The sequence below is a fragment of the Triplophysa rosa genome, linkage group LG11, assembly GCF_024868665.1.
Source record: "Triplophysa rosa linkage group LG11, Trosa_1v2, whole genome shotgun sequence".
NCBI classification, from domain to species: domain Eukaryota; kingdom Metazoa; phylum Chordata; class Actinopteri; order Cypriniformes; family Nemacheilidae; genus Triplophysa; species Triplophysa rosa.
In genome coordinates, this window is record NC_079900.1 from 18,688,602 (window position 1) to 18,760,690 (window position 72,089).

The window sequence follows — 72,089 nt, forward strand, 5'->3', positions numbered from 1 at the left end:
AATAAACAAAGTTGGTTTCAAAATCAATCCTGTGGACATAATTGAAAGCCCTTCCTGTGCCTGAGGCTATCATCACCATGTCAAGATTCAGAGGAGCACCTTTATTCTCATGTGAAGCCTTTTTTGATTACGGAGGCTTTTGTGGGCACCGTCTGATCGGGTGCTCTCCGCTCTGCCGTAATCTCTCTTGTTCTGCATGTTTCCATAGAGAGAAAACTGCTGCCATCCCTATTGTTCCGCCAGATCCATTGGGCTGTGTCTCCATCTCCCCGCTGAGGATTTGTCACTTCTACTGCTTTGGCGACCACACTTAGCTTCACTAGTGTCTGTTTACATAATGTCACTTCTCTCTCTCTCCTCCACGGTCTGAATGGCTGTTGTCTTTTCTGGGATATTTCCGGATGTGGTGCTTTTCATCTTTGCTGTACAGTCTGATCTCTGTGCGGGGATATACTCTAACTGAGAATATGCAATAATACGCAATAATTTCAGCTACATAATGAACATTGGGAATGGTAATTTCCTCTGTTGAACAGATTCTTCATTTTATAGTCTCTCTGTACCTTAATAACACTTTAGCAAAGGGTAGATAATGGCGCTGTAAGAGGGGGAACAATGAGAAGAGGCCAGATCAACTCATGTTAGGATCATTCAACACATTTAAAACTACTGTCACAAGTATTCGAGTGCCGTCTAGATGAATGAATCCCACAGAGATTCTTGTCAGGAAGAACATGGAAAATGACGTGCACTTTTTCCCTATAGTCCCCCCCTGCTTTTAATAGACTGTCAACGTTTTCTTCCAAAGCTATTTCAAAGAACGGTTGCTGCTGTTGCCACGGCAACCTCAAAATCCATAAACTCCTCGGCACATTTTCCTAGCCGAGCAGTGCAATTCCCCACCCCGTAATTCTTCTCATCGCTGGATGTTTCGTGCTGTTTCTTTTATGGCATGAGAGGGTCTTTTGTACGTTTTACATGTGAACGTTTTATTTGACGTATAGAAGCAGCGTCCACTTATAGCTCACAATGCCAACGTTGATGGAAATAAGAGCTGTGAGTAATCACGTTAGAGTGCCAGCTGCTCCAACAAACAAATTCAGATATGGTTTCAGATTCAGATTTGTCTTTCTTTGCAAAAGCTCTACATTGTTAGGAAACTAGCAGAAGGGGTTAATAGACATCACACGTTGAGATGCACCGTGGATGATACAGTCGATCAAGTCGAGCTACTTTATCATCCTAATGGCTTGAAAGAAGGAACATTACCCATTTAATATAGTTTATCCATCTCTGCTCTCAGCCTCGGATGAGATGTCTGGTAATGTTAAAGGTGTTCCTGTGTAGCTCAGTTGGTAGAGCATTGCGCTAACAACGCAAGGTTGTGGGATTGATCCCAGGAAACACACACTGATAAAAAGACATGTATAGACTAAATGCACTGTAAGTAGCGTCTGCCAAATGCATAAATGTATTGCACAGAAAAGAGAAATGTACTTTCTCAAATTGACAATCTCTCATCTGGCTGACTTTGTACCACTTTTGTGAGGAAAGGATAAAAAGTTTCTGTCATTGCACTTTTGTATATATACTATGTAGCACTATTTGTTTTTGAAGTATAGAGAAAGAATTATTCACTGGGTTTGTTATGTTAGTGGCTTTGTTTTACTGGCTGTTTATTAAAAATACATGATAAAGAATGACTGCTTTCAAAAATCCTTTTGTGCGCCACACGAGAAAGTCATAAGTGGACCAAAAATGAAAGTCAGTAAATCATGACAGATTTTTGGTTGCACTATTACCTTAATGAATAACCTCCTGTTCCTATTGTCATTTCTCATATCCATAAAAAAATTCCTATCAGCAGGCATAGCGACTGGTTGAATCTCCTCTGTTCCTCCCTCAGGGCTTTGGTTGTGAAACACTATTGCATCACCGAAGGGAGCAGACAATTAATCCCTTCCTCTCCCTGAGCATTGACATGTATCTCACCTCAGTGTATGGTGAGGCCAGGAGCGCCACCCCAGAGGTGATTTTATCTGTGTAATCCTCACTTTCTCTTCCATTATAGGCAAACTTTTGGATGCTCAAAGGCTTAATCCTTCAAAAGGTGTTGTGAAGAGGGGACGGGACTTCCATCTAACTTTGTCTGCTGGGTCTTTATGGTCCTGACTCGCACCACCTACACATCTGAATTCGGCTTGGGTGATTTCGGTGGTTCTACTTTTCACATCTCACACTAGTAATCCATCATTGTTGCTGTGTTTTAATGGATGGATTAAACAGCATGGGCACCAGACTGGGGATAATTTGCAGTGGCCCCAATACCAAAAAAGGTCTCTTGCTATCTGAGAGTATGACAAGATTTTTCACTTCATGTTCACACAACCTTTATTTTCTAGCACGTCCGAACTGCCAAGGAACTTTGTGGCTAAATGGAGTACATAGACGTTTGCTCCTCAGTGTACTTCAAAGGGTGTTTAAACCATTAAGCCATATTTTAAATGCATAAAAATTGCATCAGATAACAAAATATCAGGGTCATGGGGGCAAATGTTATTGAACATTTTCTCAGTAAGTTAAAGGTCCAGTGTGTCATATTTTGGAGGAATGACAGAAATGCAATATATTATGCAATACTATGTGTTCAGAGGTGTATGAAGACCTCACATAATGAAGCCTTATGTTTTTATTATCTTAGAATGAACTATTTCTATTCCCCTTGCATGGAATTCGTCATATTGTTTCTACAGTTGCTATAAACGGACAAACTGCTCAGAGTGCGTTTCGTAAATATGTTATCTTCTCCGTAAAAAGAGGTGAAAACATGACAACATCTTACACCGTGTCTACACCGGACGCGGCGGGATGCGACACTCGGCTTGTTCTAATGGGATTGTTGTGCCACATCCGTTGTGGACAAAGTTTTAAATTATAATGTGTTCTAATACATTCTGTTGTCTCTTGTCGTGTCACGCCGCATCCGGTGTAGACCTAGTCCTGTGTCATCCACCGTAGTGCTAGGAACAGAAGGGGGTAAGCCGTTGGCTGCAATTTGCGATCTCGCCACTAGATGCCGCTTAATTTCATACACTGGACCTTTAAAGAGTTTTACAGTAAGTAACAACAACCAGTGTCCCAATACATTTTGCAATAATTTGTCTGATGTTGTAAGGGGTGCCCAGGGCTAGGATCGAACTTGGGTCTTGAGGTTAACAGAAGTGAAGATGATAGAAAACTGTAGGACCCAAAGGCAAAAGAGTAACAAGCAGGAGGCTTAGATGATTTGAACAAAAAGGATTTACTAGATATCCCAAAAAGTACAACAAAACGGGAGCCGAGCTTCGACCAAAAAGTACAAGAAACAATAGGCAGGTAACGTCCAAAAACCCCAAAACTTCGCTTTTTATGTGAGGTTACACATCCAGAGAAAGCTCATGACTGAACACAACTGAATAAAAGAGGCAAGCTTAAATAGACCCAAACACAGGTGTCGCTAATAAACATAATGAGCAGTGACACAATGAACTCTGTAGCAGCTGAGGCCACTTTGACGCTGGGAGAGGCATTATGATGCAGAAGTGGTGATGCCAATTAATGGTTAGGAGAGTCATTACATGCTAGAGCCTTACAGATGTTTTAGAGTTTATTAGCTTGTGTTTGTTCTTTCTTGCTTTAAAATAAAGCAATTTTTTTATAATAAGTTTTGAGTTGACAAAACCAGACAAACACAACATGGTTTAGATCAGTGGCCTGTATCACGAAGCCGGTTTCGATGATTACCCAGGTAAGTTCGCGTTTAGTTTGAGCATACTCCGAGTTTTCGGGCTCAAGAAGGTGGATTGGTTTTGAGCGGGTTTCGTTGCCATGGTAACTTAGGCTACACGGCTAACCTGCTCCGGAGCTGTAAACGTTCAGAAAACGTAATAAAGGGATGACTTTTCAACATCGAAAGATGCAGAAAATACATCTTTTGGACATATCTTTGGTCAGGGGTAAGTCATAATTGTAATAAAATTACCTTTACAACACTGACTATGTGGCCTTTTTTACCCTCAACTAATAATATTTTTAAACTAATATCAGTCTAAGTAAATAAAACACAGTGTACATGCCATGGTATTTAATGCACTGAGCACTCTATGAGCTCGGTGCCAGTTTTATTGTTTCCACCAAACATTTAACATTTTCTTGAAGATTTCTATAGGTCTTGTCTCAGACCTCTTGTCCTAGGACTTGGACTTGACTCGGACTCAACCCTCTCTGGACTCAGACTTGACTCGAACTCGACCTACTCTGGACTCGGTCTTGACTCAAACTCAACCTACTCTGGACTCGGTCTTGACTCAAACTCGACCTACTCTGGATTCGGTCTTGACTCAAACTCGACCTACTCTGGATGCGGTCTTGACTCAAACTCGACCTACTCTGGACTCGGACTTGACTCAAACTCGACCTACTCTGGACTCGGACTTGACTCGAACTCGACCTACTCTGGACGGTCTTGACTCAAACTCGACCTACTCTGGACTCGGTCTTGACTCGAACTCGACCTACTCTGGACTCAGTCTTGACTCGAACTCGACCTACTCTGGACTCGGACTTGACTCGGACTCGAATGAGCTGGTCTCGACTACAACACTGATATTCTCCTCTTCATTCTAAAAACACAATAGTGTACACTTTCCAAGCGTAAAATATAAAGTTAGCTGAGTAAATAGGAATTTTGAGGAATTCAGGAATTTCGCTGGCACGAAATTAAATAGAACTAAAGCATACAAATACGACTGTACAAATACGACTGTGAATTCAAATTCATGCGAATTTGTACAGTCGTATTTGTATGCTTTAGTTCTATTTAATTTCGTGCCAGCGATGTTAGGGGTGGGGTTAGAGGAGGGGTTTTAGTATGTCTTTTTTTAACAATTATACATTTTTGTACAATTCACATCGTATGCACAGTCAGCTAAAATAAAAAATACTAATTTATTTATTTTTTGTTTGTTTGCATTTAAACTTTGTAAAGGGTTCTTGTGCAACTTTGAAGGTTTCGTCCCCTGAAGGTCACTGCGGGAAGTGGGTGAGCTCAGATGGAATGATAGATGTCACTTAGGAATGCCAAGTACATGGATCGGGAGCTTAAGCGTATGCGTTAAATGGAGCAGAACGTTCATTTCTGTCTGAATCATGCACCGGGCCTGCATGACTGCTCAGCGGGCGTCAGAGGTGATCAGCCATGAGGAGGCTGCATAGGGAGAGAGTCATTTGGGATTCATTCAAAGGATCCCACACCCCAGATGACACAGTTTGCGCGTGCATGTTAGGTGGTTTTTGTGGCTGACTTTAAAGGTCCATCTCTCATAAAAGCCTCGGTCAGAATGTAGCCTATTCTGTCTGTTTTAGAGGTGAAAATGACTCTGGAATCTCACATTAAAACAGGGCGAATGAGCTAATGCATTTTCTCGAAGGCATCTGCTTGCGTCAACATTTGGTCTAGTGCTCCCAGCTGTGTGCTAGTCAAGTTTACGCCACTTGTCACTGTGAAATTAGAAAGTTAATTTATTAGGCGTGAATGTGCACGTGCGTGTGTGAGAGCGTTGCATTTGTCAGTGTCTCAGGAAAGCATCTTGCTGTTTTCTGGCTGGTTGGATTCATGGAGTCTTTTAAATTTGACTGGCCACTCATTTGTTGTCTATGTGTAAGAGTTTTCATTCATTGAAATGTGTGCTGTTTGAATAACATTTGTGTGGACAAAGCAACATTTCAAGATATTACAGTGCTCGTATGAATTTATTTTGCATTTTTTATCTCACACTTAACTGGAAAAAAAAGTACAATCATGTATTTAAAGTGGCACATAAGTCATGGCTATGCACCTGCTTTCAAATATACTGAATATGCACATTGTGAAGCATGCAGAGAGGAAGGAGGTTGTGATTTAATCACAATGTTTCAGGAGGATATCCTGTAACTCACTAAGAGCTAAACGCACACACACAAACCTGTTGATTGAGATACTTTTATTTTGTGCTGAAGCATGAGTGGAGTGATTCCCCGCTGAGATCCTAGCATCAAGTACTGCTAAATTCAAGATCTTGATTTGCACAGAAGGCTTTTCAATCCAGAGGCACTTTGCTGGGATAGCTGCTTAGCTTTACTGACGTAAATGCCCAAAACGGAACATTAGATCTCTTGTAGATGACAAACAAAGTTAAATGAATCATGTTGTGCTTTCTCTCACAACAAATAAGTACTTCAAGTATATTCTTAAGTATACTTTATGTATTAAATTTACTAATATCAATATAATGTACTCATAGTATACTTTTACGTGTATTATTTCAATATACTTGGAACTGAATTGACACACTTTTTACTTTAAAAGTATGCTATAATTTTAAGTAAGTTAACAGCTTGTAACAATGCTCACTGATGACGGACGAATCCACACAAAAATGAAAGGTGCATAAGGTTTAATATAAAAAAGGTGCAGTGAGAAACAAAAACTAATCCACAAAACAAGGTAATCCAATGGGCAAAAACTTCCACAAAACAAGGTAATCCGACGATAAACCCAGCCATGGACCAAGGTAAGCCAAACCACCATTACATTACATTAATACCAGACCAATAACTAAACCAAGAGGAGAACTTAAATAGAACAGATAACAAGGTGAAAACAGGTGATGGGGATGAACTAATGAGGAACAGGTGAAAACAGGTGATGGGGATGAACTAATGAGGAACAGGTGAAAACAGTCGATGATGAGGGATGGTGGGAAAAGTAACGGGCTTGGGCCAAAACGGAAAAACAAGACTAGGGACAGACAGGAATGTCACACGGCTACATTTTTCGATTGCATTGCAACTACTACAAGTGAACTTAGAGGCATACTGAACTATTAAACTACAATTGAACTAGTATTGAACTACTGTTTAGTACATTTCAGCTTACACTTTGAAGTTTACCCTCAGAAAAGAAACTATTAGTACTATTTTATACTGCAATTACAAGTTTTTTATGAACTCAACATCAAACTTATAGTTACTTATGGTTTGTTATTTATTTACATGTTATTTACTATTTAGGTATGATTTTAATTACTGTAATATACCTTTAACTTTAAGTTTTTGTTGTGCATTGCAAGTGCTTTACTATTATTTCTGCTGTAAACTGTAAATTGAAATATTCATGGTTAACAACATTTATATCATTGTTATAATTATATTTAGTATTATAAATACTACATGACTAAAAAGCTTATACTGAAAGCATGTATACTCCTTATACTGAAAATATGATTTTGGTAATCACCAATACTGTTGGTTTAGGGCAGCTGTAACACAAACTTTGCATTGAGTGATAGTCTAATAAATTTGTTAAGCACTTTCTGATATGTCTAAGAAATAAAAATACTAAAAGTGTACTCTTGTGTGTTTAGTTTAAATAAGTATACTGATACTGATAGCCCACTTAAAGGGATAGTTCACCCAAAAATGAAAATTCTTTCATCATTTATTACGTTTCATACTATGGAGTCAATGGGGGATGAGGTCTGTTTGGTTACTGACATTCTTCCAGATATCTTCCTTGGTGCTTGGCAGAACAAAGAAATGTATGCAGGTTTAAAACAACTTGAGGATGAGGATGCATAAATGATGACAGAATTATCATGTTTGGGTGAACTATCCCTTTAAAAAAGTTTGACAGTATTACAGTATATGTATACAGCATACAGTGCAAAACAATTCAAGTAATTTTCCACTTTAAGACATTTATACTCATAATTGATTTGATACAAATAAGTATCTTAAAAGGATATAAACTCACATAAGATGAAGACTTGATATCAGTGGCCTAGAAAAACTATTGGATTCAGGGCTGGACTGGGAAGAAAAATCGGCCCTGGAATTTTTAGGGCCGCATCGGCCCTCCACCGAATCTGTCGATTTTGCATTCGCAACCTGAGGTCACAGAGAAAAACATGCTGCTAATTCTATGTTAATGTCCTCTAATCAGCTTTTAATTAAATAGTGCAATTGAAAGCTTTTACATTATTATGATTTTGGTCTGAGCTGAATTGAATATTGACAAACAACTAAACTCTTATTTAATCGCATAGCTTGTTTTTTATTCCCCTGGTCCAGAGCTTACTGACCGTATCGGCTTTTACACTGCAGTTGCTTTCTGTCCCAGAAGCTTAAACTTGTACCATTCATGATTTCTGATGTTCATACACCATGAAATAACCTTAAATGTCAGAAACAATTGTAGCGGTCATGTGTAATTGTGAATAATTGCTATACTCACTCAGCAGCGGAAAACCAGACACATAAACCACACACGCTATTAGAACACAGAGCTCTAAATGGATATTAAAAGAAATGCAGTCACCTGGTGTTCACTCAAGCTTATGTAGTTCACTCAAGCACAAGGTTCAAATCAAAAGCTGCTAATTGAATGTACGTTTCCCCATCGCTGTGAGAGTGCACTGCATGATGTGCATTAGGGGAAGATCTCTTGCACAAGTCAATGGCAAACAGGCGAAAGTAGGTTAACTGCAGGAGACAATGCGATCATAAATACTCTCTTCCCACTTGTTTGAAAAGGAAAGCAAATCAGTGGCACTTGGCCCATTTACAGTTAATTCACCTCAAACCTAAATGCGTTCAGAAGTATTGACTTCATCTAAAATAATGCGTGACCCATTTCTGTCTATACATTGAGCTTGCCATTTCACAGAGCTTCACAGTGACTCAAAGGGGCAGTTTCCCGGACAGGGTTTAATACTAGTCCCAGATTTACATAAATGTTAGAGGTGTCTTAATCGAAAACAACTTGCACTGACATACAGTATCTTAAAATAAATCAGTGTGATTGTTTTGTCTCAAGATGCCCACCAGTAATGTTTTTTTGTAAAGTATGTTTTTAAAAACGACTTATATATCCTAATTTAACCAAGGCCTAGTGCTGTTTTAAAATAATCCCTGTCCAGGAAACCGCCCCACAGATGTTAAAGTGTTAGTTCACCCAGAAATGAAAATTCTGTCATCATTTCCTCACCCTCTTGTCATTTCAAACCTGTGTGAGTTTTGTTCTTCTGCAGAGCACAAACGAAGATATTTAGAAGAAAGTTGGTAACTTTCGGCACCCATTCACTTCTATTGTATGGACACAAAACCAATGCAAGTGAATGGATGCCGGTAAACAAATTTGTCAAAATATCTCCTTTTGTGTTCTGCAGTATAGAAAGAAAGTCATACAGGTTTCAAATGACAAAAGGGTGAATAAATAGTTACAGAAATTGTATTTTGGGGTGAACTATCCTTTTGATAGGTTTCTATTTAGTTTATTGAAGCTTTTATTGAGGTGTCTTGGTGCACACAAATAATATTATCTTTATTTAATTTTAATTAGTATTTATTTTTAATATATTTACCCTTTTTTGCCATTTTATAGAAACTGTCATGGGGAATTGAATCATGCACATGCACAGCCCACTAGATTCATAGTTTGTTATGCATTTCAAACAGAAACAGATGTCGTTGAGCGTACAAAGTATTGCCAATCAAACGGTTTTAAAATATTTCAAAACGCAAAAAAATATGTGTAGCCCAACAGTTGCGTTTTCATTTGCCTTTCATCCGAATTCAACGTGTCGCTTTCTTCTCTCATAAATGCACCAGACAGCCGAGACAGATGTCAAATAACAGAAGGCGCTTTCTTCCCCAACATGAAAATGCAGCTGTGGCGCTGTACCTGTGGACCGTGAGATCAATTGGGCCTGCTGCTGGCAGAGGTCGACAACAGAGACCCCTCCCCTTCCACCTTTAAACTCGGATTGTGAAACAACAGGATTCGTTCACTCTTGTTTTTCAAAAGAAAAAATTGAATAAGAAATGACACATTTCAGCCCCTATTCCAGCACGTGGATATTTTTGTCCTCCTATAGTCAAACGTTCACGCGGAGACATTCAGATGTGCGCTATTACGTTTCTAATTCTATTCTGAAGGCGACAGGCATGTGCGGCACGGGGAGATCCTGTCTGCTAGAGGGCTGGGAAATTAGCATAATTTCTAAAGAGCTCGCTCTCGGCTGGCCTTAATTACTGAAGGGTTTAATCAGCCATAATAATGAGGCCGTGCCTTAGGCAGGTGAGAGACTCTACTACTACACCTGAAGCAGCGTATGTCACTGGAGACCAAGAATGCCTATATGTCCTTGCCGCTGTCGAGGGGAACTTCAAAAAATTATACCCGCCCGTCGCGCTGTTGATATACAATTTTACCTTGGTTTCTAGGTCAATACTCCTGTGTCTGAGGCAAAAAATAGCATTGCTTCAGGACAAAACTTTTTTTTAAATTACAATGTGTTTGCAGACGGTCCAATTCTCATGTCATTTGGCGGCGGTCTGCTAATGCCTTCCTGAAAGGTTTTTAGCCTCTACGTTTTCGGTGGGAGATAAGCCGTTATTGAGCGCGTCCTTGGAAAGAAGCGGTTTCTGTAAGGTTTGTGTTAATGGCGGGAGTCTGTCTGCTCTGAGGCCATACTCGGCATGTCAATACTTTAATCCACACAACTTATAAAAGCTAAATAATGTAGTTTAGTAACAGTGTGAGCCGGTGTGTTTGCTTGAACCTGTTCGCTTGAGACACAAATAATTTCCTATCGAAGGTCAATGAGGTCTTTCTTCATTAAACGGCCAGGAACACATTACAAAATAATAAAAAGCCTTCACCTCCCCTGAAAAAGGGCACATACTCATACAATGAAGTAGCTGACGGCGATATTAATGATTATTGTTGAAGATAAGTCTGATTACAGTATGACTCATTTTAGAGAACATGTGATTGAATATCTGCTTTTTTGTGAATGATCACAGTTGACCGCAATGCCTTGGGCTTGGAGAAAATGCCTACAGGACAAAATGGATTCTGCACATCAGTGACACAAATCTTGGGTCATGACGTTATCCTACGGAAAAAAATGACCTAATAATCTAAATAGAATTTGTTCAACATTCAGAGTCATTATTGTACTGAATGACAGTGGTTAACTCAAAATTTAGTTGTGATTCCTTCACTGAGATTCTGGAGAATTGTTGATCTTTTATGATGGGTGTGGGTGTAGGCTCTCCTGATTTTGCCAAGTGGTTGATGTCCTTAGGGCAACATCATGTTGACCCTGGGACAACATTTAAATCAACCAATCAGATTTCAGAAATAAGTTTACAGTTTATTTTAAATTTAATCTTACAACCAGGATTAGGTGCTTCTAGACCATTGTTTTTCACTTATCATTTCCCTCTGATTTTAGCGGTAAGTTATGGTTAGGGTTTGGTGTGGGTTTAGGTTTTATTTATAAAAATGTTGTCCTTAGGTCAACAAAATATGTTGCCCTGAGGACATCAACCACTTGGCAAAATCAGGTCGAGCGTGGGAGTACGGCTGAAGATCTGAAAGTCAAATTTGAGAGAAATGTACACAAAAGAATTCCTGAAGGATTTCTGTTTTTGGGTGGGCCAGTAAGAAGTCTGGCTCTGTAAGACTTCAAATAATATCAGAATGCTTATTTTCTTTGTATTATAGACGGTTTCATCGGACACATGCTCCTGGCCCGAACTCAACTTCCAGTCTGTGTTTGGTTATAATATAACGGTATATATGAATAGTTTATTGTATATTAATTGTAGTAAATTAAATTAAATTAAACTGACTCAATCGTTAATAATTCTTTGCGGAGGTCTTCTGGGTGTTAAAGTGACCCACCGCCGAAAAATAAAATATTTGTAATAAATTACACACCCTCAAGTCGTGAAGCTAAATGGATGTCCTGGGTTGATGAATGACTCGAGGGTGAGTGATTCATGACAGAATTTTCATTTTTCGGCCGAGGGTCTGGGCCACATAACGTTTGTTTATGTTGTTACCGCCTATAATGCAATCTCCCCATAGAAACAAAATCGTTTTATTACAAATTACAATTTGAGATTCACATTGCATTCCTCTCTTACAATATCTTCATAACATTTCTTAATACTCAATGCAAATATACACAGAACGTAGACAAGAGACATTTATTGTAAATAAGTATTGTGATCTGAACATTACAACAGTGCTTAAACTTTCAACTTTCACATAGAAATGTTACATAGAATATGCTGTTTAAAAAAACGTACCTTAGTGTTTAAACGTGATTTATGGGCAGTAAGACGTGCCATAAAGTTCACTGTTTCCCAAATGCTTCATTTTTCATTCCCAGTAAAGAGCACACTGAGGCACACACAGTATTATAACCGAATACTACAGTATATGGACACATTTTCATATAAACCTGGATCACAAAATAACCCTGTTAATGAATGACACTTATGATTTGATCTTGTTTGGCGGGTCATTTTAATCCTCAATGCTTCATCTATATGTGATTTACAATATAGACCACTGAACTGGACAACTGGTCTGTTTAGTAACTACTATGCTACTACTTACAAATATCAAGTTATCGTGTAACTACTCTGGCATTATGTGAAAAAATATGACAATATCATAAAAGAGTACGATAATATAGCATATCCAAATCTATTTCCAGAATAAACAAATAACAGTTCATTCAGTTATAACAGTGGGTTTCTACTTGTCAAAAGTATTTGAGGTATTACCTTTCAAAATGACACTCTATAAATAGGCAGGTGGGTTTTAAAAATGAACCAGTTACAGAATCAAACAAACTAACTAACATTAATAACAATCGCAGTGGGGATGTGAAGCTTTTTTTACCATGGAATAAAGGGCAATACCATTGTAGCACAGCCTATAGTACATATCTGTGAGAGAACACAGAATCCGTCCATCGAAACATGATCACAGCATTAAAGTTTGTCAGGTAATTCGCAGCCCTTCATGGCGTAATGTACAGATGATGGATTGCATGTTATAAACTGTCGAACACTAGTCGTTTTATCTCTTGACTTGAGCCCTCTTTTAGATCTTCCTATGTTCTCTGCATTCAACTCAAACATAAACAAATGCTCAGAGCTCTATAAGACTCAACAACAGAAACAAATATATGGATTTAAACATGAGCGACGCAGAAAGTGGGTGTCTGTTAATGAACAGCAAGGCACAACGAGAGGTGAAAACAACAATCGGTATTAAAACGACCTCTGTGTAAGCTCAACGTGATGCGGTTTCACACATCAACACATTTATACGGATACTTCACCCCAAAATCAAAATTCTGTCATCCTTTACTCACCCTTCTGTCAAAACTTGTATGACTTTCTTTTTTCTACAGAACACAAAAGAAGATATTTTGACGAATCTTGATAATGTTGGACACAAAAACAATGCAGGTCAATAGGTACTGTATTGCCGTTGTTCGGTTACAGAGATTCTTCAAAATATCTTCTTTTGTGTTCTGTAGAAAAAAGAAAGTCATACAGGTTTGAAATGACAGGAGGGCGAGTAAATGAGGACAGCATTTTCATTTCTGGGTGAACTATCCCTTTAAAGGTGAATTCTGTAAAAATTCTTATCAGTCAGACGTATATGTATGGTCATTGTCATTCTCTTCAGCGCAGTCATGTCTTTCCATGTAATTGAGGCTTGTTTTAGATTGCGATTCAAGTCGCTGCAAATTTGCCTGGTGCAATTAAAAGTTAGCGTTAGAGCCATCACTGGAAACCAGGCGGTAAACGCAACATTAACAGAGCAATAAAACAGTCATTTGCGTACATATTTTGTTTACGCCAGCGGTAATTGACCAGTGATGACGATCACATGATGACATTGGGCATATATCCAGACGTGCCATGCCGTTAAGGGCACTTTTGGTGTGTTAAGGAATCAATTTAGGTGCCTGGACTGTAATGGGGAAAGCATGTCATAGTGTTAGTCTGCTGCATTCAGAGCCATTTGCATTCTGAACACATTTGCGGTGTGTTTGCACCAGTACCTACTTTGCATAACAAACAGATCGCGAATGCAAATAAATTCTATAAGTGGGCACCATTAAATGAACAGCAAGTATTAACCTCATTATTTGAATGATAATTTCTCACGTGCCTGATTCTTATGTCAAGGTGGATGTTTCGTGTTTCAGATTATGCAGTCAGGATGAACCTCTGGAATCTTGCTGTGAGGCTTCCTTAAGCTGCATAGATCTTGTACGTTATCTGTGCTAATCCCCATCGATTTCAGGAGAACCGGTACAGTAGTTAATTAACTAATTCCAAGAAACGTCCCCTACTCGGTGAGTGATCCTGTAGGGGGCTCTGAGTCATCAGGTCACCTGCAGTGAGACACTCAGGTTTAATAGACGTTGAGTGGACTCACTGACTGACAGAGCTGCGGTCATTATGTCAACCTTAAGTGCTGGTTTGTTGCATGTTGTTGTGGCCGTGACGCACAAAGTCAGTTTTCAGATTCATAAGGAGATGTACTTAAACTGAGCTTGTATTGTAATCTTTTCAGAGGAAAATCTTGATAAAGCATTCGTTCCGTTTGGAAGCCATTTTGATATTGTTTCATTGTTCATTTCTTGCAGCAATTTATTATTTTTTTATTTCCCAAATTTCCATACGACATGATTCCAGCTCTTCTGTCTGTAGACCTTTGAATGACTTACTAAAATATGGATAGGTCAGTCACGTTGAGTATACAAAATTATTTCTGACCCGGCAAAGAGTAATAGCAAAAGGATACGATGTCAGGCTCCAGGGCTTCTGTACTGAATGAAGTGTAAATATTATATTGAAAATGTTCAAAAAATATACCGTCAAGTTCAGTTTCCATGCAGCATCTTTTTAAAACTAAAGTACTTTTCAGAACTTTTTCGATGCATTACCAAAATGTGATTTAGTTCGATGTTTGATTGTGAGCCAGTATTTCCATCTGTGGTGTTTAGACCTGTTGGTCAGTCATCTCTAATTTATACATTTGAACAACTCTTGCATGTTTACATAGAAATAAAAGGAAAGGAATGAAACACAACATTTAGTGTGATCGGCCCTTATAGGGACAGTTCATCTCAAAATGAAAATTAGGTCATCGTTTATTCACCATCACGTCATTTCAAACCTGTATGACTTTCTTATGCAGAACACAAAAGTAGATCTTTTGAAAAACGTCATTAACCAAACAACATTGGCGCCCAAGCCCATTCACTTCAGCCCCGAGACATTTCTCAAAACATCTTCTGTTGTGTTCCACAGAAGAAAGAGTCATATACAGGTTTTGAACGACATGAGGGTAAATAAATGATGACAGAATTTGTATTTTTGGCTAACTACCCCTTTAAGTCTACTACATACTAAAAACAGTACATATATTTTAAGTGCACTAAAATCCCCTATTCCAAACCAAGTTTATGTGACTGTGACCCACAGCATGTTGTAATACAAAACCAGATATTTAATAATATAATTCAGATTGTAATGACAAAAAGCTATTGAAATGAAAACCAAATGCTTGCAATTTTTACTCTGTAACTATTGTCAACCTGTAAATGTTTGCCCTTATGTTAAGTAAATCTGCACCTGTAAGCTTCACATCATGACGCTAAAGACAAAAAGAGCAACTACTCAATAAGTTATCAATACTAAACAGACCGAGAATACATTAATGGCAGTGATTGCAATAATCTTGTTCGGCATCAGGTCGAAGGCCTTCCACCCTTATCATACCTAACATTGAAAAATAATACATTAACCCTACATTCATCAAATTCTACAGTCTACACTAACAGACGGGGCATATGCGGTACACATGAAAGAAAATCGATGCAACAGAGGGGAAAAATGTGTCGAGAACACTGACAAGGAACACGGTAAACAATAGATTTGTTTATATTTATGCATCTTTGTTATTGAAGAATTGCCGCGTGCTGAAAAGCACAAGAGTTTTCAGATATTGAGTTCTTTTGTTTTTGGAAAGGCACAAGCCCAGCGTTTGTCAGGATATAGCGTGTTAAACTGCTACAGGTTTTTGGTGCACGCACTGTGGAAAGTCAACCAGTGTTGAAATGAAATCTGAATTCTTCTTTGAGCCGGAGACACAGTTGTCCTCACATCATCCTTTATCGTTCAAACTGCTCTTTAGATGTGAGGAAGATTTTGACACTGTTTGTCCTTGGTAACATCTGTTATGTACAAGTTTGTGTGAAAAACAATGTGTCTCCAGAGAGCTCCTGCTGTCACTGGGAAACATTTGTTTCGGTAAATGACATTGGTCCCATCTTTTAGACTTCATTGCATTGAATGTCATCACGTTGATGGATGGCCTTAACAAAAACTCATCACTACAGGTGAGATTGGCATTGTAACGGAATGGACGCAATGAAAAAACATTATGCGTTTCCTTTCGAACGTGGCGGAAGTTCAACGCGTGCCCGTTCGATGCACAACCGCTCAAAGACAAACAGCACACATACAGCCAACAGATAATGGGCCGTGCATACCTCGAGCCAGACTGCTCGCGCAATCTTTCCAGCAGGCCAGCATCCTAATCCATGCTTCTTCCTCGGTCACACCTTCTGTGTTATCCGTTCCATGCATCCGCTCAGGACCGGGCTCGATAAACCCACTGCTGTGGCCTCAATTACACGGTAACCTCAGTCTTGCTGTTGGTGACAAAGTACGGATGAGGAGGCAGGTAGTGCTGGCTGTGAGTGGACGTCAGCTCGTTCACTTGCTCCACGGTGGTGCCGTGTTTCCTGGGAGCGTACGTGTGCTGGCGGCCCAGCGTCTCCGTCACCTCCCACCCTTTCAGCATGCCGGGGTTGGCGATGGTGTTCGAGCCATAAGCCAGCGGGTGGGAACTGTGGACCTTGGTGCTTTTGGACTTGTGTCCGTTCTGCTTTTGGCAGGGCAGCTCGGGGCTGTAGGGGTTGGTGGGCTCCTGCTCCAGACTCACGGAGTGCATGGGAAGCGGGGTGCCTTTCGCCGCCAGGTCGGCTAAGTGTCGTCTGTTGGTGTAGAAGTTTTCATTCGCCTTCTCAGCTGGAAACAGAGAGACAGAGAGAGAGCAAATGGGAGGAAAATTCAATAACGTTTCGTTATACAGATGCAAAAATCATCCTGATTGCTGATTTGTTTTTACACGCCAGAAAATTACACACTTAATGCATTATTACTTGTTTTCCCCAATGAGACGTTTTTCTTCTAAAAATTGTCTAACCCTTTTCTTCAACAAACAACTAAAGCAGCCTGAGTTTAATGTGAATGTTTTGGAGCTTGACAGCCTTGTTCACTATGAACTGTCGTTGTGTGAAGATTCTTCAAAGCTTCTTTTGTGTTAGACAGCTAAAATAACAACATATGAACCTTGAAATAAGTTATGGGTTTCTTTTGTCTTTTGGTTTCCATGTAAAAAAAATTAAAGGGGTATGGCAAACACAAATAGTTGATGCACTGTGGGTATCTGGTCATATTTAGGTATGTGTATGTTAAAAGGTCTATACACATAGTATCTAAAGTACATCTGACAGAAAAAAAGAAAATAATTTACTGGTAAGGGAATAATTATATAATAAGTCATATAATTATAGCATTAATAAATAATGAACTTTTTTAAAATTATATTTATATTTTAATCAATCCTTAAAAACAATACATATAACAGTACATATTGTCGCTGTCCTTCCAAAACCTCGGATGTCCAAATTCGCTGTTTTTCAGGAAATGGAAAAAACACTGTACTTTTTAAATTATTCAACACTGCTCACTTTAAATATTTTTAATTGGTTATATTTTTGCAAAACCCAGTGACAAATTAATAATATAATTATGTAAAAAAATACAAAGCATAAAATATGGAGATACGAGGTTTCAAAAGGACTGCAGCGATATAACTGTAGGGATGTCAATGTCAAAATACACTGGTATTGACAATATCCATGATATTAAAAATGATGATTATTGATATGGTGTTAATTCTACACATATGATAATATGATTCAGCACCCTTTTAAAGTTTTTCCTTAAAGGGATAGTTCAACCAAAAATCGTTTACTCACCCTCAGATTGTTCCAAACATGTATACATTTTTTTTGTTCTGCTGAACACACAGGAGGATATCTGGAATATTGTTAAATCTCATCACCCATTGACTGCCATAGTATTTGTTTTCCCTACTATGGCAGTAAATGGTGGATGAGATCTGACATTCTCCCAAATTTCTTCCTCTATGTTCAGCAAAACAATTCTATTTTAAGTGTGATTCAATGACCAAAAAGAGAGAAAACACTAAAGAAACAAAGTTCAATTTGACTGATAGCATCATTTATTTCCACAGATGTCACTATAATATTGTTATCGTGAATTCTTTTGGCTACGATAACCGTGTAGTGAAAACCATACATCGTGACAGCCCTAGCACATAATGCATTATCAACAGACTTTTTGTTTACAAAAACCTTGCACAGCAAGTTATCTTGGCATACCTTACATATTTATAAAGCAAGTTGTTAAGTTGCCAGTGTGAGTAATGATCCGGTAGTCTGGAGGTGCCTTCTGCAACCTGCTTATAATGTATTTCAACTTGGTCTCTATTTGTTTTCCGTTTTACCATGAATCAAATGTGTTCTATGCAGCCGGGTCTGAATTACTAGCACCATCAACTGAAAACATCAAGCATTTTACTGTTCCAAAATAAAGCAGTTTGAGGTTTCGAATCCATCTGGTCAAAATGACTTTTTTACTGTTTTAGTTTCTCATCAGTAGTCATTGTGCATTTTAAAATCACTTTGCACTTTGCAACTCTGTTAAAATGGCTTATCATGTTGTTTTTGGACAGAATGAGTTTACGCACTGCCAACTGACACAATCCGATAACAACGTCAGCTGCATCAACACTGACATTCAAACGGTGCCCAACAGCTTTGCTAATGAAGGAATTAAAAATGTTTGCTACAGTATTTGTTGCATTGTCAGCCCGCACCAGTTGACTCAGTGTGAAACATGCATTGGCTTAACACTCCACCAGTCAACAGTATAAACTAGCCAAATCAGACCATGTCACAAATCATTTCTTTCTGGTATAACATATTTCATAACATCCAGGCAACGTCACTGACAGTGTCGCCTTCAAATTCAGCCAGGCTTTAATTGGGACTGACTATACGCTGCTTGAAGTCTTCCTCATTTCACCATGACATTTTCAACTTTTTAATTAAATATCCTTCAAATGACCTTTTTAACAGGCTTGACACCCCCACGTTCGCAGATCTGAAACCTCATTCCAGGACGGCCGCGAATAAACCGGGCGGAAGAGAGAAGAGTTAATCTCTGATGAGACGCTTTCATTCACATCAAAACCCTGACATTACACCACACATCAGAGGAAGATGCAGGTACTGTAATACAACTCATATGATTGACGTACTGGCTTCTCCACAGTTTGACTAGGCCTGTTTCATATCAAAATCTCTCCAGCTTTGTTTTCACAGTGATTGGTATTTTATTCAGGCTCAGACACAAAAAATGTTTCAGTTTTGCGGTCGAATGTCACAAAGACAGTCTGGCATCATGTCACTGCTGTCTGTCCTCTGCCAGCTGTCATTTCAAGCCTTTTGATAAACTTCACTTCAGACTCATTGATTGTGTTGACATGCGAAAAGGCAAAATATCAAATGACTGTACGATTTCATAAGACGTATATTACACATAACATATGGTAATCTACATAGTGGTAATCATTATAGTGTTTTAAAGGAGTCATATTGCACGGCTAAATCGAATATTATTGTTTGTTTTAGATGTAACGCATTTTGAATACACCATTTAAAGTTTAAAAAACGCTGTATTTTCCACATACCGTGCATGTTTGTATGTCCTCTTTGCTCCGCCTCTCTGAAACGCGCTGATTTTTTTTACAAAGTTCATGGCTCTGAAAAGCGAGGTGTGCTATGATTGGCCAGTTAACCAGTGCGTAGTGATTGGTCAAATACTGCAAGCGTGTGACGGAAATGTAACGCCTCTTACCATATTTGGAACATCAGGTTCCAAAGCAATTGTACTGATAGACGACACAATGAGATTTACAATTACGCCCACCTTAACTACGTGTAGATTTGGGCGGTCTTAGTCAAATCATGTTACGAAGTTACGTAGATTCGCCGGGGTGTGGTTACACGAGGCGTTTCAGGCAAGTCTGGTTGAGCATTTACTTTTAGATAGAATTCATCTTTTGTTCCCACACTTTCATTTGTGCCATTTTACGTGTCTAATACATGCATGGGCAACTTATAACACACCAAAGACACGTAAAAAAAAACACGTACTTCCGCCATATGACCCCTTTAAAGTAAAAAAAACCCATCCTTTGAAAATGTTAATTTATCTGAGATAAATGCATCATTTTTTTATATATGGGTTACTGAGAAATTCTTGTGACATTTAGCTTCATCTCCTTTATTGAAGTCAGAGGTGGCAAATACCACTGTGGTGAGAATGACTATGGCATTTTGGAAATATGTTTACCATGGCAATGTTGTTTTAAGCATGCAGTCAGATGCTTTAGTGATTGAGAAAGAGCAATGAGGGATTTCGCAGAGACTCTCATAAGCATAAATATACAGTAATACCGAGTGCCAGATTCTGGGCTTGTTTTTATGGCGGTTTTGCTCAGAGGTGCTGCTTTAGACTTATCATTAACCTCAGCAAATGCATCTACATGTAAATAAGAAATAGCAGGACCATTACTGGCATAAATGCAGGCTGACATCATCATTTGTAAAGCAACAAAAAAACAAGTGACAGTAACTTTGACTGAAGTCACAACGATGTGAATTACATCTTTAAACCCTTAACACTTTTTCATTTTTTGAAACCATTTAGGCTGCCTGTGTTAAAAATGCACTAAAGTGACAAAGCAATTTGATATAAATTATACGGAAAGCAACTGAGCAGGAAGTAAATGTCAGTTTTTTACTAACTCTGGCCGGCGCCACGGGGGGGGCCTGGCGTGAGGGGGCGTCGCTCCCTTGCTGGGATTAACCCGCCCCCTCAGATCAAAATTAATCTGAATTTTAATGAATGAGATTTTTTAACATCTTATTTAAAAATTTCACTTGTGAAATAATTGTATTGAATTTCTACTGTGAATATTAAAATACAAATTAATATTTAGTTAAGGACATTCTCTTTGGCAAAGTCGCATTTTGATTGGTTGTTTCATATATCTCGCTCAGACCATTACGTACGGAAAGTACACAGGGCAGGCAGGCAGGCTACATGCATTTCGTAATTTCACGATTGCAAATTGCAATGCATTAAGGTTTCATCATGGACAAACATAAGACTGGCTGTAAGCGATCATTTTCAGCTAATTGGTACAAAGATAGAGAATGGCTCGAGTATTCAGACAAAACAGATTCGGCATTTTGTTTTCCCTGTCGGAAATTTGGTGGAAGTGACTCTGTGTTTACAACCACTGGTTTTAGCAATTGGAAACATGCAACAGATAAGACGAAAGGATTTTGCAGACATGCTAACAGTAAAGAGCACCTGAAGTGCATGGCTATTTGGAAAGAGCAGCAATTGCGACATTCCACCAGTAAGGAGATTTATAATAACCGTGTTATCATTGTTATTCCCGTGTTCTTCTCAAACTTTTCAATGATATTTATGAGATCCAACTAGACCTGTTTATTTCTGTTATGCAATAAATGTATTAATATATATATATATCTAAGATATGTTTTTATTTTATGTTGTAAGATTAAAAGACAAACGTGCTTTGTCGTCTGAAAATTGCTCACTAGGTTTATTTCTTGTGATTGTAGTAGGGACATGTTTGATTACTACGTGACATAAATTAGGAACCTATCATGTATTTTCTAGCTGGGATTACCATGTATCACGTGATCGCCCCCTCTCATATTTCATACGCCCCCTCTTCAGCGCTCTGCTGGCGCCGGCTCTGCTCTGACCCGACCCTAGCATTGTGAGCTTATTATAATGCCGCGGTCAGACTTTCAGCATGTGAAATTTCTATGCAGACACCTGCATATGTGGGCAGAAAGCGGATACATCACACACTAAAGTGTTGGTTTTTTATCCACACATTTTTCAAGCCGTTTTGTACAAAATGGGATCATTCGACACTTTTATTTCCAGCATTTTCTCAAAAGGTCACGCCGTAATGCATCATTCTTCTTTTAGTCACACGTTGCCTTGTGATACACATTTGCAGGTTAGAGTTCACCCAACTTAAAATGTGAATGCGAATGCAGTGAAATGTGATTTTTTTGAGCACGAGCTTGTGTTTCCGATCTGCATGAATGGAAGTCAGTGGAACATAGTCTAGTGTGACCATGGGATTATTTAATTTCCTTTTATACTCTACATAGAAGCCACATCTACAAACAAAATGGGAATGGAGTCTTTTCATTCACATTGTGTGTTGATGGCACAATGACAGCGCATTTTAAAAGCCTAATATACCTACAGATTTGATACAAGAAGAAAAATGTTGGTGTCCCAAACAACCTTAATTTGAGATTAAGGTTTGATTATACTTTAATACAAGTTCATGTTAACACAGCCTTACCCACAGCCTTGAGCGAGGCATACTTGTTGAGCTCCATCCCGGCTTGAGACGTCTCATATGGGTGGGATACCTGTCCGAGGGAGGGATACTGACTCATGGTCTGCATCAGAGACGAACCAGGCGCAACACTGTTTATCTGGGTGCCCTCTAAAGCAAAGACAAAAAGAGAAACAGACAACAGATTTGAGGACAAACATAACAGATATATATTTTTCTATAAATGTTTCCATTTTTATTAACACACTTGGCTGATGCTTTATCCATTCAGTACCTTTAAAGAACACATTTTTGTATTTGTGTGTTCCCTGGGAAGTGAAAACCATGACCTTTGCGCGGCTAACACAATTCTCTACCAATTGAGCTACAGTCATGTATCTATTTTTGCACCTATTCTTTACATAAGTGTTAGTGTTTCATTTAAGCATACGATTTAAAATGTCTGCTGAGAACAATTGCAGCTGAATTTGGAAGCCAGTGATTTTGAAAGCTGAAAGTGTTATCATTTTAATAAAAACTCCTAATCCTTATTGCAGTGGTGTAAAGTATTGGAGTAAATGTAATTAGTTACAGTACTTAAGTATCTTTTTGGCTACTTTGTAGTTGTACTGAGTATTAAAGATATTAGCAACTTTTACTCTCTACTTAACTACATTTTTGAACAAGTATATGTACTCTTTACTCCACTACATTTGTAATGACTAATGCAGTTACACATTACATTTTGCATGACACCTATCTTATAATTAATATTGCCATTTACAGGGCAATGTAGGTACTACAATCTTGTGGATTTTGCCCTAACTTACAAAAACTTGTCAACATGGCTTTTTTATATGAATATGAGTGCAGTATCAGGTAGATGTCAATCGCTGGCGGTTTATACACGGTTAGCCCTTACCCGCTATTTCTACAGTAATATATTGGCAACACTGTTGCCAGCTAGTTACTGTAGGTCACACATCTACAAAAGCTCTTGTTTTTAAAACTAACTCTTCCTAAATGTGCTCTAAACATGTTTGCTCAAAATTTGACCATATGGTGGGACTATTGCCATGAAGTGATGTAAACCAGTAAAAAGAATGTATAGTATTTCAATTTTCAAAAGTGCTCTCACACTATATAGACAAAATATTAACCTATAGAATGAGTCGGACACAGAGAAATGAACAATCCACATATGAATCTCAACAATGGTGACAATCAACTGAACAGCTTCATGCTGCAATGCATGCTGGGTACATAGTACAAAACTCATTCATGATTGTTTGTCACCATTGATGAGGTTTGTATGTCAAGTGTCTAACTGTGTCTCAATTGCAAAGAAAGATTTTCTGACAGAGATCTTTCCATTATAACATGTAATCACTTTACCAAACATATCTTAATAAATCTTAAATGCTATATTATTATTATTTAATGATTGAATTCTTTCAGATGTATCTTCAGTTACTAAGCAAACATAAAGTTGCGGTTCCTGTAAAGTCCCTTTCAGTGTTATGGTATAAGTGTACATTTTAAAGCTACAAGAAAGTCAAAGAGTCCAACCAAAGCAAACACTGATCACCATAATGGTGACTTAAAACACAATTGAACCACTATGAACTAGAGTTCAATCTCAATAAGATCTTACACAGATGACAGATATAAAGTGAAAGTGGTGTCTGTAATATGTGAAGATGTTATTGATGTTTGTGTTTAATTCTCCTCTGGTGAAATCTTGACAGATTTATTGTGTTCATCTGTTATTTACACTTGTTCATCTAAGACTGTGTGACTTAAGTGCGTTAATAGATTCTTTAATAATGTATCTTCAAACAGCCATTGCAGTAGTTTACTGTAAAACACCTACAGTAACTAGCTGGCAACAGTGTTGCCAATGTATTACTGTAGAAATGGCAGGTAAGGGCTAACAGTGTATGTGAAATGAGGACATGACTGCAGCTGGCGATGAGGCCCAAACCAGCATGTCCAGTGCAAAAAGGCTTTGACTTTTTAATTCTACTTAACATTATTTTATTTATCTGTTATATTGAAGAGACCTTTTTGAAGGAGTTTGGTTTACTTATGAGCACTTGAGCTTAAATGAGACTTAGGGTGTTTGTAATGACGTAGGTTATGGTGTCGACCATGATTTGTTGCAATTTTGAGGTGTTCAGTCTTATTATGATTTAAGAAAATAAATGCGATTGCTCACCTCACAAATCAACTGTTTCTTGTTTTTCACTGACGTGTCTCTTAAGTGTTGAGGACTAGTGCTGCTTTGAGCCTACATTCAGTATGAGTAAAATACTCAAGTACTGTTAAAATCAGATTCTCAAAGACTTTTACTCAAGTCGTTTTGGAATTGGCGACTTGTAACTTGTAATGGAGTAATTTTCACTGCACGGTATCTGTACTTTTACTTAAGTATGGTTTTCAGGTACTCTTTACACCTCTGCCTTATTGTGAATAGATGGCTTTGAACTGACCATCTGTGGCACAGCATCTGGTTACTTATGTTTTTAGGCAAGCATTGAACAGTGTTTCTCTTTTATTTGAGCTCACAGGACTTGTGATGTCAGAGTCCCCTAAGTTACGATTTAACAATATCTTAAGCTGCTTGAGGTCTGTTTCATCGCCCCATCAACACAACTTCTGGATTCTCTAGTTGGTGATTCGCTTTATGCCACCCACAGGATGCAGATCATTAGCCATGGATTTCTGGAGCCCCGGCCAGGCTCTCCTATGCTACTAATCGAATCCTTTTGAATTGTTAATGTCAAAACATGTTAATGCCAAAAGCAATGGTAAGCTCCTCCCGGGATCCCATTCGCTAGCCTTTATTTAAACACAGCCACGATGGAACATTAACTGTTGCTTTTTTATTAATTATTAATTTATTAATATGAATTATTAATTTTTGATTACAGCAACATTGTCACCCATGAGGGTCACAGATGGCCCAAATCATAAACGCTTTTCGAGAGATTGCACCAGACCATCGCACACGCATCTGGCCAACTGAAGGGGGCACATAAGCATGGCAAATCGACTGGCCTTGTGCCGCCTGGCATGAGGGGCCAACCAGATGTTGTGGGGATTATTTCTAACCATTCCGATGAGTCACATGAGACAGAGAAAGTAAAGTCGCACATCAGAGAGGAATTTACAAACAATACAGCAACATACTAGCTATCACACGCTCGGTGCATCTACAGTACCCACTCTTTTGTGAATTACACACCGAGTACTCCGTCTAGCGTAGTGCTGCCTGATCTTTCTCTAGTCTTCTGAAGTGTTTTAGTCGTTGAACTCTCCTTGACCTGTTGTTGTCCTGGAAACCCCTTTGAGTCAATTTTTTTTAACTGGTTGTCTATTAGCTGTTAGATTGTACAGTTTGTAGCACAGGTCACACTGAAGGGCTCCTCTGTTCTAAACAAACCACACACTTCAATCACTGATGGACTGAATCTCTAATGATCCAAATAGTAATGTACAACAAATAAATACAAATTTTAAACCTTAATCAGTTTAGCCAAATATGAGTGTTTTTCTATTAAATTTCATTGTTTTATGTTTTTTCTTTTTATATATAGCAATATCAGACAGTCATGTGATCAACAGATCAACATATTTAAATTTAAGTATCATTATAAAAGTGCACTAAATATGAACCGCTTAACTGTTTTTTTAAACAAACTGGAAGATTCATTTACTGTAGTTTGATAGTAGAGTAAATGGTCTAGATTATTCATGTATACATTTGCAAATACTTTCATCCAAAGCAATTTGCAATGCATTCAAGGCATTTTTGCCTCGGGATTGAACCCCATCACCAATGGAGCAACGGGAACGCAGATTCGTTCTCATCTAGGCTCATTCATCTCAGTCATTAACTGTGCATTGTTAAATCTCACTATTGTAAAAAAATATTAATCACAGTGCTCATATGAAGCCAACTTAAAATGCATGAATGAATAAACAAATGATTTAGAAATCTACATTCTTTTGGTATTCATTCAATGTGGAAAGATAACAATGAAAGATTAGCTATTTTTATTTTGATCATCTCAGCTGATCCATAGATATCAATAACTAGATGCCTCTCATTCAAGCTCTCCAGGCACGTAGACACGTCCGCCATCTTGGAACGGTCCACTGACGTCACTCACAGTCAGCTGGAATGCCACAACACTGCGCAGCCATAGCTGTGCATTTTAATTCCTGAAAAATGGTATACCCTTTCGTTGATGTCATGTGTTAGTGTGGGAAATATAATGTTTGAGTTTACACAACAACAAATATGTTTTCATAATCATACAAAGTCACCTTGCTCTTGAGTGTTAACGGACCGTCTTGGCAGGGTTGCCAGAACTGTCAAACAAAATCCTTCATCACAAACCTAACGTCCCTAGTCCAAATAATAGAATTTAACATTAATAAATAAAATCATCTTAAGATTGACAGCTATAAAACTTAATCTTTCCACTCCTAGACTGTGGATAAAACAAACCAGACCAACAGTTACAAAGTAACCCAATTCCCCTGGAAAGCCACAGACTTGGCAACACAGACCGGCTCGCACTGTTCCAATATGGCGGACGACCTACGTATAGCTGCCCATAGAAACAGATGCTAATGCGGCATCTAGTTGATATCTATGGGCTGATCAATAGCTGGTCAAATGTTTTTACATTAAAGGCTATAATGAATAATCTAGTCTAATCTATTATATTCAAGACTCTGAACTGACTGGAAAATGCATTTCCTGTACTAACTATTAAGAGTGATCATACTTTCATGTACAGCCAGGGGAAAAATCAAGGCACCATTTCTAAATTATTTTCAGTTTTTCTTAATTAACTATTTATAGGTAAAATTATTATTTCTGTTTCATTCTGTGAAATAACAATATTTCTCCCAAGTTTCAAATAAAAGTATTGTTTTTATTTGCATTTATTTGCAGAAAATGAAAACTGGAGAAACAAGTCAAAAATAACACAAAAGATGCTCTGTATTTTTTCAGACCTCAAGTACGGCAAAGAAAACAAGTTCATATTCACTTTTAAGCAATACAACAGTATATTTGTACATGTACTGTATTTAGGAAAAGTTCAAAGCTTACTTTGTATGTGATAACCTGGATTTTAATCACAATTTTCATGTTTCCACATTGCTGTTGGATGACTTTATGTCACTCCTGAGGTTTGATTTTGTTGAAATTCAACAGACACTGGACTGAAATGACCACAATACCTCTCGAAATGCTGATGAATTAAAAAATGTCCACGGCTGTATAATCACCTACCTACATCTTTGAGATTTTGCTCATCAGGTACATCACTCTAACAATTAAGGAAACAACCGGAATCGTTTCGCCATTTCTCAGAATTCCAAACATAAAGTTGTCAGAAATGCGTTGCTTAACATGCTTATAAACCAGGTGTTCAGAGTACTGTATCTAATTAAATGTGAGGAAATTAATTACGCCATGATCTGGAATCTCTTAGGCAGTGAGATTATTTCCAGTTCTATAATCAAAAGAGAAGATGAAAACAAGTCATTACGCCGTGAAGCTATAAAGGTGGGTTAAAATGTCCCATCACGCAAAATTAAATGGCTGATTATTGAGTGTCTTCAGAATCCATCTTTCAATTGCCGAGGTTAACCTAGCGCAGCGTTATCTACACCAGCAACTTCCAAACGGCTGTTTCTGTGGCCCCCGTCCAAAATTTCTAACGCAATCTGCATGGGTTAGCTGCGAAACGGCAGCTGTGGGTTTGGTAGCAGGTAATGGATTTTCATATCCGCTGACAGTGACGAATCTTCTTTCTGACATGATCATTATTCAAAGCAAATATGATGCTACCTCCTGCTTATTGGTATTGATGCAGAGAGACACTTGTGGCATTACACAAGACACAGACCTGATTTACCATTAAGCCATGTTATTACCTGTAGCCTTGGGAATTGAAGGTCTCGTGCCTTACAGTATAAACAAACGGCAAGCATGTGCCTGTGTATTCCAAAATATTTATCCCAGGCAGTTGCTTTAGCATGCATTACATATTCACTGTAATGAATAAATTTTTCTCTTGTATCTATACCGCAGTTACCAACTTGAGAAAAGGAGGTGGAAAGGAAATGATCACTATTATATCTTCCCCACAACATCACATCTTTCGGATAATTGGATCGGATGACGTCTGGTACAGTACAACCAAACCCCATGAGAACAAACTACAGAAGAAATTACATGGGTTTGGGGAATAACTAGCTTCAGATGTTACATCTGTAGAGAATCTTCAATATCTTTTGCCTTCTTTGTGTTGCCATGCAACCTCCAATACAGTAATAAGTATGTCTGGTTTAGGAAACCACAAGGACAGTTTATGTTTGGTCCCTTATTCATGATAAAAAGTACATCTTTTGTGAAGGAAAATCATTCAGCATATTAACTTATTTTACAAATTATCCACAAAACCAGCAGGTCACAAGTGAAGCGCTCGGGACTAAAAATAAACGTCCTAAAGCAAGTGTCTGGGATGTATAGCAACCGAGCAACAGCCACTGAGATGAATGATAATGCTGAGAGATCCAGTATGCACCTACTTGAAGCGAACAGCTGGTCAGGGGGTCAATAGCAGATAAAGCTGCTCATATTTGGCTCAAAATAGATTTGCAAATGACAAAACTAACTGCTGGACTGACAGAAATTGCTATAATTTGTCAACGGTTCAGAGAGAGAGAGGGATAGAGGCATTTATCTGAGAGATGTCAGCTATGCGTGAGATGTCACTCTGGTTTGGGTTCTCATCATTTTGCAGCCAAATTGTCTGATTGGACTTTAGCCAATTTTAGAGGAGAGCAACTTATTGAATATGTCAGTTTTAGTTACGTTACGTACACAGCTCGATTCCCTCCTGGACTGTGATTCAGAAACATTATCTAATGCAACTAATAAACATGGCTGAAAAGATACGAGAGACATTTTTGACATGTAATGGAAAAAAAACATGAACTGGTACATGAACCAATAAAGAAAATACTTGGAAATATGTGACCCTGGACCACAAAACCATTCATAAGTAGCACGGGTATATTTGTGGCAATAGCCAAAAATACATTGTATGGGTCAAAATGATCGATTTTTCGATCGAGTAAACATCATGTTCCATGAAGATAGTTTGTAAATTTCCTACCGTAAATACATCGAAACACTATTTTTTTTGAGTGGATGCAGCAAAATTGTGAACAAAAATGGCCAGAAACACGCTTACAAACAAACAAACACTCTTTAGGACTTACCCACTCAAGTTTGGTATCTATGTAAAGCTTAGAATTTACGCTTTTGGGTTCATCCACTTTCCACAACGTCCTGCCAGCGCTAAGCTAATAGAGAGCATTAAAAGTTTTAGTTTTTCAAATCATATTTAGGCCAATATTTTACTTGATTTAATAGTTTTGCACTCTGTAAAAAATCTGTAAAAATAGGGCACAATATACTGTATTAACATGAAGGAATTTACCGTATTTATTTTTACAGTTGTTTTACCTGTATTTTACATTTGAACTGCTTTAAATTGCATTTTAGCATTATGAAAATGTCCTTAAAATAAAGGAAAATGTACTGGTAATTTTCTGCCAGTACTTTACCCGTTTTTTACGGGATTTTTTTTACAGTCTGGTTTTGGTAAACGATATAAACCTTCTGCACTCTAGACAGAAAAAAACAGATTCATATGGAAATTCGTGGATCTATTTGTGTTTATGCTTCAGAAAATGTTACATTTTCTCTCTAATTTTGCTTGTGAAATGTATTTTAACTAGCAGCACACACAGGAGAGTTCGTGTGCAGGAAGACCAAAGTCCTAAAACATCTAAGGAACTTTTTCAAAATACCAAACTCCAGTATTTGTGGTGTGAAGCTTAAGTTTTAAAGAGCCTACTTAATGCTGTATCTCAATGATAAAAAGAGATAATGAATACAGAAATTGGGCTAATTACAGCCTTATTTCCCACTGGTGAAAAACAGATATCAGTGTCGAGCTAATTACTTCAGAGAGGGGTGTGAAATGATCTGTTGTGCCTGATAACCAAAAGGTGCACAGCATGAGGAAGAAATAGTTGACATATTAAAAATGTCTCCACTGCTATAATAGAGAGAATATTTTCTTCACAACAAATGTATGTCCTCGAGCACAGTTCGCATTGAGATCAAATATTAACATGTTTTCTTCTGTTAATTCCAGCATGTCATATCTCAAATTCCTAAGTCTGATTCCTGCAATGTTACTGTAGCAACAAAAGCAAATTTGTCAAGGCCTTGAAGCAGGACACAGTCAGAAAAAAATTCCAAGCCCAAAGAGTCACAACCAGATACTTTGCAGAGCCTCATTAAAGATGCATTAGAGTATTTTGGGATCTAAACACAATAGTGCCATGGGAAGGGCGCAGACGTTCTCACACAAAGACACCTATCCAGTCCAAACTGGAATTTCCCTTTCCTATCCTAAAATAAATAACGGATCTATCAGCATTATGCAGCACTTTTGTGAATAAACATCATGCAATAGGTAGCACAGGTATCATGTTTGTATGAAAAGGCTAGCTGCTGTCATGCATTTCCTCTAATTTCAGGTATGTCATGACCTTCGGCTTCTCCTGTCTCAGTTGATGGGCTGACTGTCAAATTTCTGCCCTAAATAAATCCACATTGTTTCCTGCACAGACTATTTTACTATTACTATTTTGCTAAAGAAAAAATGATTCTACCAGTTCTGAATAACTTAGTTCACCATGCATGAAAACCTTTTCTATCCTTGTTTATTATTTTTAAAGGATGTGACTGTTACATTAAACTGCTCTGAAAAAAAATCTCTGACTTATTGACTATTGACTTTACATGACTCATGACACAAACTTCACACGTGGGCAGCCATCTCAAATTTAGAAATCTTTTTCGGTATATTCATCTCTCCCCAGGAAATGTTTACTGTACTGCATGTTGTGTTGTCAATTACCTCAAACAAATCATACCAGATCTAAAAAGTAAATGAATATATACCATGTTTTGTTTGTTAAACATTAAATGACACAGTTTCCGAAAGCATGCATTCTTGCCAAATAAAGAAAGGTACCGTGTTTTTGCCTGCCAAGCTCTCAACCCTGACCTTTGGCAAACCCTATAGCTTACTGTCCTGATCTTTAACCACTAGGTTACAACACTCTCTTCACATAAAGAAATGCCCAGTTAACATAGTAAATAATGAAGTGTGCTGGTGAGTTTTAGATGGACTCTGGGCGTGTCTTCTGCAACTCTCTAGCAATCTTGTCTTGTGGCAGCCCATGGCATACATGTTTCATGTTTCATTTTCTGGCACTTATTGAACCTGAGATGAGTCAGGTTCCACACTTTTTGATCAATGAATTTCAATGATTGTTCTCTCATTTTTCCACTCAATAATGATTAATATTGCAACTCACTCGATAATGAATCATGCAGACTGATTTGTGAACCAATGCACTGAAAACTTGACTCAGAAATACTTTACGCACAAATTTATTACGCAAGATTTATTCCCCACCAAGAGCAAAATTTTAAATATGAACAAATGTATAGTTACTACAGGATTATTCTCATTCTTCAGGATTCAATAGCACAGTTTTACAAGTAACATTGTATCAAATCCTTGACTTCATTCTTAAAATATTACTACCATAATCTTGTCAAATTTCATTTTTATTCTCAAATCCTGAGAATTGATCATTTTTTTTAGATGGAATCACAATCACATCGTACACAGGCCACTTTCATCAATTTATTAACAAATATTATGAAAGAATGTGATTTTTGTTGAACTTTCCCTAAGCCCCATCATTAATGCGGTATTGCCTTGTGCGGTTATTATCCACAAATATTCAATACCCCATCCTCGGCCTCAAATTCAATAAATATGAATGGATGGAAATCAGCACAGCATTACCCATTACCCTCAAATATTCCCATAGTTACTCAATACTACTGTTTGCACCTCTCCTGCAAAAGCCTTCTCACTGCACCTTGACAGCCTTGAGAGACAGACAGACAAGCACGTTACAGGTCTTTGGTTTTCAGTGAGTCACATCACAGTGAACAGGGGAAATGATGTAACAATACAACATGATGTGATAATACAACATCAGAACAATTGCATGTTTTGATCTTACACCTCAGAAATGTTTTAACTAAACAAGATAAAGGGCCCTGAGAATACTTTCTGCTCGTCAATCTCACTGTAACTTGTCCACATGTGATGTAAAGTGCTACATTTGAACTACAGCTGATATAGGGCACCTGTCTGTGGCGTAGTCAGGTCCGGGCCCATATGCAAAAACTTTTAATGGGCCCCCTCCGTCTGTTCGCAACCGTGTTGCGCATTACTAGACATACTGTAGGTTGATTACTCGAGTATGTTATTTAAATGTTGACGCACGTCAATCGCGCTCAAATTGTAACGGCAGACTGCAAGTGAGCACAAAAAGCGATGCAGCCAGCATTTTGAACTTGTTTTTACATGCGACATGTGAACGGCCCTAATATTTCTATGATTAAACAGTTAAACATAAAACATTTAGTTAATTACATCGCGCTGTAAAATAAAATAAATGCCTGTATCAGATATATAAAAATATAGTTCGGCAAAAGGCAGACTCGATCTTGCATTCATATGTAGCATCAAAACTACTTGTCCTACGTCTTACTACGCCGCGGAAGCTGCTGGGCAAGTCGCTTCGTTTTTACACTCTAAAAGACTCACTCACATTTGCTCATGGATAGACCAGATCTGAGATCAGTCATCTAGTCATTTTCTACAGTTTTGTACGGCCATGAATAAAACTTGGATGCGGACCCTCAATCCCCCGGGCCCATATGCACCTGCATACCCAGACACTACGCCATTGGCACCTGTGCATAGCAAAAGGAATTTCAGTTCAGTTCTTTGCTACTTGTTTTCTTAAAGGGATAGTTCAAGCAAAAATGAAAATATTGTCATGATTTACTCACCCACATGTTGTTTCAAATCTGTATTAATCTCTTTGATCTGTTGAACATCAAAGAAGATATTTAGAAGAATGTAGGAAACCAAACCATTCTGGGCCACAATTGACTACCACAGTAGTTTGGTTTCTTACTATGGAAGTCAGTGGTGCCCCATAACTGTTCGGTTACAAACATTCTTCCAAATATCTTCTTCCGTTTTCAGTGGAACAATAAAATGAATACAGATTGGAAACAACACGAGGGTGAGTGAATAATGACAGAATTTCCATTTTTGGGTGAATTATCCCTATTATGGAAGCATATTGGTAGCAAATTTCAATTTGAAATGCAATACGCAAAATGACAATGGAGAATGTAAAATGACAATGCATTTATGCATTTAAATATACATTTAAAACAACATATGTGCAACACTAGATGCAAAATGAATATTCAATAATATAATTTACATTTCTCGGTTCCTGCATCTGTTTTAAGATGCAAAATTAAAATTAAAATGCATTCCCCAGGATTGATTATATATGTTATTCAAGTAAAACTGTACCAAAATGATTATTTAAATGTTATTTTCCCTCAATGCAATAACATTAACAGGTTGAACATTTGGGATTGCATTTTCATTTAGACACTGCGTGTTGAGTGTTGCAAAATTCAATATGGACTTGAAAATGCATTTCGAGCTGGCCACGCCCCCTCCCCGATACAGCGCCATTGCATGATGGCGGAGCCAGCATCGCTCGTTACGTGCGTTGATGTGCAGCTACAGACAGAGCTGATAAAAGCATTAAAGTAAATTGCATGCACACGAATTGTAGCACAAAGACACAAATTACTTAAGTGTTTCTTAAGATTGTTACGTGTCTGTAGATGATAGAACTAGTAGCTACATTGCTAGAACATCTCGCAGAGATATTATCTGCCTTATTAGGCGGTGAGCTCGCTATGCTGAACGTCTCATAATCACTAAGTTGACTTTCTCATACGCGTGCATATGCGTATTCATCATGAACACATTTCGTTTTTAGATTGTTATCCTTTTAGTCATAATATCTGCACACAATTATTTAAAAAATGGTCGTTTTGTGGGGCGACTCTTCAGTAATCAAGTTACACTGTATCTGTACAGCACAAACGCAATCCATCCACGTGAAAAATCATCTGTCTGTACATGGTACTTTCGTGCTGGAGGCAGTGTAGGGAGAGATGATGCACAAATATATGTAAACATTGCCAAAGTGGATATGCCCTTGAGAAAATTAACCTTGGTTTCCTATTCATCCGGGTGCCACCATTTGGGCTTTGACAGATCCACTGTAACTTAATTCCTTAAAGTCACCATGAAATGAAAAAAGAAAAAGAAACTAAAACTAATTTAGATAAACTAAATGCATCATGCATGAGCTGAAGTTAGTTGTTTACCTTTGAAATTATTCTTTCTATTTTTATTAATGTTTCTTATTTATACATTTGTATTATTTTGCATTTTGAATGTAATATGGCAATGTAGTGTATTAAATGGGTTCACTTTCACAGATATTAATGTATGCAATTTCAGCAATAAAAAAAATATTTTTTCTAAAAAGGAAACAAATTAGTTGTTCATTTTAAGAGACCTGTCTTATTTTCTCTTGTATGTTTAGTATTGCTCTTTAATAAAGAAAAAGTATTTATTATCCGAATACCGGATTAATCGATGGAAAAATCAGTAGAATACTCGATTACTAAAATAATCAATAGCTGCAGCCATAGTTAAGATATTCACTAAGAAGATAACAAATACTGAATGTGTTTATGATGAAAACGTGAATGTGCATGCGATTTAATGCTTTTATCAGCTCTGCAGCCGTACATGTTTTCAAAACCTCAAAACAACGCACGTAACGAGCTCCGCCTTCATGCAATGACGCTGTCTCGGGGAGGGGGCATGGCCAGCTCGAAATGCATTTTCAAATTCACGTTGAATTTTGCAACACTCAGCACGTGCTGTGTAAATTAAAATGTAATCCCAAATTTTCAACCTGTTAATGTTAATGGATTTAGGGAAAATAACTACATATTTTGCTACAGTTTTGATATAATCAATCCTGGTGAATGCATTTTCATTTTAATTGCAACATAAAGAGCGTTAAAAATCTATTTAAATGACATGATTACAGATGTGAGAACTGACAAATATATTATTGATTTTTCATTTTCATTTTGCACCTAATGTTGCACATATGTGGTTTTAAATGTATATTTAAATACATAAATGCATTGTCATTTTACATACGGCATTTCCGTTTGCATATTGCATTTCAAATTGAAATCTGCTACCAATATGCTTCCATACCCTTTAAGTGTGGTTTGAGTTTGCAAATGCTGTTTTGGTTCATATTACCTGTTGTAGACACCAGCTCACAAAAACAGTTTTCAATGAAAACACTTCCCTTTGTGGCAAGCTCACTATGCTTGTGCGTACATACAAATTTACATTTGTAAATCTAAGTGTGTTATATTTCAGGACTAGCAGTGGAGGCAATAATGAGGGCATTATGTGGTATGAACTTGCAGCCCATTTTCGCATTATGTTAGTTTCACAGTGTGCAACTCTCAATGTAATAGTTTGACCCAGCAGCCGAACACCAATCACACGCAGCTGGGGATGGAAATGAGCAGCGACACTGTGAGACCATTTGATATCAGTATGTGAGTCACAATGTGATAATTCTGTGACATTTAATCATTTCAATTGGTGATATATTGTGATTTATCTCATTTGTTTCATTTTAATTTGTGTTGTGCTTTTGGTGTTTATATGTTAATAAAATCCTCAAAGCAGATAAGGACATCTAATCGACATCGCCTCACTAAATGCCACTGACCAAACATGGTAATAACCTGATTTTTTACTAGCAAATACTCAGTCCGGAAACTCTGGGACTCACTTCTGCCACCGAAGAATGTAGACCAAAAAAGTGGACCCATTTCTCACAGCAGTGCCATCAAATCCAGATTGGACTGACCCACTTCAAGAGTGAACATCACCACTGGGCTTTACATTTGACTGAGAGGAGGTGTGCTCTAAACTACTCAATGACATGGATTTTAAGCGAGACAGAAATGCTTTCCCCTGGTCGACCATCTGCAGAAAAAGAGGCCACGGTACCGTAAGTGCTCGGGATGCGGTGGGAGGTTTGTGCCAAAGAGAAATGATAGCAAGTCGCACTCCTGTGCCATACGGTCACCTGTCAGCCAGTCAGAGACAGTATGTAGTTCTGCCAAGGGACGACACGTTGACACCATTTTACCAACTGAAATACTTGAATAAAAATCCAACCATAACAAAGCGGTTTATGCGCTTTTAAAATGGATTGTGTTTTTTGGTCAGTGTAGCCAAGTAAGAGGTGTTTACAGTATTTTGTTGGTATACAACACAGTTTTAACCTTACTTTTTATTTTTATTTTTTAATTTAATTTATAGCTTTATTCAACAGGAGAGTAAAGAGAGGAAAATTCTGCCATCATTTATTCACCCTCTTGCTATTTCAAACCTGTATGACTCTTTTACTTTAGAACAAAAAAAGAAGATATTTTGAAGAATGTTGGTAACTGAACAACAGCTGTACCCTTTGACTTCTATTGTATAGACACAAAACCAATTCAAGTCAATGGGTACGACTTTTGTTGGGTTACCAACATAAAATAAATAAATAAATAAATAAATAAGAAAGAAAGAAAGAAAGAAAGAAAGAAAGAAAGAAAGAAAGAAAGAAAGAAAGAAAGAAAGAAAGAAAGAAAGAAAGAAAGAAAGAAAGAAAGAAAGAAAGAAAGAAAGAAAGAAAGAAAGGGGTTAGCTCAATAGTTTTAAAATAGGTCTTTCTGAAACATAAGAAACATTAAAAAACATTCTCTGAAATGTTCTCCTTACAGATGCTATTTTTACTGACGTCTTGTTTACAGACAAAGTGTTTATTGATTTAGACACGAATGTCCCTCTGTCAGTCTAACCGTGCTGTTCAGATTCAACGTGAAGGATGATTTTAATGCTGTTTATGACATGCAACATTCTGCACTTGCATAACAATAACAGCTTTTGTAGGGTGTCATTACGCTACCAGAATAAATTATTGGACAGGCTCACGTACTGACTAATAATCCACATTTCAAAAACATTGCAAATATTCTACCTAGAGCACTTCAGGAGGTAATTACAGGCAAAATCATTCCTATGTTTTTCCTTTCGAATGAAGCAACGGAGCCAGAGACATTGAAAAAAAAAACCTGATAAAACTATTACTGTAGCAGAAAAATATTTCATGAGCATCTTGTTTCAAGTTGTGTTATGCTCTATGAGGAATAAAGAGGTCATGTATATTTTATTTCCCTGATGTTGACTCATAATGTTATTCACAAATGTTAGTTTAGTTTTTCCTGACTATTTTCCGCCCTCTTCTCTACATTTGGAATTAAAAGGACATGCTGTTTCTTTAGAAAAGCCCCTCTCTGTAAGTGGAATTAAAAAAACAGTATTTTTACGTTCTCTTGCCCGGGTTGTGAGTTTGCAGTTTAGTCAAATATGGTTCTTTAAAGTGACACAAAAGAAGATATTTTGAAGAATGTTAACTGGCCCCCATTCATACAATAGAAGTGAATGGGGGCCAGTGCTGTTCGGTTACCACCTTTTTCAAAATATCTTCTTTTGTGTTCTGCCGAAAAAGAAAAAACATACATGTTTGAAATGACAAGACGGTGAGTAAATGATGACAGAATTTTCATTTTTGGGTGAACTATCCCTTTAACTGTCCTATCCATCGTAACAGGTCCACAAAACAATCCAGGCTGAAGTGAGCCACACAAACGGGTAATATCAGGCACTACTGTAATAGCGCCTATTCTGCTTTTATTTTTGCAATGTTTCTGAACACAGAATAGGCTTTCAGAATGACTTTTTACTAAAAACACCGGAAACTTTCTTTGTGCACCGGAGAGAAAGTTTTAAACATGTTTTCATCGCAAAATAACGCCTTTTATCTCAAAAGGATCAAGTTAAATTCGACGACCTGTTTGACATCAAGTGTACAACAGTTCCTCTGCAATCATCTATGGCCGTTTTCCGCTCAAGCAGGAGCATTTGACTGATGGTGGGACGTCTGAAGGTCTGAAGCAATCCACACCCCATTGTGCCACAGCTCTCAAAGAGCCAATTCGAGTCTGATGCTCTCAACAGTTGCTTTAACAGTGTGAGCTCCGCGCACCCTCCGAAGAGCCAGACGTGCGATTCCACTCGCAGCTCCAATCAGGGATTATTTATATGTTTTGCCTGGTTTCAACGGCGTGCATTTTTTTGCTAATTATAAAGTGTTAACTTGGATCCTGTGCGTCCGTAATGTTGCTTGCCAGTCATCGCAGCGTTCCTCGGATGCACTGATTTCCATAGCCACCTACAGTACCTGTCAGCACGGCGACTGGCAGGAAATAAACTGATAATTATTCAGGGTGGGAGGGGGTTCTCTCTGTTTAAAAAGTGATAACTGATCTGTCTCCCGGGGCTTTACCTGTGCTTAAGGTTATTACAATCAATAATAGTAATTTCAGCTCCCATAGCTGCATTCTCGTACCCCTCCCGACACGGTCGCCATTCGGCACCACTGTGTACGAGTAAAATGAACAGACCATTACAAAGGAGAACGGGGTCGTGTGCCGGGGCAGTTAATCAGGGGGCGGTCATTTCTCAGCAGCTTTTAATTCCCTTAGTACAGTATGAGGGAGAGACTCATAACACAATCCATTACTTTATCATTTTAAGGCTGTTTCTTTGTTAACATGATAGCTGGATGGTTAGTGGTCCAAGGTGTTTATTACAAACATCCCCACTGGCTGTTACATCAACTGACCAACCATATTGACAAACTATTTCCAGACTGAACCGACAAGAAATCCTGTTATAGTAAGTTCTCTTTCCTCATTGCCTTCCTAGTTTTGGGAAATATTTATGAAATTAAGTTGGTGAAATGATGAGACTTCCGTAAGTAATGAGCTCCTGTCAGATACTGTATGTGTGTATGACCAAATCATTATTTCCCATCGTGCATTCAGTAATAGCTAATTTTCTGTTATGGAAACACATCCACGTGATCCAGATATGATGGGTTATTTAGCCCTTTATTTCACTTTAGCTGTATTTTTCATGGAGGAGAAAAACAATGGTCAGCAAAATCTTTCACCATCTCCATGGAAACAAGCCGTGCAGCAGACCAGGTAAAGCTGTCTGTGTAACTAAAAAACCACCGAACTCAAGGACATTTGACAGGAATATTCACTCCCGGCAAAACTTAATCTACTGTATTTCTCTACTGTAAGCACGGAGATGTGCAAATTCCTAATATAGATTCATCTTCACAACTCATTTCCACTCAGTCTTGCAGTCTGATGAACCTCACACGGTTTTATTTGGAGTCATTTTAATGCCGCCGTCACCTCTAACAGTCACTTTAAGCTCTCTGGAAACAATGGCTAATCTCTTGTGATGTTTAAACAGAAGACCAGTTGATTGGTTTTCCTGAATTAGAGTTTGTTGCTTTGCCCGCTGGATTATGAGTTTAAACTGTAAAACTGCTGTTTAAACATTGAATTCCTCATATATCGTTGCTGTCACCTGTTTAAAGCGAAAAACTATCTTCACCCCCTCAGATTCTCAGTCAGGGCTGTAAATGTGGTTTGCATGTAAAATGACAGATGTATTGTGCTAGTTTGATCTACGTATATGGTAATGCAAACTTGTAGTGGTCAGGCAGTAATAGATAAAGACCTTGTGCACCTGTTTCATGACTTGCAGGATTAGGATTATAAATGAGAATTTAATGATTCGTTTATTTAAAATAATCTTCTGTTTTCCAGACATTTGAAGACTCAGTTTTGTGAATATGAATGTCAAGTGTAATTTTAAGTCTGTTGTAGAACAGAGGTCATCTTTTGGAGGCTCTTTATTAGATAGGATTTAGTAGACAGGAAATTGTTGGCAGAGAGAATATGAATGATATTCACGCAATGTATGCTCATAACCTCAATAGGGCAGCTTCACAACTTTAGCCTCAATTTATGCCCTTCTTCACAGAAAAAGTTGCATTGGAACTACCCTGCCATCTGGTCGAGGACTTTATTTTGAGACCTTCTGAGAAGTTTAACTACTTGGGTGAAATCGTGTTTTTTTTCGACTTCAGACATTTAAATACAGCTGTAGTGTAAATATATATTTTCTAAGAATCATTACAACATTAGCATGGCCAACTTGAAAAAAATAGTTCAGTCAGTTTTTGGCACTATTTCAGCTACATTAACATTATTTTATAATTATTAAATTGTAGATTTGACACAATAGGAAAAAGGAAAGAGGCCGTGTTGCAGGCTAGACACAAAACAGCATCACCTGTGTGAGCACCATGGTGTGTCAGGAGCACATGCATTTTATTGTCGTATTCTAAAGGTCTTTGCACATACAGTCCGAAATTTTAGTATGCGTTTTTCGTATTTGGCTCTTGTTTGTACGGTGTCTCTCAATTGTTAAAAAAAGGCAACTCAAAATGCTTGACGGATGCCAAAAACGCATAAAATCGAACCCGGTCCGAATTTTTTTATGACGGACGAAAATATCGGAGGCAGTGTGTAAATGTGATTGACACAACGTATTTATTTTTTAACGTGTGTAAATCTCGGACGCAAATTTCGGACTCAATGTGCAATGGGCTTAAGAGCCCGTCCACACTGAGACGCGTTTGTATCGTACTGGCGTTTCGTCGAGACGGTTCCGGTGTTTTGGGAGCCTGAGTGTGCTACCGGGTCCCAGAGAGGGTAAATCTGAAAACGACACCCTTGCGTTTTTGTGTGTAAAGCCAATCGACAGAATATTTTCTGAAATGATGATGTCATCACCCTACGTCTCGCAAGGTTTATGCACATGTTCCAAGTCTTCTTTTCCATTTTATCACTGTGGCAGAATTACAGCGCCACATACTGGTCTGGCATGTACAGGACACTACATCCGTCTAGTCAGATTCAGTGGTCTCAATTTTCACTTCTATTTTCTCACAATTGGAGCACAAAGGTTTTTTGTGCAAGCAGCTTATATCAATTTATAGATACGTTTTAAAGTTAAGCGTCTTGTGTTTCATGTGACATCCTTAAATGATCGCTACCCACTAAAATGCAGATTAGAGGCGCTTATGTATATGCTTCTATACTGGTCATATTTCAGGGAAGGGACAAACAACCCATAAGGGTTGGAGGTTGCACCATTGTGTGAGTTCATGAATGGCACCGTTAAGCTTTTCTCCCCCTTACTTCATATATCTAACGTTGCTTCAAACAACAAGGCCAAATCAACCTTAAGTCCCGTGGCGCAAGTCAGCAGTTCTCAGGAAAACACTTTAATGGGTTTCTGGCCGCAGAGCTTTGAGATGTGAGCGGGGCAGTGGTTTGCTGTTTTCTCTGCTCCGTTCAGAGAGACGCCTGATCTCCCAGCAGACGGCCCTTTTCTCATAATGTTATTTTAACCTTGCGCTCAGACCTTAAGAGGAGCACCACCTGTCTGTCGCCCAGCTCTGGTCTGTTGCACTTGCGCAACACCAGCTCCATCACTCAGCCGGCCTGTTAACATACATTTCCCATCGGCTCTCGGGTGTTGTAGCAGAAAAACATGGGTGTGCACTACAGATTTCACTTACTCGCTCAGCGTACACTCAGACAGCTATCCTTAAGTGCTCAATTTGTTTTCTGTCCATGGAAATCGTCTTTTTCCCTTTCGGAAAACGAGCAGAGACAAATGAGAAGAGTCAAGCATGCATCCCGTTACTCTACAATCTCGCCATCTAAAGCAACAGATGTCAGACCGCTGCATTACGATATGGTAAGATAAAAGCCTCCAGATTTTAAACAGCCATTCAGCTACATAAAACAGGCACATGAAATAAGAGAGCTATAAAAAGAGCAAACAACATCTCCTACAACGGCTGCACTTACTTACATTAGGAGGGTTTGGAATAAAGCGTAACTGTTTGACTCAACCTCAGACATATTGATCTAAACATCCGGAAGACAACTGGAAGGAGCTCGTGAATCCATCAGTACCATGGCAACACTGTGACATGCCACAAGACAATGTTAGTAAAGCTGTGGGTCTCAATTCATTGAATTAGACTTCCTAGCTTGTGATTTTTTAATGAAAAATCAATTTGTTTTTTCCGTAAATGATATTAGGCTAAATCAAAACAGGAACTCACATTCAGTGAGGCATTGCGTGATGTTTTTTCTTCATTCAAGGTTGATATATTTAAACGTGAAGGTACACCAGGCTGTAAATTTTAATTATATAAGTTTTGAAAAGGATAGTTGACATATAAATGTGTAAATGTGTCCTCTGGTGTGACAGCAAAAAAATTTGAAAAAACTAACAATGAAGAATTTTTTTTTGCTACATCACCCTATAGGTCAATTACCCAAATATAGTGATGGCTCAAAAGCACTCTTTGTCATGATGCACAGTAAATTATTTCCAATGTAGGGCATATGTTACTACATAAAAGAGAAACATTAGGGTAATAAATTGTGACTGAAGATTTTATTACAAAAACAAATTAAGTGCTATCCATTCACTATAAGATAATCATCGACACTACAATCTTGCTATAAAACAAAAATCTAACTGCTAAAGGGATGCTCATTTTGATATTTTTCCTGACTGACAACCAACACTTGATACGCGATTATCAACCGTTAACTGAGAAGAACAGTAAAGTACTGTGATTAAATTCTGCATGTATGTGAACTCGGTACTCGGTCACTGAAACCAAACTTTTTTGAAAACTCCTCCCAGGGTGAAGATTTTTAGAAACTCAGATTTCAGTGTTGTCCTGTAGACGTTGGAATACATGCTCCTTTTTTTGACGTCGGAACACTTCGGCTTTATGGTTAGGGTTATATCGGCACCTGTTGGTTTGGCATGCTTTTGACAGCGCTTTATAGCGTGTTTTTGCGTTTTCGTGTGGACGCGATTTTTTTTTAAACGAAGACGGAAAAACTCTGTTTAAAAAAAATACCCATGTACGTGTGGATAAGGCCTAAGATTTGACGCAATTTTTGGGACACAGCTGTATCCCATCTAGCCTAAACAAACAAAGAGGCTCTGTTCTTCTTCTCCGGCTCTCTTTTTCCACCTGAAGTTTACGGAGTAAGTTTAATCGGTAGTATTAGGGGCTGATCAGACAGAACGCGTCTTTTGCTGTTAGACGCGTCTCATTTGAATTGTTTTCAGTTGGTAGGGAGTGTTTTGAGCGCTGCTTATGCATGCCGGTGTTCTGCCAATTTATGCATCCCTATCAAATTTTGCTACCTCCATACAAAACAGGACTAACCCCTCCCCCAACAAAACCCTTACACCTAAATAACCCCTCCCCCAACCCAATCACAACACGAGGGTAGCACAAATTTACGGTAGCATAAATTGGTAGAACACCGGGCGCCTCGTGTTTTTGCCACCTGCTGCCCCTCGCATTTTTGGCGAAGCGCTCTGAGCGCCTGAAGTTGAAAAAAACTCCACTCTGAGCAGAAAAGCGCTTGACGTCATGCGTCTTTTTTCCCATTGTCCAATCGAATGAAAGAAGAGGCGGGCCCTCCGATGTGGTGACGGAACTTTACAGTTGCTTGAAATGTCCAGAGACGGCAATGATGAAGGAGAAACTTGTGTTGGCTGATGAGGGTTAACCGAGCAAGATCAGAGCAAGCGGCCTCTGCTTCTACCGTTTTAAAGTTTCTGATAATATGACAGTTAACAGCAAATAGAGTGCTCGCGCTATAATCCTTGACTGACAGGACAGCTGTTTCGGTGGTTACCTAGCAACATAAAAAAACGCCGCGCGCAGCTCTTTTCATAGAGCTAACCAGAGAGCACGCCTCGCGTTTTCGAACATGAAAAGTGCGTTCTGTCTGAACGACCCCTTAATCAATCGAAAATGTTTCTTATCAATTAAAGGTTAAGCGGTTAATTATATTCATCCCTAACCTGCTAGCTGCTACAGTATACATGAAGTGAAGCGACCTGAGAATCAAACTGTTACTACTGTTTTTTCAATCAGAATCAAGGACTGAAAGTATGATTCTTTTTACATTACAATTAGCAAGTGCTTATTTTCCATAAAAACAACATGAATATGCTAAAGAGAATGAGAGAGAGAGAGAGAGAGAGAGAGAGAGAGAGAGTAGTGTGTGTGTGCGTGTTAGTCAGCCTCTTAGCCTCTGGTAATTACTATCTCAGCATGTTAAATGATCACTATAGACGCAAGTGCTTTTGCAGCCCACCGGACACGCCAAAAAAGGGCTTGCGTAACTACTTCCCCTGTTCTCAGCAGGAGTCGAATCAAGCAGGCGAAGACATTTACTGATGAATAGCCATAGGATCTCACAGCTGCTTCTCTGAAGTGAGGAAGATGCATCTGCTGCTATTGGGCTGTCAGAGTGCCGAGCGTCCTCCGCAACACATTCGAACTAAACTGAAAGCTTTAAGGAGCACGGTTTCGACCTGTTGTGTTTCAGCTGTGAGGGGAAGGAGAGGCTGTACTTACGCAGGTTGTTTCCTGTTGCTCGGGCTTGTATGTTCTCATAGGGTTGTCCGTGCACTGCCATGCTCTCCTCTCTCTCCACATGTTCCCCCGGAGCTGTCTGACGCATCACCTGGGCCAGGGCTCTATGGAGAAATACTTTTTTTACTCAACTTGCAAAAGCTGTTAATTAAAGGAGCAATATAGACATTTTAGCGGCATCTAGCAGTGAGGTTGAGAATTGCAACCAATGGCTCATTTCACCCCTCCATTTCAATGCACTACTGCGGCTCTCACAGGACAAAGATGTTGTCATGTTATTGCTTCTTTAGACTATTTGCACGGGATTAGCATTACCTGGTGACCTCTTGTCATGTGTAATAATTGCAGAGGTTGTCTGTGATCTTAATCCCGTGCGAATTGGCCATGTCTGTAATTTGTAAAGTAAAAATTCCCCCGCAAATTACCTACCATTTTTCGCCGAACACCGAGGTCCTGTGATAATATTAGTCCCGTGCGAATCGGCATCTCTGTGATTTGGCGGGCTCATTTATCATTTTCAAGGTTTTATCCACCATTTTGCAAATAATGGCGGCTGTGTTGAAGTGTTTTGATATTATTTCGGGGGCTGGGTCATATCCATACCTGCTAACACTGTCGTTTTCGCCGGGAGTCTCCAGTTTTGTTATTTCTCATGGAAACTCTCGTAACATTTGAGACCCGCGATCGCGGTGATCTTCTGTCCGGTTCGCAATCACGTGTCTCAAATGCTGACAGGTATGGTCATATATATTTAAACAATATACAACTATAGGCTATACAAACTATACGCAAAGCCTTGCCATCATATCCGGGAAATAAGTCTGTATATTTGAGTAAAATCACAGGCTTCACTTATCCCGTGCGAATGCGCCACATGAAATACAGATGTGGGGATGTAATTTACAAATCACACGAGGTCCCAGATAATACTAATCCCATGCGAATAGGACTTTTGCCGAAGAAGATAGCGTATTTACGAAACGTGCTCTGTACAGCAGTTTGTCCGTTTAGGGCTACTGTAGAAACAACATGGCGAATTCAATGTAAGGACACCCGCGGTGTATGTAGATAGAAATAGCTCATGATAAGGTAATAAAAACATAACGCTTCATTGTGTAAGGTCTTTATACACCTCTGAAGACATAGTTATGTATATTATATTGCATTTCTGTCAATAGATCTGCCCAAAAATTACACATTTGACCTTTAAAACTGAAGTGTGTTTTTTTTATGCGTGCAAAACACGTTCTCATATCCAAGTTAGTCTGAAGGCCTATAAATGAAATATTTGAAAGTGTGAATAGTGTGGTGCTATAAAAATATTGCTCTGTTTGTTTGCGCATCCCGACCAGCCCAACATAGAAACATTGGCTCAACCAATGGCGTGAATTTTAGGCGTGATTGTCCGTTTGGCCAAAACATCCCTGAAATAGCTGTTATTTTATTTGGCGACAATGCTAGCAGCAGTGACATCACACCGATCCGTAATAGACAGGATTTGCTTCTAGCTTTTGTTGTTTTGTAATATTGGGAGGGGACATTTCATTCAGAGCATTTCACTGAACAAAAATTAAAAATGTGCCTATGAATTCAAGAGGATTTTCAGTGTTCGTTTAATTCATTAAAATGGCGGAGCTCAGAATGGTGCCATGTTCAAAAGGCACTTGATTAAAGGGTTGTAGTATAGCACAGGACCCTTGTGGGTGGTGGATACTATTGCCCATCTGACAGTGCTTACTTCAGTGTGGGTCAATCTAAATAGAGTGAAAGGTCGACGCACAAACAGAACGTCCTTGAAATATTAGCCACAGATCATAATTAGCCACGGATCGGTGTCCATTATCTTATTAATGTCATGGACACCTCTCTACTGATGCTTGGATGAGTGAGCACTTGCGATTTGTTTGGAGTAGATGCTTTTTAGAGACAAAGTCAATGCCTCACCGCAGAGATAATTAGAGACTTTTGGAGGTGCTGATGAATGTTTAAAACACTGCTGTTCAACAGATAAAACAGAGCAGAATGCCAGGCCATATCTCTTTTGTACTATACCTGCATTCAACACTATAATCAGCACTGAGTCAGACTTTAGTTTAAACTACCCCGTACTTTCTTCTGTCTTCAGGAAGAAGCATGTACTGTCAATTTCTTTTTTCTAATCTGAGACATAATGCTGTAAGTGAAACTAGGGTTCAGGGTTAAAATCTTACATATTGTGTGGTTTTACAAGCCAATGCTGTAGATTGCCTAATGAATAAATAGACAGACGTGTGAGGTCAGCTGAAATTGCAGAAAACTAGTACAAGGTCATGGTGATTTGTGAGCTATACACAATAATACTTCAGAGGAAAAGTGTATTAAGGTTGCTTTTTCATACGCTCAAAAAATATTCAGTAAAAATAGGGCACAATATACTGTATTAATATGAAGGAATTTTCCGTATTCATTTTTACAGTTGTTTTACCTGTATTTTACATTTTGCACTGCATTAAATTACATTTTAGCACTAACAGAAAGGTCCGTAAAATAAAGGAAAATGTACTGGTCATTTTCTGCCAGTTCTTTATCCGTTTATTTACGGGATTTTTGTTACAGTGTAGCTTTGGAGTAATGGTTCTCTCAGTTATATTTCATCAACGTTGTCTCAAATTGTTTCTCTTAAAGAAGGAAAAATAAAAATAAACATATGATACACGTATGAGACATATAGTCAAAGTGTAGGGCTATTTAATTCATATCACAGTTTAGATATGATTTTGGAAACATTGTTACAAATCCTTTTGAACTAAAGAGTTTTGCTTGATTGTTTCTTGGCAAATGTAAACAGTAAACTTTCTTGAAACTCTAGTAAAGACACACATGAGATTACAGTTACAGATATAGTGTTTTTCTCTTAATAAATGTATTAAAAGTAGAAGGCTTAAAATCTTTACTTGCTCACCATATCATCTCAATCCTATCTAGAAATTGGGGAGATAAACATTAAAAAGGTAAACATGTTTTTTCTCTCCTACATGACCCATTACAGTATGGGATGCTCAGCTCCACGACAACAATATCTTGTTTTTAAAATGGTTTATTATTTGAAAATCGAATTAGTTTAAAAGAACTAAGCTATGAACCTATATGCCTTCGAACTGCAGTTACATCCCGATACACACCTGGACATGTTCTCTCTATGCGGTCGATGCGCCTTCTCCAAACCAAGTTTGGTGAATATCCCAACCAACGCCATTATAGCAACTACTCCGCATATGACATACACAATCAAATTCGTTTTATCCTTCGTCGGATTGTGCTGGTCTATCGTCTTCGGCGGTGGTCTACCCGTCATGGACCACGGTGGCGTGTCGTAGTTTTTGCAAGTGGTCTGATCTAACCGAGAGTTCTTAAACTCGCAGCAGAACCTGAAGCCACAGGTCCCGCAGCAGTACAGGTAACTACCCGTCCGGCACACGAACGGAGGATCCCACTGACCCATCACGTCATAATAGCCCCGACACCTGTCCTCCGTGTGAGGGGTCTCAGAGAGACCGTTTTCCCCGTCTCTGGAGCCGTTGGACCCCGACGCAGTCACCACACCATCGAGGTTCTGTCCAGGTTCTCCCTCTGCATCGCACACAAGAACTTTCATCAAAAAGTAACCCAGTAGTAAGCCAGTGCTTTTCATCCTGTGCTTTTCGCTCCTCTTGTTTGCCAAGGCTGATAGGACGCTGAAGGTAGGGTTGAACGTCTTTTGTCATGAAGTGTCAGGATGCGTATCTCCATCAAAAACGTCACCGCCATCCGAGACGATGGTCATGTTTGAGAGTATTTCAAGTATGCAAATGTTTGATTAGAAAGAATCTCCTCTTACTCCGAAAGTAGAACTGCAATAGATGCGTTTTTTCTACTATTATAGGCAACCCTAAACTCCGTTGGTGTTGCGCACACGGGTGAGTTGGGCGTCTGGAGCGCACTGGGCTGCGCTTGAACAGAGCGCTGAGTGAGACTGAATGCGTAATGATGAGAGGAGGGGAGAGACCCAAGTATGGGCACATGGACGTAACAAAAGGATTAAGAACAGAGAAGAGCAGGAAATGTGTCAATCAGTTTCAAGTCGCGCAATTCTTTTTTAAAGAGAAAATTGCGTGTAAATGGGATGCGCACGTCAAGAACGCGACCCAGCGTACCGTGACATTGATTTGTTTTGTTATATTGGTGATTTTGTTTGATACGTTTACATCTGTGTAGAGCTCCTTCAACGAATAAGAAATTAACATTTGTCATCATGCAAATGTCGAATCGTTAAGATCCAGCCAAACATAATTAGTTCTAACAATGCTGAAACCTAACTGTTTGAGGTTTGTTCCAAATGTTTAAAAAAAATTAATCAGCTTTCCTAAACTTCCTAACTACTAAATCAAATAGTTCATAGGCTTTCATAGTAAAAAGGCTGTGTTTGCCAAATACATCATTCAAATTCAAACCCAGACAGACTTATGCATCTCTAGAGAGATAATATAAAGCAATTACATTGTGTTTATTTCTGATTTAATCCCTTTTTCCTACAGTCTTTATTTACAGAATTATATAATCACTGAGACACAGTTTGACCTTTTGGGCATTTGGCACTGCAGCAAACAAGACCTCTGCTCAGAATAAGTTAATTATATACCGATGTAGATGAATGAGCAATCTACATTGTTTGTCTTTAGGAGGACAAACACACCTGCCTAAGGTGACAGAAATTGTAAGCTATAATGGGAAAAAAGATTGCATGAGTGAAACTAAATAAAACACGGATTATGGTTCTTGTTTCAGAATATAACATAAAATCAATACAAAAGAAATCTCATGAAAACAGAATTAGGGGCAGAATGAAGGCTATCAGAATGCATGAGTCAATGAGACCATCTGTAATGTGCTTGCAAACTAAGGGATCGCTTGTTCTTGTTATTGCCATGGTAACCAGATGCATAATGGCCTAATTTCACTTTCCGGGCCCTATTGACTGAGTAGAGTGATTTTCAAAACATACAGAGAGCATGAAGAGGGGGATCTTTCCATATTTTTTTCTCTATGATGCCTACAATGGAATAAAGAACAAGCGAAGCTGAATGACGGTTTGCGCAAAAGAAATACCCCATCGTTTAAAGGTCAATACATAGCGATGTTCTGCTGTGCTTCACGGCAGGTTCTCTCTTTATGAAGATCATATACAAATATCTTTAAAATACCTATACAGACGTATTTTTTCCAGCTCTGTTTGATTTTCATGTTCTCACAATGAATCCAGACAACAAACTTTCAGTATTGTAGAACCATGCAAAATATTGTAATTAATAATAGCACACATTTTGACATGTGACAACTTTCCCCAGTGAAAATCTTGTCTCAACCTGACATTTTTCAATAATAACTTTGCCCCAAGAGCACAGTACAGCCTTGTGGTTCAAATCTGCCTTTATTATACTGACCCTTTCCTGAATGTATGAATTTATTTCACTTTATGTGTGTGTGAAACCAACTTGCAAAACCACTGAGAAAACACACATTTGTGTGAACCATCGTCTTTCGTTAAAGGGAATGTTGAATAACACATTTATGTTCAAACTGCACTATTACTTAAAAGTGATAGTTTTAACTTAAAAGATTTTAATCTACAATGCAATGAATTTACTATTTGATTTAGTTTCAGTCTTCTTTTTATTTAAACAGCTAGTGCCTTAAAAAGTTCTCAAATTCTCAAACCCATTCCAGACAAACCACTCGTTTCCATTCAGAAAGCCACATGCATCTTTAGCTATAATATTAATTTATTTAAGCCTCTTGTTATCAACATCACAATAAGCGGTCTTGATCATGCATGAACCCACTCAAAGTTTGCCATAGATCCTTTATTTTTGGAGCTGGTGCTAATCTGGAATGTTAACGTTGTTTTTGAAAGCACCATCTGCCACCTGAGAAATCTCGCTTATTTACGTTTGATAGTCCGAGCCACCGAAAGCTTCTTTATTCGCAATTGCCTGTCAAGGGAATCATGGCTCCTTCTCTTTGTATCTTTTAAAGATTGGTGTAAATAATTCAGTGGTTCCTCAGGGATTCGTCTTGTAAAGTTTGTTTAGAAAGACAAAACTCTGCAGAAGCATGTCGGAGAGCACAGCTGGCAGCCCCTGATCCGACCGTCACATTGAAAGGAGCTGCGTCATTCAGGAAGAATAGCAACTGTGAAGCAATGAAATATCACGCTCAATTGAACGTGTCAATATTTTACTTGGCTTCTTGGCCAGACTGTTTTGGACTGTTTTGCCAGACTGTATATCTGGAATAAATGGACGCGGTATGATTTATGGATTCTGGCTGCTTTGCGGTCCAGTGAAAAGGTCACCTGACAGATAAAACCAAATCTTACACAACTTTCGAAAATACTGCACAGAAATTATAGCCTGTAGTGATTTCATACGTCATTTCAGAGTACCGTTTAACATTTCAGCCTCTTGATGCCTATTTGTAAGGTTTGTATTAAAACATATGTCCCTTTACAGGACATTGGAAAGATAGAAAAAAACCTTGTGCCCTGTTAGCAAACATCACAGAAAATGGTACAAGAGTTTTGGTTATCGTAAAATGTCCAATTTAATTTATATTAATCATTAAAGGGATAGTTCACCCAAAAATGAAATTTCTGTCATCATTTACTAACCCACAGGTTGTTCCAAACCTGTGTGAATTTGCTGAAAACAAAGGAAGATATCTGGAAGAATGTCAGTAACCAAACAGATCTCATTCGCCATTTACTGCCATAGTAGGGAAAATAAATACTATGGGAGTCAATGAGGGATGAGATCTGTTTGGTTACTTACTTTCTTGCAAATATCTTTCTTTGTGTTTAGCAGAACAAAGAAATGTATACAGGTTTAAAATTATAAGAGAGTAAGTAAATGATGACAGCATTTTAATTTTGGGGTGAACTATCCCTTTAATTAAAGTCCATTAACACACATTCATACACACAACACCCATCACACACTTTTCATCCACGATTATTGTAGACAACATTTCTAACAGACGCTATGTGTGGTGATAGTCTGAAGAGAGGTGAGCCCTTCACTCCCCCAACCTTCTGTCAGGCCCGACTGATCTCTGTCTTGGCCATGTGGAGTGTGACGTGAGCCCTTGATCACTTGCTGCTTGGTAGAAAATAGCACCATGTTCACGTGACGCTCCCTTGTGAGGAGCAACCAGGCAGTCAACTGAGGTTGATAATATGATTTCGATACGTTCAACAGCATCCCACGGAGGAGAATTTTGAGTGAGAAATATGTGTGAAGGAATGGTTGGGATTCTCTGTTTACGTCATCTGTGACAGCTTCACAAGGGCTTAACGTCATGTGGAGAAATCAGTCTGGTGCGTATAGTCTTCTCATGACATAATAGGGCAAGACATATGATGATGAATTTAGTTATATCGATCGTATAATGAAAGCTGTTTTACTTTACATGGAGTGGGTTACATGGGGGCGGCCATGTTGAGATCACATGATCAGCAGAGTACTATTCGATAAGTCTCATGTAGCCAAAACTTTTCAGACCAACATTTGCCAACATATACAAACATTGCTGATTACAATTTTAAAGATGTTTCACTTTCTTTTACTGTTCTGTCGTTAAAAAAAAAAAACAGATAGCCCCACCCTAAATACATACCATTGGCTAAGTATAAGATAACATGATGGAGCGCTCAAAAACAGAAATGTTTTGAAATCACCAAAGCATTTACAGCCTTCAGAGAAGTGAATCCTGGAATGGCTTATAGTTTTTGCACGAGGAAAAATTAAAGCACTTCACGTTTAAGAAAAATGTATTATTTAAAGGAATTCAGCATATGCTGTACTTATATATTGATTTCATTTCTGTAAGGGTTGCACTTGACAAAGCACAAAGCCCGGTTTCAATTGCATGATCTCATGAAAGAATGGATTTTTCGGTTGTTTATAATAATACACATAGCTGTACTGAGCGGGCGTGCACCGCGCAAAATGACAGTGACATTGAAGAGGATTGTGTGACAGAGGAGAAAATAAATTGGCAAATTGCATTTGTTTCTCAATTCGCATTCCCAAGCTTGCTTTAGCAGCTGGCTTTTCAAGATAAAACAAACCACATTTTGAACATTTCAAAAAGCTTGTAATGCCCCTCTAGTAAACAGACCAAAGATTTTTGCCGTGCCAAAGCGCTTAGCTCTCATGAAAGATTTCCTTCAGTTTTATAAATATTGTGATCCCCTAGTACAGCTCATAGCAAGCAGCTGTCCCACATACAGTACACCCAAAAAGTTGCACCAAAAAGTATTTAGACACTAGCAAAACTCAAAAAATACTTTCTCATACTTTTGCACTATAATACTAAGTCTTTCCCAAACGTGTAAACATTTTGACTGTGTTACAACACAAAACAGACTGCATACATTTCACTTTGACTGAGTACCATCTGTATTGTATACTCATACTGTATAACCAGGTGTTGCCGTTCAATAAGGCAAAGCTGTTTCTGTAATTCCGTTGAGTTTAAAAATGCATATGCAGCATATCAACTTAAAGGGATAGTTCACCTTCAAAATGGAAATTCTGTCATCATTTACTCACCCTCTGGTTATTTCAAACCTCTGCAGAACACAAAAGAAGATATTTTAAAGAATGTTGGAAAACTATTCCTTTAAAACTTGTTTGAAACTGTTGATTAAATATAAGTGCCAAAATGTCTTATAAAAGTGTTAGTCTGCTCTTCTTCACTTATACCGTGTGTTGTTATGTACACATTAAGGCTTCTGTGCCAAGAATCAAGGAGTCTGAAGTCATAGTAAATGTTATTTGCTGCTAAGTGATGTGGTTTTCTCATTGTTTTGAGCTCATGAGTCTACTGCTTGCTATATTGATGTCAGAATTAGGATCTCTGGAGAGAAAAGTTGACAAAAGTTTTCCGTGTTCAACGAGACTCGAGCTGAAAAGGCAATTTTCTTCAAGATGTGAGCCTCTGTCTAGCAGAGCCCTGTGTAATATACTTGCTGAAATACATTTATTGTTTATATTAGAGGATTATAGGAGTCTCCCCCACAGAAAAGTAGCTAGTACAACTCAAAGAATGTTGTTGGATCATGGTTTTTGGAACATTTTTATCACCATAGACATAAATACAGTAGACGCAGGATTAAGTGCTTTGTCCTGTTGCTGTGATGAGTCCATACCATATTTGCTGGGAAAAACTGCGATATAAACACATACAAGTAAATGGGGCAGCTTTGTTTTTTTCTGTGTAAGAAGCACAATAACATTTACATTTCTTAAAAGACTTCAATGTAATCTACGTGGAGTAGAAAAAATGTTTGCAGTCATCTTCACAGTTGGACAGTTATTCATAGTCATAAGAAATTGTGAAAACTCACTCTTGTCAAGCATTGATTTTCCTTCATTTCTGTAGTTACGACTTGTGGAGACGTCTCTAAAGTATAATTTAATGTACATGAACTAGATGCCTAACAGTATTTACGTCAAACGTGATGAGATGAAAATTTAGAAAAGTTATGCTTTCCATGTTGTTTAGAGTTTTTGTCCACAGTCGTGATGGTGACAAGCTATAATGGATTCTACATTAATAACAGTTGGGTTTTTTTAATGTTGCATGCCGTGTTGCATCTGGTGTAGACACAGTGTAAGATGTCTAAGTGCCAAGATTAATTAAGTGGAGACAGAATGTATTTGTACTTGTAGATCATTAACCATTGACCAACCAAATGTAAAAGTATGAAAAAGTATTTTTACATAAACAAAATGACATGTTTAAGCTTTGAGTTTTGCTTGTCTGAATACTTTTTAGGGCAACTTTTTGGGTGTACTGTATGACAATTGCTTGCTATGAGCTCTACTAGGGGATCACAATACTTGAAACCTTTCATGAGAGCTAAGCACTTTGACACGCCAAAACAAAAACAATGTAAACGATATTGTGCTGTTTCTCCAGAAACTTGTCTGTTTGTTGCATGTGTGTTGATTTCAACGTCTTGCCCAGTCCAATATGGCACCTTTATTGATGTAAGATTCAGTGGTCGATGTGGCATCTATGTCTATGGTTGGCACAACACATTTCTTATTGATCCAGTTTTTAGAATTGGACACCACAATAGAAGATTTTCAATATACTGAATTTTAATTAAGCTAAATGAAACTATTTCTTTGCTGCACATCACTCGAAAGCTTCGAGCTGGAAAGGTCTGAAATGTTTTACAGTCTGGGCTTTGTGAATACAGATTCTCAAGAAACTCATGTCTTAGGTGTATTGTCTGAAATTCATTTAGATTACATCTCTCCGTTGATAAATTGCACCTGAGCCACAGTTCAAATTCTTCCTTTAGTTTCCCATGACAACATTATTCCACTCAAAGCTTTTTATTTGATGTGTTACCTGTTATACAATGTTCCTAAATGATACATAGTTAAATAAGTGAATGAGTTTATGCCAGTCAGAGTAGCTTAATGTGATGTCATGTACATACATATAAACCGCATATTTCATCCCCTTACTGTTACGCATAACACATTCTGTAATACAGAGACACCAAACTCACGGAGGAACAGGCGTAAAACCTAACACGCAGTAATGTTTTATTAATGCTTCTGATTAACGTGGTTTCTGAGTGACAGTGCTATAATACTCGCTGGCTACATCTCAGTAATAATAAGTAAACTGTCAGAGACTGTGAGTGTCAAAGCTTCAATTTGTTTCGTCCGACATTTTCATGCAGGCTTTCTCTCTATTTCTCTCTTTTTCTATCCTTTCCTCGTCTGTCTTTCATTTCCTATTACATCTGTCTTCCCCAAATCTCCTTCCCAATAGAAAAAAGCACAAAACAAGTTGTCCGGTTTTATTTCTCCGTTTCTTGGGTGTAGTCGTAACATTTGAAAAGTCATTATTGTGTTTCATCTGTCATGCTGCTGGTGCTCCTCTGCTCCAGCGAACTGTGATTGAGCAGCCAAACATCAGCATCAGAACTGGCCTTTTCTCCTCTGCCACTTCACTGGTAATTGAAAGAGGAAATGAATGAGATACCTGCTCTGCATGGGTCCATTGCTTCACCCAAGGGCTCGTGCTGATGTGAATTTTGACTTTTTTTAAATAAACAAGAGAAAGAATAGAAGGATGGAATATTTTTGAGAATGGTGTCAAGGCACAAAAAAGATCTAGGACACATCTACAATATCGTAACAATTTATTTACCGGACAGATACAGAGAGATTGAAGAGTATTGCTGTAACATTGTTCTGATAATACAAAAATCCTGTAAAAAAAAACTGAAATCTTCTGGCAGCTGGGGCATCAAAAAAAGTTTCGCACTTTGTGTAAATTTAAGTTGTTTGACCGCATTTTAAAAAAATTAACTAAACTGAAATTTTCCGGGAGCTGTAAAATAAATTTTACCTGTAAAATTACGGTTTCCCATTTTTCTTGTAAATGAGCTTTTTCCGTAACCCCCCCCCAGAAAAATCTGTAAAATGTGTACATGCTAAAACAGTAAAAAAAAAAAAAACACAGAGAAAATGTCTATAAAATTATGTTTTTTTACAGTGTTCAAGTTCAACTTAAGCATATGGTTTTGAAAAAAACGGTTGAGTAAATGACAGAATTCTCTTTTACTAATTTTAATTTTTTATCCAAAATGACTAATTGCAGACATATTGTTCCCATGAGCACTCTGGGCACACAGTCTCTTCAGAGACCTGAAAACACAAGATAGTCCAGCCAAATTGCTCCCATGTGTTTCCTTTTCACACAAATTGACACCTACTGAATGAAACCATGCCATTTACAACAAAAATCTCTTGGCCATTAAAGCAGTTTCATAGCAAAGGGGATATTTCACCCAACACGTAATATTCTGTCGGGGGACGAGAATAAAAGCCGAGACCGGAGAGAACGCATATTATATCGTGACCGACAATAATATGTTTCTCTCCACACAAAACACGAGGCTCTGCCATGACTCTGCCACAAGACCAAGAAAGACATGACATGATGAGGCAGAATCATGACATATTCTGTCATTGTTTCCTCAACCTTGTGTTGTTCTAAAACAAAGGCTGCCAAACTCCAATAAGAATTTGAAAGAAACAAAGATTATGTATAAGACTTACTACTATACTCAACATACTCATACAGATATTGCACAAATGGTCAAATGTTAAGCTCCACTGTTGTTTTGGATAAAAGAGTCTGCCAAATGCATTTACATGTACATGAAAATGTGTATTTGAAATTCCTACTCTAATCCAAATATTCCAGATTGGGGAGGCATGATTCTCGTGAGTTCTCGTCTTACTTAACAACTTCAATTTTGGTCTGTTCCTCACACAAAGACATTTCTGCTCACACTTGAGCAGAACTACTTTCTGTTAGCTGTATAGAGCTTTCTTCCTTCTTTTTGGAGCTTGACAGGGCCTGCCTTTGCCTTTGTTGTACGCAATAGATAAGTGTGACCATTCTTCATAACCTTTTATGTTCCACAGAAGAAAGTAATATGGGTTTCGAACAATAGTATTGCAAGTAAGTATGAGCTAAATCTTCATTTTGGATGATTAATAATATGCAGCGCACTTCAATAAAAATCAAAGCTGTCTTCTGTCCAGTGGATGAGAGCTCAGTTCTAATCAAGAAAAAGAGATTACAAAACTTTTCTGCCCTCAACCCCCATACAAACCTTAATATACTAATATTGTTTATCTAGCTTCTCATAACACATAAGCCTACCAAATACATTTCTTAAATCATCGCTATCCTTCTGAAACCAAATTCCGAACTATCCATATTCGCTTTTATTCAGGAAATGGAAAAAACACTGTACTTTTTATATGATTACATGCAACAAAGTTGACACGCCCTTTTTAATACTTTTTAAAATAAAGATCATGAAATATGGATACAAGGATTCAGAAGGATAGCAGCGGTATATTTCTTATACTATACCTCAGGTTTGATTAAACCATCAAAACATGAGGTTTATGGTACAACATGGACAATAAAGCTAAACTTTTAAGGTTTTTATTCTACAAAATTATTTAGCAAAAAGGCAAATAATCAACTTTCAGAGAACTTGAATGAGCGGAAAAACAAGCAGTTCACTTGAAATAAAACATACATTGACTACAGTTTCTACAGCTGTTGATCCTCTGGTGTTTTTGACAACAACAGACAGTCTCTTGGGTCTTGTGTTTTGTGTTATTTTTTTGCCAGGACTCCTTAAATTTCTCTCAAAGCTGAGCTTAAGTTTACACGCCAAACACAACTTTGCAACACACATGAAAAATATGAATACCCATTTACTAATATATTTGGGGAAAAAGCAACTTGACACTTCCTGAAGCCCGATTTGCTTTTGGCTGTTGGGGGAAAACCCACCCGGTTTATAAATAAATTTCGGTGGTCTTCTCTAGACAAGGACATGTCAACCTATGTACATGGCGGTGCTGTGTGAACACAAGTGATCCAGGCAATGTCTCCCAGAATAACTAACTATCATTCCTAGTCTCTTTGCAGTGCTTTATTACAGACCTGCCAGCCGCACAAGGCTTCCATCTCATGGACAGATTTTCAAAAACATGTCATCATATTGTCATGCTTGACATCCACAGTTTAATGGACCTTTGAAATGTCTGAACCAAGTAACTGTCCAGATTTCTCAACCCTATATTGCAGCAACTTGAGCTACCCTGAGCAAACATTCTCGATTCATAAATAATGAACCCATGGCTACAGCCATCCATCCAAACCACTAGTATGTAGTCTAAGCCTCAGGCAGCGCACCCACTGATGGATTACAGATTACCATCTGATGCTACACACGGTAATGGCAAGAGCATCGGTCTGGTTGGCTAGTAGCAGTGTAATGTTCAGGATTTAGGGTGTGTTGGTTCATTATGTACAGTATTAGTACCTTGCGAAATAAAGTTTTCCATACAGGATGCCAGGCTGATAACTGCTTCTGTTTCAGTCCAGCCAAAGTGTAAATTTATGACACCAAATGTTAAATTGTTTTTTCCTCAAAAATGTAGTTTGAGATACTTTTCTAGTACTTTGTGTCTTCTACTTTTTTCTAGGTTATTCTGGATATGAGAAGAACAGATTACAAACAGCTTCCAGAACCTCAGGTAGACCCTGACATCTTAACAGTTCAATCTCAAGGGTCGTCTATATGAAGAAGTTTCTGTCACATCAACACATACAGTAGCATCTCCAAGCCCCAACACCAAAGGTTCATATCACACCTGTTTCCATAGTTACTTGCAAACTTTGTTCTCCCATCATTATTTGCAGGTAAAACACTCAGTCTAGTTCATCTTGTTTGTTCATCCTACAGTTCTAAGCCATTCCCTAGCCTTGGTCACAGTTTCTGTCATGTTCTAAACATACAAATATTCACAATTAACATGTAGGTGTTTGGATTTTGAGACTGTCACAAATGCAGCTCTTTTGAGTGACATTTTGATGACACATCACAAGAAAGATGTGGTTTGTAGACATGTTGCTTTAATAGCTCCATTGTAAAGTGTAATAAATCTATTTCTTAATAATAAAACGACCAATGTTCATTATGAATTTCCAAAACATTTTATCACCATCCTTCTGAAACCTTGTATGCCCAATTTCACTTTTTTTAGGAAAAACACTACTTTTTAAATGATTACGTGTTGTCAAAGTTGACAAACACTTTTTAACACTTTTTATTGGTTAGATATTTGTAAAAACCAGTGACAGATATAAAGGCTGACTAATAATAATGATTTATGGCAAAAAAAATAAAAATCATGAAATATGGAGATACAAGGTTTCAGACGGACAGATTTGCTTAATAGGACTAGGTGTTATAATCCCACTATTTCAGCACAGTTGAATTGCACAATAGGACATTTCACACGCCTTATGGATGACAGGGGGAAGCAGTCAAGAATACGAGTAGAGGAAAGGAGCTCTGAGGTTTCACTGGGTTCGTCGGGTAGGCGAACACTCTGTGTTTGGGGGCTAAATTATTATAGAATACATAGCATACTACCTTTCCTTGCCATTATCAGAGACATTTGTTGTGTGTCCCACTTTCATCACATCCATTATCCTGGGTGAAAGATGCCTTTTGGTGAGGTGCTGCTGATAATGCCCTTTGTATGGTTCCCATGATTTGCAAAAATGCATGCTATTTGGTGTTTAGAGAACAAAACTGTGATTTTGTACATACTGTAAGTTCTGCACATTGATTTTTCTGTCGTTAAAGTGATACAAATCGATGTGATTTTTAGCCATTTGCGGCATTGATTCGTAGTGGCTCTCATAACAGGTTGGATTTGAGAATTCCATCACCTTGGTGAAAGTCACTTAAATGGATTGAGAAACTTTGAAATAAGACTTGAACACTTTTCTTTGTGAGGACTGTGACGTAAGCAAGCTGTTGACAAGCAAGCCTTCAGTTTTATTAGAGTGTACTGCATATGATAGACAATATAATGCTGTGTTCAGAGAAAGACTTCTGTTACATCCGCTTGACTGGCAGTCTAAACCTGACATTTCACCCTCAAAAGAGACAAAAACATGAACAGCATTCTGATAGATTCGCCACAGTCCCTGTATGCCAACAGCTCACTGATATAAAACTGAAAGGGTTCCGGTCTAAAACAAAAAGTGAAGAGTATGTGGAATGCTAAAGGTTACGTTGATTTTCATGTTCTGACTTGATTAATTTATTGATATATAAACACAATTAATCAAAAGAAATAAGAAGCACCTCAAATAGTAAACAATAGTATAATTTTCTTATACAATAGACAATATTATATATATTATTTTGGCCAGCATAATGGAGTACAGTCATGATATCTAGAGTCTAACTTCTGAAACTAACCAGACAAACCTTGATATCTTGGTTTTATCCCAGCATCAGGAGATAAGGTGAATAAATCAGTCTTGCACACAGAGTGAAAGATCCAGGTGTCTCAACTGACTAGTGGCATTTTAATCACTGCTAAGAGGACTTCAAACACAGCCACTTCGAAAGGGAAGCGAGTGCCAATATTTATTTTTGGTCTGAATCTCAATTGCTTTCATGTCAAATGTGATATAATCTCCTTAAGCTCTTCATTCCTTAATTATCATTTAAAAACATGACATTTGATTCAACCTTGTAATTTCGCTAGCACTTTTATCCAAAGCAGATGACGCATTTTACTGTATGCACACTGAAACTGGAAAAAAGGTGCGATGTTGTCCTTTGGCAAACCATGTTCAACCAACCCACTCTACATGATTCATTCCGGATTGAACGTGTTAGACTCAAAATAATTCCTGGAGAATCCTATCAGCCCTGACCTCGAGCCTGACCTCAATGTATGTCCTATTTTCTCACAGATGGGCTCATAAATACCAACACAGTCTCACGGGAACTGTAATCTATTAATTCGTGTTTACTGACACGAATTTCCCCCTTTTTTCGTGTCACCCAGCATGACTTTCAATCTAATGAATCTTATTATGCGATATCTTTCATATGTGTAAATATATATCAATGCAATCTGATGGGAACTCATACCTATTTTACAAGGTGGCTCATTCGTGTGAATTCCTGTTTCCTACGATCTCATTGGTATGTTTTGTTATGACTTTTCCCCTGTGATGTTAGGTTTAGGGGCGGGGTTAGGGTAGCCATTTATCATTGTTTTGCCACCTCGTGAAACTCACGTTTTTAGCAAAATTAGCCTTTGCGGCAGTGATTTTAGGGTTTGGGGTGAAGTAAGGTGTTGGTTAGCCACATCCTAAAATATGTTCGACTTCTTTTGATATCAGGTTATATATATATAAATGTAAATACACACGCAGTCTGTGTATTGAAAGTCCTGCTGAGTGACATTAAAGATGGGGTTTATGCTATGTCATGCATTATGACAAGTGCTGGTTTCTCATGCTTAACATGGTCAACTTGTTAAAAAACGAGTTGGACGTATGACTCAGTATTTCTGAACTTGATACACTCCCCCAGCACTCCAACTTGTTTCAGAAAGTTTTTTTATAATTGGATCCTGTGTCGTCAAAGAAATCCTATTCCTTTTATTGGCCATTCTCCCAGAAAAGCACGGCAAGGCGAAAGAAAGAGCCCGCCCATGAGCCAACCGACGAGCGAGTCCCACTTACCATCGAGATTATCTGCGATGCGTCGAGATGGGCTGAGCTGCAGCTTGTTACTCTTGCAATAGTGTTTTTCTGTTTGTTCACGGCATTTCAGTGAGGGATGTTATATAAAAGGTGGATAAAATCTGATAGATGGCGCGGTCCCAGTGCTAAAAGATTCCGGACATGAACTGCATGCGTAAGTCAAAGTAATTCGTATGTGTTTTGTTGGCAATCGGCGTGTACGTGCATAATGTACAAAACACGAAGGGATTAATGTGATGATGTGTTGCTTGCTCGTGCTGTAATTCCATCCCACTCCCCCACTAGTCCCACCTCTAGCAGCTCATGTTTTTCCGGAAATAATCGTACAGCTGTATCTCTCTTTTATAAATTTGATCAAACTAAATACTCTTCGAAGATACAAAGTATGCAATACTACTGTATAGGCACTCAAGGTTAATATGAGATTGGCAGAAACTGCGTGTGATACGTGGGGATATGGGGATATTCGTGTCCATGAACACAAATTAATATATTCCAAATTTCGTGTCTATGCCACGAACTGCCGTGAGACTGGGTTGTAAACTATTATGGGTGTTGACCCAACTGATACATATTGCTCACGACAGATATTTACTTCACTTTATTATATGATCATGGCTTTACATCAAGAAATATGGCGGCAGTTTGTTGACCGTAGTAGCACAAATGTGTCATCATCATTCAGTTTAAAATAAGAAAAAAACATTAGTTTACTAGTTTTCAAGCTTTGCCCAGAGCTGCAAAAGCAAACGTTGAAATATTCAACCTCAGGATGACAGCTTCAGTCCCCATTCCCTTGTAATTTGGATGAACTGTCTTTAATTTCAATCGTGTGTAAATAGTTTAAGATAAATTCTGTTGAGACGCTCATCACAGTCATTTTTGTGAGGCTTCGCATACAGGAATGAAAATGTTGGCAGCATGAGCCGTGTTCTCTTCAGGCTATCTGAGGTCATCACCATCTCCTGACTCATCTGTTTAAGCTCTGAAGCGGACGTGCCAAGAAGCCAGACGCTCTCCTCTCACAAAACTTCACTTTTCTTTAATCAGAGTAATATTTCACTTTGTGTTTTCTCATTACACTCTGCCTATCTTCCCAGCGTCGCTGATCGGTGGGAACCGCAGGACATAGTGGCTTGTGGCCAACTTCATGGCTGTTTCATTAGGCATCGTGAGAGTGGAATATTTCACAATTACTGTCACTCAGAGAAAGTTTGGCGTGCCTGTGAGGAGTTAAAAGGGCAAATGTCTACCCTTAAGGACTCGTACGGTCTGCCAAATGAGAAAACAAACAGGCACAATCAACACTGACCTCACTCGCTTCAGGCTAAAACTATTGGAACGTCTTTTCTCTGGCAGGTGCTTCAGAGCAAAGTCCACTGAAACAACCAGATAAAGGGACCATTTCTATCAAGCGCCAAGTGAGATCTCTTAACAGTGCAACATCTCCACTGAGTGTAGTTTAACATTTCTCAATTTATATGATGTGCATATTTATACATATTTACTCACCTTTTAATTTATAATTACATTTTGCAATATATCTCTACAGTCATGTATATAATATAATGCCTTTTTAGGATTTTTTAGGCATCCAAGATCCAGAACCTCAACCGAGCACCTCATTGTGCCATGCTGGAAAATGTAGGTTCATGATTATTTTCTCATGGTTGTGAACCCCAGAGCATGACTTCATGGACACATGGTCCAGAGCTGATAAGCAGGTAGTCATAACCCAGGATTCAGTCACACGTTACTCATAGTGAAGGTGGCTGGATTGAAGCTGGTTGCTGGTTGAAGCACAGCTTTGAGGTGTTCTGTGTCTTTAGGGTGAACGCACAGTCATGGAAGGAATTATGTTCACTGGAGAGCGGGTATTCTTTCATCTTTAGTGTGTTGTTGGCCCACCATTTTAATAAAGCCTTAAATTGTTAAATAAACCCTCCATCTTTTAAGGATCTTTGAAGATTTATGAGCTAGTCCTTCAGCTGCTACAATAAAGTATGATGGAAAGCCTTACCTTATCAGTATTTGGTTCTTAAAGGAAAGTTCTTAAAGGGGTAGTTCATCCAAAAATGAATATTAATCCATAATTTCCTCACCCTCATACCATTTTAGCAGTATATGACTTTCTTTTTTCAGCCGGGCACAATTTGTGTAATTTTGAATGATGTCCTGGCTCTTGCAGTTTAGTAATGGTATTGGAGAATGCCCCATTTTTTGAAACTCCAAAAGCGAATATTCACCATAAAACTAATTCATATGCCTTCAGGGGTTAATTAAAGTCTACTGAAGCAAAACAATACATTTCTGAGTAATACGTTTTTAGCGTCTTTAGCCAAGTTAGGTCACGTTAAACTTGTGAAGATTAAATTCAGATTTAAATTACATGTGTAATGGCAGCAAGCCATTTTATCGCATCTCAATGACGATCTTGAGACCTGCGCAAACCAATCAGATTGGTACGTGAAGCCAACAAGCTCCCATTACGCATGTAGTTTTCTCATCTCTACATTTCTTATCAAATTGTGTCTGGCTGAAGTAAGAAAGTCAAATACAAGGTATGAGATGTGGATTAAATGTGGATTAAAATTCATTTTGGGTGAACTTCCTTTAAGTTAAATCATACGTTATGTTCATATGAGTGGATAGAACCTCTGCAACTATCTCTATTTCTTTCATTTCATTTTCAAATAATTGCAATTACGAAACACTGAAAAAACCTAAACTCAAGTGACGTGTCTCACATCAGGCGATCATTCAAAGTGTTCACATACACAATTTCAATTCTTGCAAATCAAGTTAAAATCAAGTCTATCCTATTAAAAACAATGCACGCAGCATGAAACCTGGCAATGGGGATTTACACACGCTTCATCAACACCAGACTGTAAAGATAAACTAACCAATGACCCTTTAACTGCTCAACTACTTTTTTGGATACCTAAAACTGAGTATTTGTAATTCAAGCTGTAATTCTGATTTTTTCCTGCTCGTGCTGTGCAGCTATTATTCCACCCCTCTATTCAAAACTCGAATCAATGTGTAAGATGCTGCAATCTGTCCCTGAGGATGTCTTCGGAAGAACTGAGGCTGACTTCCTGCTGCTCAAAGCTGGGACCGAGTCCTAAATGAAGAGATGAAAGAGGGTTTTGAACCTCTGAAGACAGCCTCTGGATAATAATAATAGAGAATAATACACTTCCAAATAATCATTAAAGATGCAGTTTAAGTTGAATGATGCCTGTCAGACACCTTCTAACAGAAACAACAGGTGACAACTTAACCGACGACTTGTCTATTCGGAAAAGTGTCTCGCTCAAAGGGAATTATGATTGCTCGTGGGGTTACTTCATGCTGAGATCAAACCAGCAACAGTCCAGCTACTTAAAGTCTTGGGCTTTAAAGGGATAGTTGACTAAAACATGAAAGTTCAGTTCCTTATTTCTTTATATGAAAGCTGCAAACTTTCCAGACTGTTCAACAAATGCTGGTCTGTTCATGTTTCAAAACTATTGTACGAAAGCTTTAAAAAAGCAAAACTTTTCATTTTGTGTATACTAACTACAAGTGTTGTAGTACTCGAGACCGGCCATTTTTTGATGGTCTTGGTCTTGTCTCGGTCTCGACTGTCTTTGGTCTCGGTCTTCTCTTGGTCTAAGACTTAGTGGTCTCGGGATTTTATTTCAAGACCGGTTAAGACCACAACTGTGGGAATAATGGCTTAAAAGCATTCAACACTTGTTCCTTATTTTTCTTAAAGAAATCTGTCAACAAAATGAATACACATAAAGGCCCACAATATCCGAATATTCAATATCCTAATATTGTGCTTGAAAAAAAAGGTACTTGTATGAGATCTTGTTTTTTTTATTTTACAACATGGTGTGATATTGAATTTGTATAATTATTCAATAAACCTTGAGTTAATAAGTGACTTAAGTTTTAGACACAATTAAATACAAGTTTTTGTGCTATTTTGGCTAGTCCCAAACAAATCTAGAACAAATCTTTTGTGCATTTCTGAGCAACACACAACTATTTTGCTATTGATTAGATAAAAAAGCAATGAAACTAATTAAGTCACTGAATGTTTTGTTTTGTTGAAGGTCACAGACTTAAATTTATTTAAGTATTTACCTTTTTTTATGTTTAGTTGTTGGAATTTTTACCTACAAAATGTTTTACATGTTACAGTAGGTGCGTGATAAATCATGGAACATAAAATATCCTACACATAAATTTCTGCACAATTAATCACCCAATTTACTTCTAATATTATTTATTATGACTTTTTAGTGTTTGTAGATCTTTTGAATGAATTTTGGTAGTGCATGGTATTGGTCTCGACTTGGTCTTGGCCTGCCCTGGTCTTGGTCTCGGCCCCTCAAAGTCTTGGTCTTATCTTGGTCTCAACACCCTCTGGTCTCAGTCTTGTCTTGGTCTCGGTTTTGGTGGTCTCGACAACACTACTAACTACTGACAAATACTAACAGGTTTGAAACACTAAAGATCATCTTTACCTTGATCACTACCCGGCACCACCCCTGAATCAAAATGACATGTCACAGATAACTAAAAAGCCATCAGATGACCTGCTTGGAAAATGATAAAGTAGATCAAAATAGCCAAGAACTGGCCTGTGCGTTGCAGCATCATGACAGCACTTTTCTTTATTACAATCTGATGGATGATGGTCACTGTGGGAATCATGACAGCAGATGTAAATGAGGTTTGATTGTTAAGGTGATCTTGAAAACAGATGTCTTTCATGAGCAGAAAACTATAGATTGATCCTCCCTCTCAGCTGTTCTCTATAAAACATGAGCTGTCATTTACTTCAAGAATACGGGCAAAGTCTAAGTCTAATTCAATCTCCGATACTCTATGTAAGACAAGCCCTTTGAACACGTACACTGTATAAACTCATCTCTGAGAAAAATCATTACACCCTCACACAATCAGTGAAAAAAGTCCAGCCATCGCTCACGGTCAAGAATTTCTCATGTATTACATCGGAACGTGCGGTTTCATTTCTGACGCTAGCAATTTTTCTAATGGCCGGGTAATGAAATAAAGATAACGATTGGAAAAGCTTTTCACTTAATAAAATTGTATCCCATCCTTACATGTGGAGTTAAAGCAGAACTCAGAAGTAATCATCAGGCTTAATAACTTTTTTATTCATTTTACACAAACTAATTGAAAAGGCACAGAAACATAAGCTGTGAAAAGGAAAGTTTGGTAAGGGATGTGCTACTTTCCGAAGACTTTTCCCTACAGTATTCTACAGAGACGGCGTGTTTTCAAGCACGGTAAGGATTTTATGATCATTTCAATTCCAGTGGGCCATCCACCTGAAATTGTGTCCTACACTGCAGAATTCAAGCCGTGCCTCGAAAAGCTTATGAATTGCCTAACATATACAGAATAATGGTGTATGAAGATGTTTTCAATCTAAATGATTTAGGTGACACCATTTTAGTGGAAATGATCTGTTTGAGCATTTCAGAGGACATTAAAGTCATACTTTTATTTCACTTTATCTACTTCCATCCACAGCATCTAAAAGTGATGTGGATTGATGAGGTGTGTTCACAAACAACTCTTCACGTCTTTGTTGCAGGAATGCGAAAAGCAAAGTGGTTTGTGTGTCCTAGACAATCAGTTGTAAATCAAAAGTCATACACTATAAATCTATTCCACTATTTCAATTCCAACTCGCCTTTAAAAATCTGCACACAATTAGTAAACTCTCTTTCTTTATTCACTTTGTCATTTGGCAGCGTTCATCTCTTGTTTAAGCTGATTGTTTTAAATGCCTCTGGTAAATCATATGTCGATGTTAATCTTGAACTGAAATGACGGCAACATATTTAGTCACAGTCGATTTTTGTATTTTTCAGATCATCAGCTTTTGTTCCAGGAATTCCATTTTGTTTCTTTGATAGCTGGAAACGTCGATAGGAGCTTTGCCGGGTTTGGCAAACGTGTGAAATGCGTGTGCACTTGGAGAGGCACTGGAGCCCTGTCAAGTGATTATTTCAATATCCTCGTGATTAAGATGCCTTAACAGTGCATTCTAATATGATTTGCAAAAAGCGGGTGTCCGTTATTTTGTCTGTTTACAACAGACGTCACTGTTGAAAGCAAACAGATTTTTCTTCATAATTCCTGTCAGAAAATGATTTTTAAAACAGTTGCTTCTTTTCCCAGTGCTGTAACTAATGCTTAAGCTTTGATTTAATATTGTCTGACTTCCACACATTGTAAATCCCTTTTTGTTGACATGCAGCCAATAATCTGTAATACCCACAATTCCTGTGTTTCCCACCTTAACTTCATTCTCCCATATTGAGTTTTGCTTCTGAGCAGGATCAGCGAGCCCACGGGGGACCGGATGGTGCACGCGACAGCACACCTTTAGTTTTCGAGTTTTCAATTCCAGAACTTCAAGGCATTCCCGCTGAAAGGCTTGAATGCTAATCCCACTTTATCCCAAGCAAAACACATCCCAGATAGGCACATCAATCAAGCATTCGGCCCCAAGCCCTTTTTGTCAATCTCCCGTTCATATTCAAGCTGCTACATCCTGGTTGAATCCTGGCTTTATGTTAGAGATGGACACTGTTAACATCTCCAAAATTTCGTGCCACATTTCATATAACTTCTCAGCAAAGTTCATGACGTCTTTATCCGTCTGTTCATATGGCTTATGTTTCCCTCTCTGTGACTTCATCTTCCATCCTTCTCAGCCTCTGTTACCCTCTATCGCGCTCGCCGCTCGCATTTGCTGACCTTTCAGGCTCCTCAGACTGTGACAATGAACCTATCTTGTCGGCCAATGTGCAGGACTCAGAGGAGAAGAGCTGCCTGGTGACACCTCCTATTCAGCACGCGGCTTCCCAAACCCATCGCTGGACTTTTGCTTTGTGACAGATTATATTAACGGCAGGAGACATTGATGGATTTTCTTTCTCACGAGGAGCGGCCTCTGCCTTTTCACACTCAAATCGCACACATCAATCAGAAAACTCACCCGGTAAAACCTGTTCCTTTCGGACATTTGCTGCCGTTGCAACACAGTAGCAGATTGCCGACGTTGAGCATTGGGGACATTGGGATGTGAATGTGGAATTAGCCCCACTGAGATCATTTTCTCGCTGTAATGAAAGCCTCAGATTTCATTTTCCACCGTGAGATTTGATCCTATGACAGAAGGGATCTGTTTTAAAAAGCCTGCTGTAGGAGGCGCATCCGCTCGCTGCCTTGAGCCCCGGAGGCGGCCATTTCAGTTCACTATGGTGTCTCTTATCACAGGGGCTGCTGGAATTATTCTCACCCTTGGTCATCTATTCACATTCCATTTCTCTCTTTTGAAATTGTTTTTTTCTCTCTTATTTCAGCGGCTTCATTGGACTTTCTTATCTCTGGCTCAGTTTCAAATGAGCCGTATTTGGCTCAAAATTCACCATTGCATTGTTTTTTGGAGTGAGCCTCTGCCTTTTCATAATATTTAATGGCGCAATTTCGACAGAGCATTCAAAGCCATCTCCCTGGCCCGATAAGTTTATTCATACTTCAAAATCTCTTTATTCAAATCTCCCTTGTGGCTTTTGTATGTATTGCAAACTAAAAACGTATTTAAATGAACCTATTACTGCTAAACTTATGTGTTTAAAAACATTGACGCACTCGGCAAAACAATACATCATTGTTTTCAGGAAATAGACCTCCTTTAGTTTTTTTTTCTTCAATTTTATACATAACACCTCAACTGTTTTTGTTCTCCCTGGAGGGTTTTTTCAGTCTGTAGCACTTTTTATCATTTCAGGGTTACTGGGCAAAATATTTTTGTTCCTAGAGACCTATAGTGATTGATAGCCCAAGACCTCTTGACAGAAAGTGACAAGCAGTGACATTTATGAACGCACAGCTACTGTTATGCTATTTCAAGTGTAAAATATGAATGTGACCATTTCAGTGAAAACTTGAAATAAAAATTCTGTAAAAAAAATCTGAGAATGTGTTCATTGTTTTACCAGTATATTGAATCATCTGTTATATTTTACTAAACCTAGATGATAGAATCCAGACGTCGGAAAAATATCAGTCTATAAACGAGAGAAAAAAGTAATACGTTATGGATGTGACAAAAAAAGAGAGACAACATATTTTGTAGGATTTCTGTGAATTAAAATGTATAAACCAGACGCAGTAATCCCCAACAAATGGAAAAGGGATGAATCTTCATAGAACATACAACAGTTACTTTATTTTAGTTTTCATGTGCCCATTTATTAGCAATATGGACTGTTATGGATGTGACATTTTTTGTTGTGGATGTGACAATTCATTATCAAAACCTATGCTTTAAAAACAAAAAACAAAAACAGTTTTAAAACTATGAGAGACTTCATATTTAAACCACCAAATACTGAAAATATGAAGAAAAAAAATTCATCTTAATTTTTACATTTGCATGGAATTTCCCAGGAATAGGCATGCATTTCAAAAACGAACAAATTATATTTTTAAAAAATGAAACAAAAGCCAGATTTGAGAGCTTAATGATAATTACACATAAGGAATATTACTGGGATGCATGTCATTGGTTATTTAGAGGGACACATTCAGATCAATGATTGGCATCTATGCTGTAATGATAATGACACTGAATTAAAATAATGAATTGAGGATGATAATGACAGCTTGATTATGTGTCATTTACATCATCACTAACGGCAATGCAGTCATTTGCTAGACTAGAATCACAGATTGACACAGATCTCAGTGACACTTTTTCTGCTTGGTTATTCACTGATCATATGTGAAATGATATTAGTGTAGCGTATTTTCTGCTACGGCCCGCTCATCTCGATCACTCCGTCAACAAGACTGATGTGTGGTACCTTTTTTCAAGTTCTGTGATAGCACTGTAATTTAAGACTAGGCAATGAACCACTCTGGATTGTAGAGCAAATGAAAAGATTTTTCAACACCCTTTGATGAAAAATATGGACGGGTATGTTGAATTTTCATTACTTCTTTCTACTGCTTGCTCCTGGTGAGTCACATGTGCCATTTGTGAAGTAATTCTCTCCATATTCGATTTTACAGTTAATCCACTCGGGGAAAATACTAGCATCCTTTATATGTAATGCTAATTCAACACGGCCTTCGGGTGATTGAATGTGTCAAGTCACTATTGTTCTCATCCACATGCACCTTTTAAAGCACCATTCAGCATCTCTGACATAACGCCAGCTGCAAAGCTTTGTTATATACTGTATGCCTCTGTCTTAATATAAAAGCCTGGACTGCTGCCCTTTGAATTGAAACATTAGGTTAAGACATTCCCACATCACATAATGTGAATTCGTCCTCTGTGTCTACACTGTATTGAATATATGATGTTCTATTTTTTTCCTTTTACGTCTCAATGCAGTCAATGTTCATTTTCAAGCAGTGATGGCTTTTTTAGTGTGTTTTGCGTGCATTAGAACGCATGACGGGCATGTGTGAAACGCTGGCAAATGTGTTGTAGTGATGACTGTTTGAAATATTTATGTGCTGGTGAGGGATGAGAGTTCAGCACGTATGACACATTTTGGACAGGAGTGGGTGTTCAGCCCACATGGCAAAACGAGTGGAGAGCCTGCAACAGGCTTTTGTTATT

At 38.2% G+C, this 72,089-nt stretch overlaps 1 protein-coding gene across 1 annotated transcript; it reads right to left on the minus strand.

Annotated features, from left to right (window-relative positions):
• Positions 1-12,064: 12,064 nt before the first annotated feature.
• Positions 12,065-49,156, minus strand: shisa9b (shisa family member 9b). The gene is given in 5 exon segments (XM_057346889.1): positions 12,065-17,001; positions 22,553-22,699; positions 45,170-45,291; positions 48,349-48,910; positions 48,913-49,156. Coding segments are annotated over 5 exon segments (1,293 nt in total). The 5' UTR covers positions 48,974-49,156; the 3' UTR covers positions 12,065-16,600.
• Positions 49,157-72,089: the final 22,933 nt, after the last annotated feature.